Raw genomic sequence first — 72,089 nt, forward strand, 5'->3', positions numbered from 1 at the left:
CCTGTGATTTCAATAATGTGGCTGAGGTGTTATGTAGTGCTTCCCGTACTTGGCCTACGGGTGCATTGATTAAACAGTTTGAACTCCTTCCAGAGTTTAGACTGCTTAATCTTATTGTTTATGCCATCATCCTTGTGACCACTCACTCATCCGAAATTAATCAAGACCAAGGATTTGTTTTGTTCTGTATCGCCCATCACATGTCTATTGATCTAGCCACATTGATTATTAAGAAGATGATAGGTGTTTCTGGGAATAAACAGTTAGGACTTCCTTATGGTTGTATGATCAACCGTCTTTTGTCTGAGCTTGAGGTCCGAGTGTTAGAGGATGATGAGTTTGTTTTCCCCTCCCGACCGTTCACTACAAAGACCGTATCCCAAAGTCGTGCTCATGTTAAAGGGGAGTCTTCTCGGGCCGGTGCTTCTGCAGGTACCACTGCTGGTCTAGCTGAGGAGGCTGAGTTTGACGCTGCAGCAACAGGGGGTGAGGAGGATGTTGTTCCACCTCGAGCTCTTCATGATCAGCTTCAGCATTTCGAGGAGGCTATGACCCGGCGGTTAGACTTTTTGGATGCACACTTTGATGCTTTTGATGGCCGCCTTGGTCAGTTGGAGCAGACTGCATTCCAGACTACCGCGGAGCTGGCGCACATCGTTTCCTTACTTCAGCTTCAATAGCCCCAGCCTCTCCCTGATGCTTGGTCTTTGTATTTTCATCCTTGATTCCCGGCCAAAAAGGGGGAGTGGACATTGGACATTTTTGGATTTTTTTTTTGGTGGTACATATTTTGATATTTGGATATTTTGTTCATGTTTGGATATGATGGATATTGTATCATGGTTATCTTTCTATGTATGTTTTAATATATTCTTATACAATTCCACAAGTTTTGTTTTTCTGGTATGTTGCTAGCTATTTTACTGGTGAATGTTGAGTGAAGTTGGATGGATGGATTGATCACATGGCAAGATTGTTTGATAGTAGAGTTGTTTAGAGTCTTTTTTCTTTGTTATTAATCTTGTCTAATGCGTGTGTTTAAGGACAATTGTTTAGAAAGGTTTTGTCCGGGAATTGACAAAGGTAGAGATTGTTAGGTCTCTTTATTGTCAAATCCGGGTACAAAACTTTGTGTTGAAAAAGTTGTAATTTTTTCTATGTTTTGTCTTTCCCGCTCGAGCGGGACCATTGGCGCTCGAGCGGAGATTGGGGTCTCTCAGTATTTTGTCAGTTCTGTAAAAATACTAGAAGGTGTGATTTCGCGCTCGAGCGGGTTCTCAAGCGCTCGAGTGGACCTCTGTTTTGTCACACGCATATTTTGCTGAAACCGCTCGAGCGGGCTGTTGGGCGCTCGAGCGGAGATCGCGAACAAGTTTTGCCTATATATATCTATTTAGGATGTTTTTAGGTTTCACTTTTCCTAGATCTTATTCAAGAGTCCTAGAGTTTTGTTTGAAGTTTTATTCTGAGGTTTTTTTAAGTTTTCCTTGATGTTTTTGAGAGAGTTCTAAACTTATGATTTGAGATTCATACATCAAGGAGTTTTGTTACTTTATATTCAAGAGAGTTCTCTTCGGTGGATTCCGAAGGTTCAAACGTAGAGTTTCAAAAGGCGTTTGATTATGTACGTAGTCGTTAATTCGACAAGTGAAATTGTAGATTCAATTTCAGGATTGATCAGTTTCGAGACGAAGGCGTGGTGAAAGAGTTACAGAAGGTGTGAAGACAAATTGACTGAGTTGAGTAATTTGTGTATTATCTTTGTAATCTTTCTTTCTTCAGTAGTGGATTGATTAGTGGCGTTTCGCCCGTGATTTTTGATTACAATTGAAAGTTCTTCAATTGTGGTTTTTTCCACGTAAAAATCTTTTGTGTCGATTTATTGTTTATTCAGAAAAATAACAATCTAAATCACTTTCGTAAGTGCTTGATGATTTAGATTGCGTGTTTTGAATAATTGAGATTTAGAATATTTTAATCTTGATCTAATCACGAATCACTTAGGATTTTCATATATGATATATAATACATTTTGGTTGAGCTAAAATGGGTAGGGTTTGTGTGGTTAAACTTCTAACTCAATTTATTTGGCTCATGTTGAGGTTGTTAGGATGGTTCACCCATGTAAGATAAAAGACTATCAAGTTCTACACTGCCTAATGAATAACTATGTATCAAGTGACTTGTAATCTTGAATTTGTTGACTCTCTTTGGGATGGTTCACCCATGTAAGATAAAAGACTATTAATTTCTCTCAACCCACAAGCAGTGGCGTAGTCAGGAATTTAGTGAAGAGGGGGCACAAATTAATGACAGCAATAATTTTTTTTTTCTTCATAATAAACAACAATGAGATATTACTAAACTTAAATGTTAAGAGTTCATTTGGATAAATGTGAATTTTAAATTAAACGATTTTAGAGTAAATTTTATATAAATATTGGGGAGTAACTATTTTATAGGTGGATTGGAAAATTAAAAAAGAAGATAAGTTGAGATAGAAGATATATTTTAGTAGAGAAATTCTATAAAACATACCGCAAAAAAAGTGTCTATCATATGTCGCAATTATGATCTTCATGGTCTTTAGTTATAACACATTATAGTGTTAGATATAATTTAGTTATAATTTCTTGTAGTTATTATTTTGGTTATGACTATATATCAAGTAATAGTTAGTTATGACTCATTCTGATATTAGTTATGATCTATTGTAATTTTTTTTATTTTTTATAATTGAAGATGTGTTGCTTGATTATAATTTATATAGTAGTCATTTTAGTTATGAATGGAAAGAAACCCATGGAGGATGAACTCCACATAGAGAATAAATTTCATATGTCAAATGTAACTAATAATTCAATAAATTCTATATCTTTATTAAAATTAATTATGTTTGTATGTCAATAATGATAGATATCACCATTATATTGAAATTTTCATAGATAATAATATGACTTATTATAGTCTCTTTATTTTCAATCAAAATAACCATTATTATTCTCATAATTTTAAAAATGTCATTGACATTTCACTTTAAATAATATTTTTATAAAAAAAATTTATTTAAAATATTTTCTTTATGTTTTAGAAATAAAAATAAATAAAAAACCCAACATAAAGAGGGGCACATGACCTCTCCCAGGCCCTACATAGCTACGCCCCTGCCCACAAATCTTGGGAGATTTAGTCAAAACTCCCTCATAATAAAACTTTTAATGCATAAAGGGCAAGTATAAAAAAATTTCCTTAAAGCGTCCAACACATATCATTATTATCAACATATTAAACTTTAAAATAATATAACTTTTGATATAGATGGCGGTTTCTAATAAAATTAGTATTTTTAGAATTTTTTCATTAAGATCTATCAAATGAGATCCATGTTGACTATGAAATTCTTAAATAATAATAATAATTATTATTATTATTATTATTATTACCATTCAAATTGTTGTAAACAGTAACAGTAACATGTTACTCTGTTTGACAGCAACATGTTATTCTGTCTCACAGTAATATGTTACTTTGTCTGACAGTAACATGTTACTCAGGTTCACAGTAACATGTTACTCTGACAATATTGTCCAAGAAAAAAAAAAACATATTTTATTTTGTCCTTATTTAATTATGTGTTTTCTCCTTAGAGGATTTATGAAGCAAAATAAATTGAGTTGTTCTTTTTCACTAAACAAGAGTCCAATGAAGGGGTTTTGACTAAATTTTACATTTGTGACTTCTCTCATACCTACTGTTGCATTCTTTTCAACTTCTTACATAGTATACACTATGGTTAGTGATGAGATTGTTAAATTATATTTATAAAAAAATCTAAAAAAAATAATTTGTATACTAAAAAAAATCTAAAACAAATATAAATTCTTATTAAAAAATAACAGGTTGCAATTGCGAAAAAAAAAAGAAAGATAAAAAAATTACACTATACATTTAATTAATAGTACTCAAAAAATGTGCCAAATGTTTGTGTAAAGGTTTGACAAGTGTCCACTCTCAAATTATCAAGTGAATATAGATGAAATCAAAGAACTCAGCTTTAATGGTTAACAAATATTAAAAACCCGACCATTGAAACCTAATAACTATTAATTAATAGAATTCAGCAATTGAAAGGTCTCTCTTTGTCTTCTCATATGTTTTCGTTTTTTGGTTCATGCATTCACTTTAATATTGATAGAGAATTGGACGTGTGGAAGAGTGAGAGATATTAAAATTATATATTGAGTTATCTAATTGTTGTGATAAAAAATAAATATTGTCTTCCCCTTCTATAGCGATTTATCTAGTTATACCTCCAATTAAAACGTCAGGTGTGCTTCTACATTATCATTGAACGTTGCTTCTATGCAAACAAATTTTCAAGAATAATCAAACCAAACAATTTTTTTCAAAAAAAATCTCAAAACTTTGTTTGGTTACCTACTTTCCAAAATCACTCTCTCTCTCATACACATCAAATCAATCACTTTTTTTAAAACTCTCTCCCCAGAATAATTTTCCAAAACTATTTCTGAAAAAGACAAACCAAACAAGTTTTCGTACTTTTTATCTCAAAAATTACTCTACAAACACAAACCAAACACACCCTTTGTTTTACAATTGTTTGTGTTTTGTATTATGAAATTATTACATCTGTGTTTACTAAAGCTATTAGATGGATCTAATGCAAGAAGTGTAGACTATTTCAATGTCTTTTTCGGAGTTAGAAGTACAAAAAATATACACAAAAAGTACATGAATAGGCAAGATTTTACAAAATTTATTTGTGAATCTCATTTTTTGAAAATCCTATAATTCATTTATTTTTTGTATTATACTTTATGTTTGGTTTATGTATTTTTTTTTTATATAGTTTTCTTTGTTTCCTTTAAAAGTTTATTTTTAAAAAATTAATAAATAAATAAGTAAATCATTTTCTATTTCAAACAATTTTATTTTTGTTTTTATTTTTTATTTTTTCTTAAAGTAGTTTTAATTTTGAGCAATTACTTACTTTTTTTTTTCTTCTTCTTCTTCTATATATTGTAATTTTGTGCATTTTAAGTGTATGATATTTTCACTAATATACTCAGAGATGCACTATGAAAGAAATATCATGTGAAAATCATGTAAGAAGAAGAAAAAAATAAATAAAATAATACAATGAATGTGGAGCAAAGATCAAAAATCAAAACTCTCAAAATAAGCGAGCAAACAAACGAAGAAGTATAATAGAATGTATATCAGTAGACATTTGAAAATTTGCAACAAAATTTTATAAATTTTCTTTTTACTAAGAAAATTCTATTTGGTACTAGCTAAATAAAATACTTTTAAAATAGTTTTTTTTTTCTTTTAAAAAAAAATTGAAATTAAATCTATAATAAATTTATGTAAGCATAATTGCTATCACATTTTTTTACTTAATGTATAATATTATATTGACTATATTTTTCAGGTTTATTTTTTAAAGTATTTATATAGAAGTAAAAAATTGTCGTTAGGAATAAATTTTTCATTAATTTAGTTATAAATTTTGCCCATACATTATTTTTAAATTGAGTTATGCTAGGAACCTCAAATATTCTACCGAACCTCTCATATGGGTGTGGGACCTACACGTGGATTTGTGTGAGCCCACGTGAGAGGTTTGGTAAAATATTTGGGATACATAGCATTTATCTTTTAAATTTTGAAAAAAAAAAAAACCAAATATAAAATAATTAATTGAAAATATGCTGCATTTGTTATATTCATTTTTCTGTATGCCAAAAAAAAAGAATAAGACATTTAAAAATCGCAATTCACATATATACAAATAATTGTAAACACAATCCGTACATAGCACAGGTGAAACACTAGTCCTTCCTAAATCCAAAATTTAAACACAATTCAAAATTTTAATTTGGATTGTTTTCGCCCCCGCACTCCAATGAAGGGCTTCAAAAGCCTCAAAGCATAATTGAAGTGCATTTGATTCGAGGGGTGCAATTTGTAAACGAGCAAAGCCGAACTTTTGGCTGTAAGGTCATTCACTAAGCTCAAGTCGAGTCTAAATAATTGAGCTTGAGTTCAAGATCGACTCATCAAGTATGTTACATAGGGGTGTAAATTTGGTCCGACTTGACCCATATTGGGCCTCGCAAGCTCCTGCCAAAATTCGGGCTGGGCCACGGATCAAAAAAATTAGGCCCAGGGGGTATTCGGGACTTGGGCGGGATAGGCCGCTTCGTTTGGAGCGGGCTTAGGTGGGCCTGAACAAATTTTTTTGTTTTTTTATTTTTTCTACCAAAATTTTATTATTTTTCACCAAAAAAGACACTAGGCCTTGGACGGGCAGGGCCTTAAGTAGGCCTTAAGCAAACCGATGGGCCGGGCCACGAGCCGGACCAGGTGGGCCGAGCCAGGCTTCAAAATGATAGCCATAGCCCAGGGTCTCGGGCTCGGGCCTAAACGGGCTAGGCCCACCCGGGCGGCAGGCGGACTTCGGACCGTCCACGAGCCACAGGTCATTTTTACACTCCTAATATTACAACATTTAAGAGAGAGAGAGAGAGAGAATATTATATTATGTGTATATTCAATATTGTGTTAAATAATTATGTAACAATGTATATAAGATTCTTTTATATAAGAGGAAAGAAACCTAAGTATGGTAATCCTAAATATAGTAATGAATATAATATGATATGTATAATAGACAGAATATATAGTTACTATATTTAACACCCCCCTCAAACTTAAGTAGGGACACCAACTTGAGTTTGGAAAAAGAACCTAAAACATGAAATAACTAAAAATAAAATAAAGTATGGATAGATCCGAGTAAATAGATTGCAAATTCCAGATGGGAGCACATAGGTGCTTGAGGGTAGATCAAAGGCCGGAGCTAATGCCGGGAGACAATTTATGATCATGTCGGACTGTTGTAGAAATAGGGCCGGAGATAATAGAGCTAATGCAGGGAGACAATTTATAATCGTGTCAGACCGTTATAGAAGAATAACGGGTGTTGAACCAACAAATGTGGCACATATGTAACTCATGCGTGGTGCTAAACGATGATTGCAACAGATGAACCATTTGAGCTAGAGGGCGGCTTGGAAAGGAACAAAATGCGCCAAGTAGACGGCTTAGGGAGTGCGCCAAAGGAGTGGCTTAAAGAGTGCGCCAAGGGAGGCGGCTTAGGAAGTGCGCCAAGAGGGCGGCTTAGGTTGTACGCCAAGGGGGCGGCTTGGGTGGTTAGCATGGCGTATAGCTATGCTTATCATGATATGGGTATAATATCCCCCCCCCCCCCCCCTCAAATAGGTTTGAAGATAGAAATCTATTTGAGGTTGAAATAGAGGAAAAGATAGAGTGAAGCAGAAGCGCAAAAAAAAAAAAAAAAGGATTGCAAATAAAAAAAATATGATATAGATATTTCGGATAAGAATAAACCAGCGGACAGACGAATAGATTATCACGAAGCAATACCAAAAAGGAAAATATAACAGTGAAATGAGTTGAGGTCCGGCAGGCGCGCCCGTTAGTAAGTGAAGAACACCAAGAGCTTAACTTATAACTCAGATATCATGTTACAATATCTAAGAGAGAGAAAGAGAGAGAATATTATATGATATGTATATTCAATATTGTGTTAAATAATTATGTAACAATGTATACAAGACTCCTTTATATAAGAGAAGATAAATCTAATTATGGTAATCCTAACTATGGTAATGAATATAATATGATATGTATGATAGACAGAATATATAATTACTATATTTAACTAAGTATTTGAGAAACTCTAGCTCGACTTGAATCAACTTGATTACATAAATGAGTTGAGCTCAAGCTGAAGCTGAAGCTTAAACTCGAAAAAAAATTAAACTTTAAATTAAATTTCATCAATCAAATATATAAATTCACACAAATACCAAACACAAATAGAAAAATTAAATAAATTAATAACAAACTATTTAATATATTATTAAAAATAAATATTAATTCATTTGCTACTCGAGACTTTTAGAGCTTGAGTCTACTCGAAGTCCACTCAAGGTCGGCTTGATTACTAACCAAAATCAAACAAACTTTAAACGTCCCAAACTCGTTGTTCATGAACAATTTAATTCATTTGCAGCTCTAGGGGTAAATGAATAAAAAAATACCCAACTCATGTGGCTCTCGCGTGATTTCATCCTAAGTTTAGGATCATAATTAATGAAGAGGAACAGATCTCATTTGTACACACTTTAATAACTATCTGACAACCTATTTATTAATAAATCTTGACCTAATTAATAATTCCCATCCGAAGCTTCCACTCTCTGACCTGTTCAGTTGTTCTTCTCAGTCTTTCACATTTCACATGCCCTAATTAAGACGAATCTGTACTCTGTACCCATATGTACTCTTCTTACTTTAACAAAACAGAGAAGACATTTTCATCATCATCATAAACAATGCAGCCAACTATACAAAATACATCATCATATAGTCTAGTTTGCCACAAAAATTATTCAGTAGTCTACATGTGTACATGGCCATTGAGGCCACACAAAAAGGATGGATTGACAGACTTGCTTTTCATCTAACCGATTAGGGGAGTCAAGTCAACTCCACCCATCTCATAACTATTGCCATTTGTAGAATACGGAAATACATATCAACGTTTTTTAGTTTTGTTGGTACAAGTCTATTTCAAGTAGTCTAAAAATCCACACTCATCCTTGTGGCATGGAAGGCATAGAAGACTGATAATGTATTTCGTTAGATTCATAATCCAAGGAGTGATTCTAAGATTGTCTGGACCACAATTTTCCTAGCCAAACAAACGTGAGATTATTTATTTTGTTAGATTCTTAATCCGATCTCAAGGCTATGTCATAGCCTAAATGATTAATTGTTAGTCTAATAAAGAGCGTACCAGAGACTTGAAATTCTTCCCATGAGATTAAGCACCATGTTCACCTGATCAGACCTAGCAACTAACAATTGCACAAACAAAAACAAAAAAGGAAAGGAGTGCCTAATCTGAAGCCCCGGTTTCATGCATAAAGAAGAGAAGATGATAATAGCATCAGTAAACATTATTAGCATCCACTTCAGCATGAATCTAATTCTTTTCAAAAACTACTTATTTCTTATAAGGTTAACAACAGCTAATATCATCAATAGCCTTCCATTACATGATATCATAGAATCTTTAGAAAAGCATATTGAAGCCAAAAATGACAGTGGTTCATGCAAATTCTCTGAGCAGTACCTTGATTATGTTTGAAGAGCAACCTCGGGGCCTAGCTGTTGTACCACGACCAATCCCAAAGCACAATGTTGAAACAGGTGATCCATGTTCGTCTTCCTCATGGAACTTTCCCCATATATTTGGAGGAGTAAACGGAGAAGAAGGCAAAGAACGTGACGATGACCATGATGATGATGATGATAATGATGATGCAGGAGATTGTGGGTGACTGGCTTTCCTCAGATAGAACATAGGGAGAATAGTGTGGAAAAGATTGCGCTTTGAGTGTTTTTTTATGCAGTTTTTCGTGGAATTAAAATGGAAGGAAGGTGGAGGCGTAAGAGGAGGAAGCGGGTTTTCGTTGAACTTGACTTTAGGCGTCCCCGGTTGAGATTCCCACGTAAATGGTACACCAACAGAAGCTCCTCCATAGTACACTTCCACAGAGGTGGTCACCGAGATCTCTCTAGATGGGGGCCTAGAAGAGAATTTGTTATCTTGCTTCAATTTGATGGATTTCTTGGGAAGATCTGAGCTTCTTGCAATCATCTTCTTGTTTTTTTCCTTGAAAACTGTTGGCGGGTAAAAAAAATGTTCCAGCTCTTAAGAAGCTTTAAACCCCACAACTCTCACTATCATATAAATATCCTACAAAATGGGGATGAAATCAATCAGTCTCTTGAAAACTTCCACTGGTAAATTAATTTCACAAGTCAGACTGAGATGATTAAGAAATTTGAGAGCATTGTCATGGATGTCGCATGTGAAATCTTTACTCCTCACCATATATACATACATGCACACATGTGCGTATACATGTTTAAGAGGAAACACATGTGGGACTTGCATCTTTTATGGGTCACAAAATTCTGAAACTAAAGAGTGAACATGTTGTTCCAATGGATTAGAATATTCTAGCTTACCATGCCCTATGCTTTGACATGTAGGGAAAGACACTTATAAACTGCCCCCAAAGCCATAACTTAGCACACGCTATGTCTGTACAGCGCTACCTCTAACCAAATGGCCATTGCCACAGCAGATTTAATTTGAAAGAGCTGTTTGGTGCAACTTACAGAGGCTGCTTATAGCTTCTTTTTTTTTTAAAAAAAAAATCTTTTATTTTGGGAGTTATAAGAACTTAACACTCCATTTGTTTTAAGTGGAAAATACTTTTCTCTGTTCGGTGGTGGGACGGCAGCGGCGGTGATGGCAACAATGATGGTGGCAGTGGCTGTGGTGATGGTTGTGTGGTGGTGGAGGTGAGTAGCAGTGGTAGTGTGGTGACATTGGTAAGATTTCAGTCCGTAAAATATTTTCTGCCTTATAAAAGTGGAAAACATTTTCTGTCCAAATAGGCTTGTTTTTTGTTGACCATGAAAAATTTTTCAGTTGACTTTTGATTTCCATTGTACCAAATGCCAGAAAATACAGAAAATATTTTCCAAAAAATATTTTCCGTCTATACAAACGGAGCATAAATAAGCTAGAAAAGGCTAATTATCTGAAAGTTGGGAAATCAGTGCTTTTAGATTCTATTTTCTGATAATCAAACTTCTAACTTGAGAAAAATTGCACCAAACAAGCCTAAAGTTCCACTGTAACAGGCACACCATGCACCCACTGCTCGTCAATGTCACAAATTTCATTTCATTAAGAAAATACCTTGGGACCATGTTTTGTCCAGCTTGAAGTTATAGTAGGAGGCTGCACAGGTATCAACCTGCCAAAGCATTTGTGTAGAAAAATAATTAAACTAATGGAAACAAGAACATGTATAAATAACTCAAAATTATGAGTGAAATGAAAAATTATTAACAAACTTATTTGATTTTGATAGGTTGGTTGACTTAAACCGCACATCCAATCGGAAAAACTTCTGCTCTGAACCTCTGAGTGAATTGACAACTCCACAGTCAGAATTATCCAACTCTATTGTGAATTAACGTTGAATAACATTAGGACTTTAAAATGCTGTAAAATTATTAAAATAAATCACTGCTAGAGAAATAAATTGTTTTAGTGATGCGATCTGCAATGTAATTGCTGAAGAATAAATCAATGAAAGTCTACCAACTCTATTCACTTCAAAAATTAGACTATACCAAGAAATAAAATCAGAAATCTAACCGAGCAAAGAGGCACAAACAAATAGTCAAATTGTTCAACAAGACACTCCTCGTGCCGTGAATCAGCCTGATATATGAAGACAAGGGGAAAAGAAATGGAATAGTGCCTCTCTTCAGTTTGTTTCAACATTCATGAGACAAATTATAAAAGAGCCTCCAAAAGCATTCTAAAAGTTCCAAACATTTTAAATATTAGATATGAGATTGACTGAGATTGTTGAACACCAAATAATAATAAAATAGACTTTATTGCAACTTGCAAGACTCAGGAAACAAAATAATATGAAGGATTGCGGAATACTGGCAAGATAACGTGAGTGTTTCACAGATACTTGAACAAGGTGCCTAAAGATTAGAACATCTGAAAGGTCCAACAAAAAGTCTTTCTCCAATAACTTCAAAAGATAGTTCTCATTATACAACATGCAATAAAGAAAGAAAGAACAAGATCATCTCATATGAAGATTCCTGGCAGTTTCTTTTCTTTTCTTTTCTTTTATTTTCCATAAGCTCATAAAATGAACCACAATGGTGAATGGTATCCATCCAAGATGGGGCAACCCTCATGGATCATGGATGGACCATTAAATGCCAGCAGGTATTACCAGCCAAAGAAAGTAGCAGGAGACAAGCAACCTTTATGGTAAATTCAGAAGATGGCCCATAGTTGGACACTTTAATTCTAACTATACTTGCATTACAAATTCCAACATGGATTAATGAACAAATTCAGGATGACAATAATGAAAGAAAACGAAAAGGGAATTGATCTATTACTCTTGAATTGGAGAAGTACTCGGGAATAAAATGCTTCTTGCTTTCAAAATAGTAACAGAGAATATGTAAAGAGATATTGCATATGTTCCTTTATACACTATTTGATAGCTAAAAACCTGTGATAAGGCCCAATAAAACGTATAGGACATTGACTCCACCAGTCACATTAATTGTAACCCTATTACACTCCATGTTTCAGCAGAGACAAGGGGAAAAAAATGATCATGCTATAAAAGTAAGAATTAAAATAATTGAATTATGTGTATAGAACAGAGTCAAGAGACAAAAATGAAGAAACAGACTCTGCTTTTGTATCCCAATTGAATTACAACTAAGACATTGATGGAAACCTAAAAAGACAAAAAGAAAATGCATTGTCACTACCATTTGCAAACTGCAACTAAGTGCAACACAAATTTGTCCAATAGGAATGTCTGCTATAAATTACCATTGTAAACATAAGAAGATGGCATAAATCTTAGAACATATCTCGGTCACCAGTAATCCTTACAAGAGCAAGACCCATTGCTGAATTGATGAAAACGATTCCGATCCCTCACAATTATCTCTCTCTTAAATACCTTCGAGATAAGCTTCAACGCAGAATGGCAATCATTACATGTCCGGAGGTTTTTCACCACCCGAATTGCCTTTCCAGGTGGCGTGTTCATAAGTCCAAAAGCAACAGCAATTCTCTCACTGTGGTATCGAATTATAATCTCTTTCTCCTCATCATCTATGTCATGGAGCACAGAAGCTGTATCTGGCTTATGCCCATGCCCTTTCAGTTTCTTTTCTATCTCATCCAAAAATACATCAATTTGTGTGAAATCAGGATGTGAAGTGTCACCTGCCACAAACTCGTGTGCTATATTGTCCACCTCAATTGAACTACATCCAGGTGTTTTACGCACTCCCCTCTCAATCATTAACCTCCGGCAAATTTTCACATCATCCCATCGATTTAATGATGCATACAGATTAGACAAAAACACATAATTTCCTCCATCACATGGGTCCAACTCCAACAGATACTGGGTTACTTGCTCGCTAACTTTGGTATCTTTGTGGACCTGACAAGCTCGAAGTAGGCTTCCCCAGACAACTGAATTTGGCTTCATGGGCATGGTCTTTATGAGTTCCAAAGCTTCTTCAAGAAAACCTGCTCTACCTAAAAGGTCAACCATGCAACCATAGTGTTCAATTCCAGGTACAACCCCATAAAGGCTACTCATTTGAGAGAAATATCTCCTACCCGCAGACATTAAACCTGAATGGCTACACCCAGACAAGAGCCCCACAAAGGTGACCCCATCTGGTTTTATGCTTTCCTTCTCCATTGAAATGAAAACATCTATAGCTTCCTTTCCAAAACCATGCATTCCCAAACCTACGATAATAGAATTCCAGCAAAAGATGTTCTTCACACGAAGGCCATAAAATACATCTAGAGCAGCTTCTATACTCCCACACTTGCAGTACATGTCTATAAGAGCATTACCTAAAACAACATCGACACTGAACTTCTTCCTTCTTATATAAGTATGTATCCACTCACCCATATCTAAAGCACCAAGATGAGCACATGCAGATAGCAAGCTAACCGTTGTTACCTCAGTTGGCTTCACACTCTCAGACTGCATTTGTTGGAAAGCACAAATTGCTCTGCCAAATTCCTTAGATTGAACATACCCTGCAATCATGGTGTTCCACGTGACAGAATTTTTAGCTGAACCCATCCGAAAAAACAATTCCTCAGCATTCATTAGCTGCCCCAACTTACAGTATCCATCAATTATTGCATTCCATGACACCACATCTCTGACTGGATTGCAATCAAAGATCTGACGAGCAGAATCAATTCGACCCAACTTACAGTAGCAAGTGATCATGGAATTCCAAGAACACGAGTTCCGCTCCAGCATACTATCAAACAAACTCTGCGCCTCCTCAATACACCCATGCTTACCCAGTGCCGATATCATCGCATTGTTTGCTACAACATCTCTTTCAGGCATTTCATCAAACACCATCTTTGCAGAACCCAAATCCCCAACTTTCGCATAGAAATCAAGCAAGCCAGTTTGCAAAACCATCTCAGAAACAAAACCCATCTTCAGTATCTGACAATGAAACGATTCTCCGAGATGGGTCGCACATAGGCTTGCAAATGAGCGGAGTATTAAAGAAATAGTACTTTTATTGGGAACCAAATTATTTTCTCGCAACCCATTGTAGAATCCCAGAAAATCTTGCAAATTTTCGGATTCAATCGAAACTCGAACCATGGAATTCCATAAAAACGGGTCAGGCTTTGGTAGATTCTGCAATAAAAGCAACGGGTACTGGTGATGCTTCTGAGAACGATAACAGGAAGTGAGAAAGTCGATGAGGAGGGAAGTAGAAGTGACACATCCATTGATGAGTAGTTGAGTGTGGATTTGGTGTAATTGCTTGAGTCTTAAGAGACTGTTGCTCGATAATATGATCGTTATATGATCAGCAAGTGATGGTAGAGCTCTGGGAATCGAATGCATCAAATACTTCAGTTTCAGGGGACCATCTTCACAACTGAATTTCGGTAATTGGTTTATATGCTCTTCCAATCCAATGTAGTTCCCGCCAATAAAATAGGTTACCGTTGGGGTCCTTATGCTAAATGTTCACATATTTATCTTCTCCACCTTGGTTTTGTTTCACCAGACCAAGATATATAAAGCTCCGTTTGTTTGGACGGAAATCATTTTCTAATGTAAAAAATTTTACATTCAGAAAATGTTTGTTGAAAAAAATATTTTTTTATTTTTAGTGTAGGTGGAATGAAGATAGAGGTGGTGACATGGTGATGAGGCAACAGTGATGGTGGCTGTGGGTAGTGATGGTGGTGTGGTGATGGATGTGAGAGTATGGTAACATTAGTAAAATTTTAGTTCACAAAATGTTTTTTTGACTTTTAAAAATGAAAAATATTTTCGGTCGCTTATCCCGAATTTCGATATTTGGAGATAACCTCGGCCTAATCGAGATAATCTCAGCGTCACGGGCAGGACACGTGACACCTCGGTTGACACGTCGGCGTCACCTTAGTCACGTGTTGATACTCAGAAAATATATCCCCACAAAGTTTGTTTTCATTGGTCATGAAAAATGTTTTCAGTTGACTGTCGTTTTTTATTGTACCAAATATCAAAAATAGGTTGACATGTCGGCGTCACCTTGACCACGTGTTAGTACTCAGAAAATATATCCCTACGAAGTTTGTTTTCATTAGTCATGAAAAATGTTTTCAGTTAACTTTCATTTTTTATTGTACCAAATATCAAAAAATATGGATCCAAACAAATGGAGCGTAAATCTCTTCTTCTTTTTTTTGTTAAAAAAAATAAAATAAAATAAAAACCGTGTGGATTCTTTTAACAAAATAAATCATAAGTTTAATTTTATCAATTTAAATTTAAATTTTTTTAATTTATTTTCAATCTAAATTATTTACTTACTTTTGTTAAGTAAAACCGTGTTCAAAAATATATTTAAGTCATTAAACTAAATATAAGTACACCAAAAAAAAAAATGAATCTAAGTGTACAAAAAATGTGAAAAGTGTTCATTTTTATTTAGTTTAACGACTAAAATATATTTTTTTTGACGCTTTATTTTAATAAAAATATGTGAATGATTTATATTAAAAATAATTTTTAAAAATTTAATATTTAAATTGAAAAAACTAACTCCCTGGAATTATTATTTTTTTTTTTTTGTAATTTTCCTTATTTATTTTTAAGGTTTGTATTTCACTTTTATTCATTAAACTATAATATGAATTTGTTCACACACCCCAAGTGAGTGTGTACATAAATTCTGATTAATCCAAAATAGTACAACCCATATTTAAAAAGTGTATTAATCTTTTTTAAAAGTGTAAATTTTACTTTTTTAACGCATCAAAAATGTGTAATCGACACCGTGTATGAACAAAATCGGACTTTCTTATCTGTTTGGTAACGTTTACGTTTTTAGTTTATATTTGTAAAAATTTTATAAACTGATTTTTATTTATTTATTGTTTATTTTTAGAAAAACATAAACTACAAACGTGTTTGGTAATTACCAAAATGTTTAAAAAAATTTAAAAATATAAAAAAGAGTGAGAAATTGCAAGTGGTGGTAAGTGGCGGCAGAAGACGGTGGTGGAAAGTGGTGGCGGTGGGTGGTGGTGGTGGTGGTGGGTGGGTGGGTGACAGTGGCGGGTGGTGAGTGGTAGCGAGTGGGTGGTGGTGGTGGTGGGTGGTGGGTAGTGGTGGTGGCAGGTGGGTGGCGGATGGCGGGTGGTAGTGGTGAGTGGATGGATGACGGTGGCGGGTGATGGGTGGTAGCGAGTGGGCGGTGATGGTGGTGGTGGTAGCGGTGGTGGCGGGTGGTAAGTGGTGGTGGCAGTTGGGTGGAGGATGGCAGGTGGGTAGTGGTGGCGGGTAGTGATGGTGGGTGGATGGGTGACTGTGGCGGGTGGTGGGTGGTAGCGAGTGGGTAGTGGTGGTGGTGGTGGTGATGGCGGGTGGTGGTGGCAGGTGGGTAGCAGATGGCGGGTGGTGGTGGGTGGTAGCGGTGGTGGATAGGTGGGTGACGGTGGCAGGTGGTAGCGAGTGGGTGGTGGTGGTGGTGGTGGTGGTGGCAGGTGGGTAGCGGGTGAGTAGTGGCTGGTGGTGGCTGGTGGTGGCTGGTGGTTGGTGGCTGGTGGTGGCGGGTGGTGAATGGTGGTGGCAGGTGAGTAGTGAGTGGTGGTGGCGGGCGGTGGATGGTAGTGGCGAGTGGTGGGTGGTGGTGGTGGTGGTGGTGGTGGTGGCGAGGGGTGGGTGGTGGTGGCGAGTGGGTGGCAGGTGGGTGGTGGTAAGTGGGTGGTGGTGGGTGGCAGTGGCGGAAGACGGTGGTGGAAAATGATGGCGGGTGGTGGCTAGTGTTGGGTGGTAAAAATAAAAAACTGAAAACTCAAAATGGAAACACATTTTTTGAGTTTACATTTTTTGGCCAAATTTATAAATTGAGACCACTGATTTATAAATCAAAAATTTACCAAACAAGTTTTTATTTGAGTTTTTTAAATTTTTGTAAATATAAACAGAAAACTAAAAACGTAAGTGTTACCAAACGACACCTAAGCCATTACTAATTTTTTTTTCATTTTATTTATAAACTATTAATTTGATCTATTTAGTTTCTAAAGTTTTTTTTTTTTGTCCAAGTGTTCCAATTAAAAACGATTGTGCAAATTAATAATTGTCAAATGTTAATTTAACAGAAAAAAAGGGGATAATTTTACTATTTAAAAAACTTAAATTATACAAATAAACACTCGTTAAATTGATTGTGGAGTGTAATTTTTGCAATATTATAAGAAAAATGAGTGTTTTGTTATATGATTTAAATTATCTAAATTTTAAAAAAGCTTCTTTTTCCTCATTAAATTAGATTTCAACGGTTATTGATTTGTGTAATATTCTTCAATTGAACCACATCAATAAAAATTAGAAACTATAGAACTAAATAGGAAAAATTAATAGTTTAAGGATAAAAGAAAAAAGGAGAATTGCAAAAAAATGACAACACCACAAAATAATTGTAATGTTATGGAAGTGCAAATAATTTATGGATTAGATTGTGCAATTAAATCTTATGCTTCCATCTCTTTGCAATTATTTTGAGTTTGTACTATTTTATTGCAATTGTCCCAGAGAAAAATCCACCATATTTTTAATTTCTAATATTGAACCAGAGAATTTCTGAATAAAATAATCATCTCTTAGCTTTCCAATGAAATGATAATTCTCTTAAATTTGTGAATAATAATTCATGCTGGATCGTTCAGGGGTTCTTTCTAGAAATGGTTATTGAAATGCTTTTTTATACGCTAGCCATTAATTTTCATGAACACAAATCAAATCATCTGTTCTTCCTATTGTTCAATTTCTTATCTACTTATGGAATTCTGGGCTTTCTCAATATTATCCGTCACCAAATTTTCATTCACACTATGTTTTTGGATTGCAAAAGAAACTACTTTTAGTTTTTTTTTTTTTTTTTTTTTTGGTTATATGTGTTTTTTTAAATGGATGTTTTGTGACATTCCTTCCTAGTCATTTGTTTCTCAATTACTTTCCAAACCAAAACAAACAAAAGAACTCCACAAATTCAAGACCCAAACATGACATGACATGACATTAGAGTAACATCTAAGTTTCAAATTCTGATACCAGATAGTATTATTGATAATTATATACTATAAAATTTTATTTTCCCTGTCTAGCAAAATGGGGGATGGTTCACGCGGGGAAGAAATATGCTTCACAATTTGCTTTTTTTCCTTCTTTTTGTGTAAGTTTGGCATGATGAACAATTTGCATTCTTTTTCTAGTACATTGGAGGCCATAACTGGGAAGTGAAACTCTTGGGCTCTGTTTGGTTTAGTTTTGACAATCAATTTTAAAAGACAGTATTTGAAAAGAATTTGTAAAATTTGAAAACTTGTTGGTTTGGTTGTATAATTTGAAAACAGTTTTGGAATGATTTGTAATTTTTTTATAGTTGAGTGTAAGAAAAAAAAATTATTTGATTGATGTCTAAGATGTAAGAGAAAAAGAAAGAAAGAGAGAAAAAATTGATTAACTGATGTGAAAGATTTCTATTCGTTTTTGAGATTTCTATTCGCTTTACACTGACATAAAAGCTGAATTGCCTACAGTGACATCTTGCAATTTTGTTGTCCATTTCCTTTGTGCCCACATTCTAAGATAATTTTGTTTAGAAATTGTCGCTGTTGGAATCTGATAATCGCAACAAAAAAAATGTGGTGCAGTGGTTCTTATAAGTTTGTAATTACCATTTGTTTGAATCAGCATCTATGTGAATTGTGAGACTTCTTTCGTTCAATTTTTCCTTTTTTTTTATTCTGTGGAAACATACACATGTACCCTTTTTTCCTTGGTGTTCAGGCTTCGAAATTGAAGTTAAGCCTTGACAATTCTCTGCTTGATCTTTGACATATCTGTAAAATAAATTGATGTATATTATTGATTGATGAGTTGAATGATATCTATATATTACAAGTCCTATATATAGAGGAGAAGATGGTAGTGGAGTGTGTGATAGTGGAGGTGGATGGTAGTGGAGTGTGTGATAGTGGAGGTGGTAGGTGTGGAGAAATTCTAACAGCCCCCCGCAAACTCAAGGAGGATAGAAACTAACCAACTTGAGTTTGGAGAGAGGAACAAAACAAGAAAATACAGAAAAAGAAATAAAAAAAATAGGAGACACTGTATGGTCGTGTCAGACCGTTGGTGAAGATACTGAAAGGTGGTGCCATAACGTGGTAGAGGACACTGGATGGTGGGTGTCATAACGGTGTAGAGGACACTGAATGGGGGTGTCATAACGTGGTAGAGGACACTGTATGGTGGTGTCATAACGTGGTAGAGGACACTGTATGGTGGTGTCATAACGTGGTAGAGGACACTGTATGCTAACCGGAATCAAATGTCGGGACAGTTTATGGGGTCATGTCGGACCGTTGAAAATGCTAACCGGAATCAATGTCGGGACAGTTTATGGGGTCATGTCGGACCGTTGAAAATGCTAACCGGAATCAATGTCGGGACAGTTTATGGGGTCATGTCGGACCGTTGAAAATGCTAACCGGAATCAAATGTCGGGACAGTTTATAGGGTCATGTCGGACCGTTGAAAAAGCTAACCGGAATCAAATGTCGGGACAGTTTATAGGGTCATGTCGGACCGTTGTAAAAGTTGCACCCTCAAAAGGTGTGCCCAATTTTGTCAAAAGGCGTGCCATCAAAAGGCGTGCCCAATTCATCAAAAAGCGTGCCATCAAAAGGCGTGTCCACTTTATCAAAAGATGTGCCATGAAAAGGCGTGCCAGTTTGTCGGGCGTCAAGAGGCGCGCGATGCGCGTGGCTGCCTTGGCTATATAACCAAGACGAAGGCAGAGGCTGAGGCAGAGAAAAACTGAGAGAAACCTCTGAAAAATCCTTCGTGTTGCTGAGAAAGAGAGTTCCTCGTGCTGAGAGAGATAGTCTGTAACACTTTGTTGCCCAGAAAATGGCCTCGTCTTCCCGTGGACTGCTCACCCTCTTTCCCGACCTCAACGAGTCAACAAGAGAGAGAACTGGAGCGGTGGCACTGGAACCTCAACCAAGTGCCCCGGAGTTTACTCCGCTGAACTTTCCGATGCGGTCTGTGGAGCAAAGAATGGCAGTGCAGTCGGATGTGGAAGCCAATCAGTATACATTAAAGTCATGTGTGGAAACCATGACTGCGGTGACAAACTTGTCGAACCGGCTGCAGAGTAGGGCAAATGAGGTGCAGCAGTTAAACTCCCAGCTGGCTCTGCTCCAACGCATGTATAAGGATGCGCGAGCAGAGATAAGTGTGCTAAAGGCGGAAAATAAGGAGCTGAAGCGAAGGCCACCGTGATGTTCCGTTTTGGAGGTCCGCCATATGCTGCAGTGGAGGAGCAGGGAGTAGTGATCATGCCCAGTGGAGTGGGAAATACGGAGGCAACACCGGCAAGGGCCGTCCAGGACGGAGGCAAGAAGAAGAGACCGGCGGCCGAGTAGAGAAGAAAAATCCCGCCTGTGGATGTGGTTTTTTTTTTTTTTTTTTTGTGATGTAAAAGTGTGATCGGGGTTGATCCCCTGATATGAATAAAATGACAAGATTGGGAAAAGTTGTTGGTGTTATTTTGTGGTGGTGTTTTTGTTTAATAAGAAAAATAAAATAAAAGAAAACAATAGATAAAGAAAATAGAGAAAAATAGTTGTGGATGGGTGATAAGAAAAACAGCAGTGTGATTTTTTTTTGTTTTGTTTTGTTTTTTTTGTTTGTTTGTTTGTTTGTTTGTTTGTTTTTTTTTTTTTTTTTTTTTAAATATATATATGATGGGTGGAATGAGGAGGAGTGCCTACGGAAGTATGGCTCAGTGAGTGGGTGGAGATATGATACTAAGATATTTGAAAATATTAAAATAATAAAATATATGTATAATAAAATAATAGACAAGTGGAGGAGGGTACAAAAGTGAGGAAGGATGGTGTCTGCAATTGTGAAGAGAGATATAGTGGGAATGTGAAAGGAATAAAAAATTAAAAAGGAATGTGAGAGTGAAATGTGTGTGGACGGGTCCTACACTAATAGAAAAGTAAGATGAAGGGAAGAGGGAGAGCACCAAGTAAGCTTTTAGAATAAAAAATATAGAGTGGACGGTGGATGGGTGTGAGTAAATAAATTAAAAAAAAAGAAAGTAGAAGTTGAGACTAACGAAGCTGTATAATAATGAAAATAAAGGTAAAGAGTGGTTTTAAAAAATAAACAAAGAGGATGGGTGTGTGTGCAAGAGTGGGTTAAAAAAATAAAAAGGAGGATGGGTGATACGGCTGCCAGGGAACCTTTCAAATCGGCCATCAAAAGCCGGAGGGCCTCGCGTGCCAAGGGCATCAACACCAGGCTAGACCCAAAGACCATAGCCACCGTGCTCAGGCACTCTGAAACAAATACTGCCCTAGCCATGGGCACTGCAAAATGCATCTCATACATTGCTGGAATATTTGGAGCCAACACCGATACAACATTATGCGTGAAAATGTTTAGGGATCGGAGAGAAGAGGCGAGGCGGAGACTATGCGCGTAGGTGTGAAGCCAGGTGAACCGGGTGCTGCCTTATAGAATAGAGGTACGGTTGGAATAAACCTTAGCAGCAGCCATTTTCAGAGATTGAAGGGGTGGGAATACATAGCAGCAGCCATCATGATAATAACAATAACAGCAACAACGACAATAACAGTCACAAATCCGCAAAGCTTGTCTTCAAAAGTATATCAAAGTCTGTCCTGATGGGTTGAGAGAGAGAGCCGCAGAGTGAGACAGAGACTGTGACGGGCACCGGCAACCGGCAGGCGGAGATTGTGAACCGGAAGACTGACACCGTCAGATGCGATGGTGGCGACTGAGGATGTGCAGATCAACAGAGGAGGAAGGCCGATGACCATGGAGGTGGAGTCGCCGAGGAGGACGGAGAAAGAAAGAAGAGGGCTAATAACAGAGTTCTTCAATAGTGAGGAGAGGAAGATGAAGTTACAGCGGAGTCAGGGTATGTGTAAAGGTCCGGCGGGCGGCCAAGGCGAGGCTGCCGCCCGCCGGTGAAGCAGAAGGACCAGGTTCTTAACCTTGCTCTGATACCATGTAAAATAAATTGATGTATATTATTGATTGATGAGTTGAATGATATCTATATATTACAAGTCCTATATATAGAGGAGAAGATGGTAGTGGAGTGTGTGATAGTGGAGGTGGATGGTAGTGGAGTGTGTGATAGTGGAGGTGGTAGGTGTGGAGAAATTCTAACAATATCTACCAAGGGATCTTCAGTTGCTCGTACGGATACCTTTTCAGCACTTTCTAGTTGATCTTTGAAAGAGAGAACCATGGAATGCTGAAATATGTTCTTGAGAATTCAGAATCCTTTCTCTGAAGTCGACAATGTTTTGGTCTTACAAGAGCCACTTTTCTTCATATTCGATTTGACTGGACCTTTAGATCATACCTATAGCATTCGACATGCCTAAATGCACAATGAGACAATCAGTTACAAAATTCCACTCATGTTAATGCACAATGTTTCTGAAGACGGTTGAGTAGGTATGTTTCATCCACAAATTAGCAGGACATAGAGTTCTCTATATTGCTATATTAGTTTTTGTAGCTCTTGAATCGATGCAAGAGGAAGTGTGCTGATGGAAAGATATGAATTAGGGAGATTATTAGGCCAAGGAACATTTGCTAAGGTCTACTACGCGAGAAATCTCAAAACGGGTGAGAGTGTCAAGGAGAAAGTTTTGCGTGTTGAGCTCGTTGATCAGATGAAACGAGAAATTTCTGTTATGACACTAGTCAAGCATCCTAATATTGTGCAGCTTTATGAAGTCATGGCCACCAAAACCAAGATTACTTTGTCATTGAATATGCTAAAGGAGGTGAGCTTTTTAACAAGGCGGCTAAAGGAAAGCTAAAGGAAGACGTTGTTCGAAAGTATTTTCAACAGTTGATCAAAGCTGACGATTTCTGCCATAGTAGGGGTGTCTATCACCGTGATCTGAAACCCGAAAACTTACTATTAGATGAAAATGAGAATCTGAAGGTTTCCGATTATGGATTAAGTGGCTTCGCCGAGTCCAAGCAGCAAGATGGGCTTCTACACACCACTTGTGGGACCCCTGCATATGTTGCTCCAGAGGTGATTAACACCAAAGGCTATGACGTGCTGTTGGAACAATTTTCCACATAAAATAAATAATTGGGTAAATTATAATTTAACCCCTGTGGTTTATCCCAAAAACACGGAACCTCTTTATAGTTTCATTTGTAACACTTCAACCCCTAGACTTTATATCATATTGTAATTTTTGACGGGCGTAACAGAAATTGTCGTTTTGTGCACCGCCTGATAAAAAATAAAAAAATAATAAAAAAGAAAACAACAGAAAAATGAGAGAGTAAAAGTTAAAGAGAGAGAGATTGCAACCAGAGAGAGAGACAAACACTCCCCTTTTCCCTCCAATGGCCAAAAACCAGCCCGCCAAAATGTGATGAAAAATCTATCATTTGGAAGTTAGGAAGGCTGTGAGGACAACAGATAAAATGTATCTGAAAAGAATATTAATTGTAGTCTGAGTAAAATGCAATGAGAGCTGAGATTTCAACCTTGTCCCACTTTCATTCTCAAGATATCTTTCTTTTAAAAAAAAAAAAAAAAATTTAATGGAACTTTAAATGTTATGTTGAGATATGAAAGAAGGTTGTATCACTAGCTTAAATCTGACCAAATAATTGAATTTTTTGTTTACTCATCATGGATTCTTTATTGCCATTCCTTTCTTCTTCTTCTTCTTCTTCTTCTTCTTCTTCTTCTTTTCTTTTTTTAGTTGGTGTGTGAGTGTGGTTTTTTCTTTCCTACGGAATCTCACTTGTATGTATGCTATATCAAGTTGTACATACAGGGTCCAATTATCTATAGTTGATAACCAAGCTGCAATTCAGACAACGGCAAACAAAGGTCGTATAGCTCTGTTTGGGTCTAGGAAGAGAGGGTAGAGAAGATAGATCGAGAGATTGAGGCTGTCCACTCATGTTGAAGCTCCAACCTTGTATATAATGATAGCTCACTAGCAGACCTATTGAAGCAGAGAAGCCTACATACATGGTGTCTTCGAAAATCGGAGACAGATCGATCTGAAATGTCAAAATTAAAGAACTGAGTTTTGTCGAAGAGAGTGAAAGCGAGACATTCAATTTGTTTTTGGCAGAATCGTAGTCAATCCATGCCTGAATCATGTTCCCACTCTTGAGATTGATTGATTGCATTGTCGAATTGCCTTGTACATAATACCCAGCGCTCACCGAATCATTGGAGATCATGCCATTGATATCGATGCCGAGGTTGGAGGAAACCATTGTTATGGATCTCTGCAACACCGTTTAGGCTTATGTTGTTGTTATTGTTGGTAAAACCCTTGAAGCCATTGTAGACAAGCCATTGTTGAGCTGAGAAAAAACTGGGTTTGGTTGCAATCTCTCTCTCTCTCTCTCTCTTCCTTTCCTGTTTTTTCTTTTTTTTGTTTTATTTTTTATCAAGTGGTGTACAAAACGACGTCGTTTTGTACACTTTTGTTACGTCCGTAAAAAATTACATGGTATAAAGTGTAGGGGTTTAAGTGTTACAAATGAAACTATAAGGGGGTTCCGTGTTTTTGGGATAAACTACAGGGGGTTAAATTATAATTTACCCTAAATAATTTGAAACCAAATCAAACAAATAAAAATAAATTATTTACAGAATTTATTTACCGAACCGAATAAGTACAAAAAGATCAAGTCGAGTGTGTGACACTTTGTCCTTAAGACAAATTCGCCTCGCTTCGGTATTTACAGATAAATGACATCAATCTCCCAAGATACAATGATCTACACAAATTGTAGTAATAATCCAAACAATCTGTACGGAGAACTAAAACTTGTGTTCTATACTCTCAGAATTTTCCCTAAAAATAATATGAAGAATAATGCAAGCAGAGTGCAAAAACAGGAAGAGAATAAATTTTCTGGATGTATCAAACTACTAGAATGAGGGTCTGCTTTTATAGGCAATTTGGTGTCTTTTCAGAAAGGCCGAACAGGTGCAATACAACCTGAACAGATACAGTCTTCAAACTAAACAGGTGCAGTGGAAGTTTTTTCAAATTTGTTTGAATCTGTCCAAAACTGCTGGTAGTTTTAAATCTGTTAGAAATTTTAGACTAGAATAAGCACAATTTTAGACATAAAATTTGAATTCAAATTTGTATTAATTTCGTCCAGAAAAATTAATTTTCCTGCAAAAATTTTTGGAAAAAATTAATATTAGAACCGACCCGACCCATAACTACACCCGACCAGACGATGGCGGCACGCACATGTGTGGTGATTTGAGCCAAGGCTTACTTTGTGCATAACTCTTCCCTTCTACAAATTTGGGGTGCCCCTTAGGGCCCCACCCAAGTGTTGTCACTTAGAACTTATATACACACATAAATTCTCTTAAGATTTCAATGTGAGACTACTTTTACAAAGAAACCCACATTTTATTCTTTAATAGTCCATTCCACGAACCCGAAAACGACGTCAACTTCTCATTTACTCATAAATGATTTTGACGAACCGTTTGCACTGTGTGACTTGCTATGCGGTAAGAAACACGTCACCTCTTTGGACTCACTCCCAAAAGATATATGGGACCCACTCAAATTTGAGTTCAATGTTACCCCAAAATAAGTCCATAAAAATCATAAGTTCCAGCAGGTGCCAAAGCCGATATTTGGTCATGTGGGTTGATCCTATTCGTTCTTTTGGCGGGTTATCTCCCATTTCGTGATTCAAACTTAATGGAGATGTATAAACTCGAAAGCTTTTGGCGGGTTATAGGAAGATTGGCAAAGCGGAGTATAAATGCCTCGGTTACCAACAGAATTACGGAAGCTATTGTTAAGGATATTGGATCCAAATCCTAATACTAGAATCTCCATTGCCAAAATTAAGGAAAATTCTTGGTTCGAAAGGGGATTAAACTCGAAAGCAACAAAAACTAATACAGATCAGGCTTCTGGTCCCCGTGAGTCTAGTGGTATGACTTCTGAAGAAAAGCAAGAATTAGTGAAACCGGCAAACTTAAATGCTTCTGACATCATCTCCGTTTCTGCTGGATTTGATCGGTCCAGCTTGTTTGAGGAGCCGTGTCCAAAGAAAGAGGCGAAATTTACATCCCAGCAACCTGCTAAAGTCATCATTTCGAAGCTAGAGGAAATTACGAAGCATCTGAAGACGAGGGTGAGCAAAAAGGATGGAGGTTTGTTGAAATTTGAGGGAAGGAAGGTAGGAAGGGAATTTTGTCGATTGATGCGGAGATTTTTGAAGTCACTCCATAGTTTCATTTGGTGGAGGTGAAGAAATCGAATGGAGATACATTGGAATATCAGAAGATTCTTAATGAGGGCATAAGACCTGCTCTTCAAGATATTGTTTGGGCTTGGCAAGGTGATCATCGTTGGCAGCAGTCGCAACTGGAACTGCAACCGCTCTCGCTGCAGCTGCAAGAGCAGTTGCTGTGATCATGATTCCTTGCCAATTTTCTATGCTAGCTAAAGTTAGTAAGTTTTTCTTTTTTAATTTGCCATTTCTCCAACTTTTGTGGGTCCTTATTCGTTGTAATCTGGCAGGTATGCTTGATGCTTCCCTCCCTCCATTCTTGAAACTTGTTGAGTCATGCCCTGTATATAATGCAATGCCTTTTGATTTGCTTTTGCAATTCTACAATGATGCCTTTTTTTTTTTTTTTTTTGGTTGCAATTTATGGGATGCACAAATACCATGTAGCATATATTATGTGACACAAATGTACTTCTGTGAGATTTGAAAACATTTTAGTTGCTTTGGTTAATAATAGATAGCAGTAAACCCTCTCAATTTTATAGCTTGAACCCTCCGTGGTGCAGGAGTATATGTTCTCATTTGTTGGACAATTGGTGATTGGGTGCTTCAAGTGTTGTGTTTGAGTTGAGACATTGCTATGCCCGTGTTCATAGGGCTTTGGATGTGTCAATGAGATTTATAAAATTATAAGGATAATAGTAAGTGTTTTAATTAAAAATGAAAAAAAAAAAAAAAAAAGACACAGAAATCATATTATTCTTTATATAAATTTCTATTTGTATTATATTATTCCATATAGAATTTTCATATAAAATTATGGGATTTCTTGTAATTCTTTTATTTTCTATCAAAACAATCACCAGTCTTTACAACTTCAAAATGATACATCAGTACGGATATATTTTTTGTATAAAATTTATATTTGTAATCTATTTTCATTGTACATGGCTTTGCACGGCTCAGGTAAAGGGCATAATTAATACAGATACAAATTAAACTAGGGATACTTATGTATAGGTCCTATGTGAAAATTTTATCATAAGAAAAGGTCACTAATTGTAATTTTTAGCGACAATTTATAAAAATCATGACAAAAAAAAGTCGCTAATTATCAATTTCTAACAACTTATATAAAAAATTATCACAAAAAAATTATTTTTAACGATAATTTTATCAAGATTTATTTTCAATATGACTTTATGAGAATTAAGTCTAACTATTAAGACCTATCGGTAACTAAACATATTAAGCATAACAAACATTTTGTTCTTGAATACTTCCATTTTTTTGGGTGCATCATGAGGATGTTGATTAACAAAATTTAATAAAATTAAATACTGTTTATCATACATACATATTTTTATAAAAAATGAATAACGATTTCATACTTGCTAACTAGTAGCATTATGGCATTCAACTAAGTAGTTTGGTATAAAAAATTGATTTACCTATAAAATTATTCCAAAAAATTCACAAACAGATTTAAAATGTTGGTCATATTCTCAAATTAACATTTATAAAATGTGTTAAGCAGCATCAAATTCTTTATACTATATATTAGGTAAATAGTATAAAAAATATAATTTTTTTTTTTTTTTTATAAAGAATGAACATTTGGGGGCATTAGTTCAAAAATTTTACCATTCGATTTAGTTCATGAAATTCTGAAATCATAAAGACCAGTTTAGTTCTTAATTCACCTTAAAATCAAACTAAATTATCTTGATGAGTTTTTATTTACAAAATATTATTCTGAAAAATATTCTATATAGAAATTCTGTGTGTATAATAAGACTACCATTCACCACCAAGTTGAAACTGCTTTAGTGGTACACCTCTCTAAATAGCAGTGGTCAAACTATCAACACAGCAGCAATTGTTGGCAAGAACTTGATTGCCTTAAATATAATTTAAAATAACACTGAATACAGCTGCCTACAGAACATGGAAGCACATAACCAAAAGTGGCCAATTGGGGGGGATTTAATATTTTGTTTTGAGTTGACTATTTCTTTAAAAATGATAATAAAAACAAACCAATTTCACCAAAATTCTCCATTCCTGCTGAATAACAGACTGGCCTGAACATAAATCTCTGTTTCTAAATCAAACACAGAATCATTCTCACATCACAACAATTCATATCATATGATATTAGAGCGGCCCTCGTGCTCTTTGAACATAGAAAAATTGAGCCACAGAAAAACAAAACCTTGGTATTATGTATGGACATAATGCAAGTAGTCGAATACTAATAGGTGAGTAGCTTGTATCAGTCTGAGTTTGATCACAAAATGGAAGGTAAGAATAATTAATTGTCATGCAAGAAATAATTACTTACAATACAAGGCATTCCCCCGATATAATCCACCTCAACAATAAAAGCAAATACCTAATTGTCAATAATAAGTATTCTCTTCTTTCTCTCTTTCTTATCTAACCCTAACTCTAGTTTCTCACACTGTGCACTTCAACTGAGATTTTGTAAACACTCTCTAATCTTTAATTCTTTTTTTTTCCCAGTAGAGCACATCAAATGGTTAGTTCATTTAACATAGCAAAATATTAGAAAATTTAAATATAATGAAACAGAGATTTGAATGGACTCTGCAAACCAAGTCACTTCCAACGGCCAGATTTCCCAACAGCATTTCAACAACCACATGAGTGCTCAAACCTCCATTTATCACCATTACATCCTTTGAGACACCTCAAGCAAAATCAGATTACATCTTCAAAAATGAAAGACTCGGTTGAGCTACACACCTCCGAGTAAAGATTTCGAAATTGCATCCTAGAGTAAAAAAAATCAACTTTTCTATGCACTACTTCACTATCTTGGCTAACTTAACTATGAAAAAATGTGCCTTTTCATATGGAAACAGCATCTGCATTTAAGATACCCACTAATGAGACCTATACAAAAAAGCGTCCTCAATATAATTAACAACACATCTATTAGTTCAAAGGATCTTCCATAATAAAGCCACGTGTCTCAGAGAGATAGGTTCGTCTCATACATTCTAATCCATCATAAGTACTAGACTCCTAGCTGCATTGACATACGGACATAAATTTCAAGTAAGAATTGTGTCTTTTTTAAAAATTTCCATGTGATCATGTACCTATCATGTTTTATCCATATCTCATATCTTACTTCGTCGTTTACTTCTACCTCATCACCTAGGTGTTGGGTGCAAGCTAAAGCTTAACATAAGGCCTTGTTACGTCTTCCTAACAAGCAGTTCAGCACTAACAAAAAGAAGAGCTTCAAAACTATAGAGAAGCAAAATACAGCAGATGACAGCCTTATCACACTGCAATAACCTGGAGTACCCTCTCAAAGTTTCCTCACCAGAAATACAACTGTGCTAACAAACAAAAGTCTTCTCTTGCAATAACTAAAAACATTCATACCATTGCCTGATCGCATCTGGAAGTAAACATAAAATCATCTGAAGCTCCAACCAGATAAGCATCATCCCTAAATATTCATGCTAAATATTGAGTAAAGAAATAAAAGTTTCCAATCAGCAGATCTTCTGCTAAACATTCTATTTGTTAAATGTATAATGTATATATTAATAGTTGTATAATATATTAGTTAGTGCTTCTTTCCTATTGTATATTAGCTGTACACTATCAGATGTTTAGTTAGTGCTGTTTTATGCTTTCGGCTGCTTTCGGCCTCTTTTTCTTTTATATGTTTTTCTCTCATAATGATGTTGTATAGCAGCTCCTATATAATGGAGACTCCTCTTACGGTTTCTCAATACATTGAATCACAGAGTTTATTCTCTCTCAATATCCCTCTCAACTTCTTTTACATGGTATATAGTTCAAAAAAAAAAAAAAAAAAATCACATTTTCTGATAGCTATCTCTGCTTCATCACTGATCAGATTTTTTTTCTCAGCATTTTTTTGTACTGCCCACTCACGTGCTCGGAATCTTCGCACGCTTCCAACGCCACCAACAGCATCCTCAGAACCTGTCTAACACGCCCTCACGCGCCATTTTTGTCGCCGGCGCGTCACCTGCTTCCGTCTTCGACGTTACACGCGCTCCACGCGTCCACCAGTCGATTGAAGCCATCTCTCCCCGCATATCACGCGCTACACGCATATGCACACCGCTGAAGCCGTTCCTTCCGCGCGTGTCACTCGCTCGCGCCGCACACGCCTCGCGCCACTTTCGCCTTCGGCTCGTGCCCCTTGCTCAGTTCGGCTCCAGCCGGTTCAGCTCAAACTGGCTTATCACCTTTTCAAGGCTGGTTCAACCCCATTTTTGGCCTTTTTTGGCTGGTTCAGACCAGCTCCCCACTAATTTTGCCCTTCTGCATTCATTGGTACCCTCGATTTTTTCAGATTCTACCTCGATTGTGCTGTTTTTCCCTCATGGATCGCCTGGACTCCTCTAACCACCCTATTTCTGTTGTTCTTGATGGGACTAATTATGTCCTATGGGCACAAGCCATGTTTGACTTCCTCAAAGGAAAGAAACTTTGGCACATCATCACTAGGGATGTGTGCAACCCCATCCAAGAGACCACCGAATCCGCTGCCCCGGACTCCGCTGCCAAATATGTCGATCGACTAGAAGATTGGGATAGTAAAAACTATCAGATCATCACTTGGCTTCGCAATACTTCTATTACATCTATTAGCCGGCAGTTTGGTCGGTTCCAACTTGACTCTGCTTCCTCTCCAGCCAAGGCCATCTGGGATTTTTTACAAGAACGCTATCAGACTACTAGCCTTGCTCACCAATATCAGCTTCTGAGTCATCTTCACCGTATGTGCCAAGATACAACTCAGACCATTAATGATTTCCTCTCCAAAATGTATTCTGTTTGGGATCAGCTAGCTCTTTCTGAACCTCCACGGCCTCATACTGAGGATGTTGCCTTGTTTACTACTTACCGTGACCAACAGCGCTTGGTTCAGTTTCTCATGGCTTTCACTCCTCATTTTGAGCCAATACGCGCATCTCTCCTTCATCGCAGTCCTTTACCCACTCTTGAGCAAGCAATTGCTGAACTACTGTCAGAGGAAACAAGGTTTGGTCCTCTCCATCCGCACCCTGTGGACTCTGTTCTTGCTACTCTCCAGATTCGAAGTTCTCCTTCACCGCCTTCACCACAGAGGTCAACTGCCTACAACTACTGTCACAACCGCAATCTTCCATCGACTCATCTTCTGGTTAATTGTCCAGTTCGCCTTTGTCGGTTTTGCAACAAGACTGGCCCTGGTCATCTCCAACAAGATTGCTTCCACAATCCCGCCCGTGCCTCTCGCAATGGTCCTTCCACCTGGAATTTTTCACGCAACAACTCTCACCGTTCTGGGACTCCGCTTAAACCAATGCCTGTTCAACGCACTGCTGCTGCTGCCACCTTAAAGGATTTACCTTCCTCTGTCCCTATAGACCCTTCCACTCCAGTCTTCTCTCAAACCGATGTCGAAGCCATGTTTCAACATTTTTGGCAAAATTCCAGTACTCCTCCATCTATTGCTTTGTCTGTCACCGCAGGTAACACTTCCTGGTACTTTGACTCCGCTTGTTGTAATCACATGACCTTTGACCCTACTATTTTTACTACTCTCTCTTCTAATCCTCATGTTCCTTCTATCCATACTGCTGATGGGTCTCTTCTGTCTGTAAGGCATGTTGGTTCTGTTTCCACCTCTCACTTATCTTTATCCTATGTATATCTTATGCCTGCTCTTACTTTAAATCTTATCTCCATTAGTCAATTATGTGAGCATGGTCTAACTGTTACCTTTTCCCATACTGGTTGTTTGGTGCAAGACCCTCGGACGGGACAGACTCTTAGGATAGGCCGTAAGCATGGCCGTCTCTATGAACTTATCCATCTCCATGTTCCAGATTCTTCTCAGATCACAGCTCCTACCATTGCTCCTCTTGTATCTCCTTTTCAGCTTTGGCACTGTCGTTTAGGCCATCTTTCTGTTGGTCGGTTAAAGTCTTTAATTTCTAGTAGTCATTTAGGTCCTGTCAGTTCTGATACTTTAGATTGTTTGTCCTGTCAACATGCCAAACAACCTGCTTTATCGTTTAATAAAAGTGACTCTGTTTCTCTTGCACCATTTGATCTCATCCATTCTGATATTTGGGGCCCCTCTCCCACTCCTACTATGGGCGGCGCACGTTATTTTGTTGTGTTTTATAGACAATTTTTCTCGTTTTACATGGTTGTTTCTTATGAAAAATCGCTCTAAGCTCAAACAACTTTATTACAATTTTGCTGCAATGGTTAAAACCCAATTTTCTAAGACTATTAAGCTTTTTCGCTCCGACAATGCCATGGAATATAAAGATTTTGACTTTCTTTCCTTCCTTCAGAGTCATGGTACTCAACCTCATCGTTCCTGTCCAGGTACGTCTCAACAAAATGGACGTGCTGAACGGAAACATCAACATATTCTCAACAGTACTCGAGCCCTCCTTCTCTCTTCCTCTTGTCCGGAAAATTTTTGGGGAGAAGCAGCTCTTACTGCTGCTTACACTATCAATTGTATCCCTACACCTGTCATTCATAATCACACTCCCTATGAGCGTTTGCATGGCACCCGTCCCCCTTACACCAACCTTAGGGTTTTTGGCTCTGCCTGTTTTGTTCTTCTCCAACCTCATGAACGTACCAAACTTGAACCCCGTTCCCGCCTTTGTTGCTTCTTGGGGTATGGTATTGAACATAAGGGGTATCGATGTTGGGATCCTCTCTCACAGCGCCTCCGTATCTCTCGTCATGTGGTCTTTTGGGAACACAAAATGTTTTTTTCTCTCTCTCTCTTCCGCTTATCTGTTCCCTCACCCTCTCTGTGTTTTACTGACCCTTCCACCGATTTGTTTTCTGATGAGCTTACTCCACCGCCCCTGCCCGCCTCTCTCGAGACTGCCTTGCCTACTGGTCTTTCTCACGCACCTGCCCGCTCTGATGGTCCTGCTCTTGCTCTCTCGGACTCCTCACCTCCTGTTGAGTCTCTTCCTCTGGCTCCTCCTCCTCCTGCTCGACCACACCGAGTAATCCAACCTTCTACTCGTCTTCGTGACTTTATTGTTGGTTCTACTGTTTTTTCTACTTATGAACCTACCTCCTATCGGGAGGCTCGCTCTAATCCTCTTTGGCAGCAGGCTATGACTGATGAATTGTAGGCTTTAGACAAAACTCACACTTGGGACATTGTTGATCTTCCACCTGGCAAGACTGCCATTGGCTGCAAATGGGTATACAAAATCAAAACTTGTTCTGATGGATCTATTGAGCGCTACAAAGCCCACCTTGTTACCAAAGGTTTCAACCAAGAATATGGTATTGACTATGAGGAGACCTTTGCTCCTGTTGCTCGTCTCACCTCTGTTCGCAGCCTGATTGCAATTGCTACCACCCAACAATGGGATCTTTATCAAATGGATGTGAAAAATGCTTTCCTTAATGGTGTTCTTCTTGAGGAGGTATACATGCAACCTCCCCCTGGGTCTACTTATTCACCTCCTAAAGTCTGCAAACTTCAGCGTGCTTTATATGGTCTCAAACAAGCTCCACACGCTTGGTTTGCCAAGTTCAGCTCTACTATTCATGACTGTGGTTTCACCTCCAGCTCTTATGATACTGCTCTTTTTATCCGAAAAACTGCTCAAGGGGCCACCTTGCTTCTCCTTTATGTGGATGATATGATTATCACCGGTGATGATATCAATGGTATTCTTCGCCTTAAACAGTTTCTTAGCCATCATTTCGAGATGAAAGACCTTGGTCCTTTCAGCTATTTCTTGGGTCTTGAAATCTTCCATGATTCCACGGGTTCTTTTCTCTCTCAAGGTAAGTATACCTCTGATCTTCTCACATGTGTCGGTCTTACCGATTGCAAGACTGCCTCCACTCCCCTGGAGCCTCAGAGTCGTCTTACACCTCTTGATGGCACTCTTCTCTCTGATGCTACCCTATATCGTCAGCTGGTTGGCAGTCTTGTCTATCTCACTGTTACTCGTCCTGATATTGCCTATGCCGTTCATATTGTCAACCAGTTTGTGTCGGCTCCTTGTACCCCTCATTATGCTGCATTAGTTCGTATCCTTCGCTATCTCAAAGGCACCATGTTTCATGGTCTTCATTATTCCGCCCGCTCCTCTCTCCAGCTTCGTGCTTTCTCCGATGCTGATTAGGCTAGAGATTCTACTGATCGCCGCTCTACTACTGGGTTCTGCTTTTTTTTGGGTGATTCTCTTATTTCTTGGCGCAGCAAGAAACAATCTCTTACTGCTCGTTCCAATACCTAGGCCGAATACCGTGCTCTTACTGATACTACTCAGGAGCTTCTCTGGCTTCGTTGGCTTCTTGCTGACATGGGTGTTACTCCCTCTAGCGCTACTGCCCTCTTTTGTGACAATCACAGTGCTCTTCAAATTGCTCACAATGATGTTTTTCATGATCACACCAAGCACATTGAGATTGACTGCCATTTTAGTCGTCAACACGTCACTCGCAGTACTGTCCATCTCCATCCGATCTCTTCTGTTGATCAACCTGCTGATATCTTCACCAAGGCTCATTCTCCTGGCCGCTTCGTTGAACTTGTCTCCAAACTCCAGTTGGTTGATATTTGTCCTCCTTGAGTTTGAGGGGGGCTGTTAAATGTATAATGTATATATTAATAGTTGCATAATATATTAGTTAGTGCTTCTTTCCTATTGTATACTAGTTGTACACTATCAGATGTTTAGTTAGTGTTGTTTTATGCTTTCGGCCTCTTTTTCTTTTATATGCTTTCGGTTTCTCAATTTATTGAATCACAGAGTTTATTCTCTCTCAATATCCCTCTCTCAACTTCTTTTACACTATTGAAAATACTCATGCAGCTCATCATTGCCTCTGTTTAATTAGCTTAAGTACGAAAATTACATTGCTTAGTAACTCAAGAGTGAAATAATTATATTTAAATGAGATAGTTATTGATAGAACCCGATTGTTGAACAACCAAAAACTGCTTGTATAAGGAACACAGAGAGTGAATTTGTGAAGAGGAAATTAGTCAAATATTCTTCAACAGTGACATGTCTGAAGGGGTAGGGATGGGAGTGGGAGTATATAGAAGTTTCTAAGTTGGCAGTGCCATTGAGAACATGTATACATTCTATATATTAAATATATAAATATAAAACAAATATATTTTTCTACTTAGTTGTAATATGTGTTAAAATATGAAAATATTAGAGATTGATGTCAACTATAAATTGTCTTTGTTATGTATAAATAAACATTAAGTAAATAGAAACTAATAGAATAAGTTTGAATTGTTATTGTTTTGTTTCTGTGAGATTTATATATTTATCTCATATGAGAGCAATTTTTTCACAAGTCTCTTACTTTGGAGTGCGGAGTTTTAATTAATGATGGAGCAAAAACACAAATCATATGAATTTGGGAAGAAGAAGAAGTCCATAGCCATAACATAAAAGGGTTATAGTGAAAACAAAGACATAAATGTTTATCCAATTCAAGTGCAAACAGCACCACAAACAAATCGTAGAAGAGCAGCGCGAAAATCCGATATACATTGCAAGAAGCAAAGATCTTTATAAAAGGGGAGAGGGAAAAAACAACATAAAACTGTACAACAACAGTTGGTTTGGATTGAGAGGCAAAACAAGAGAGGCATAATAATGGCGAAATGAAACCTAAACTTGGAATCCAGCGCAAAAAAGAGTAACAAATGGAGCGAGAGAAAGAACGTATTACACATGGAGAATTCAATTGGTTCGCTTCGAAGTCGAAGATGAAGATGAAGATGAAGATGAAGAAACGAGATTCCTCCAGAGATAGCGGCCGCTAGCCATGTCGACGCTGGTCCAGAACCCAGCACCGATTGCTCCCCAAACCTGGAATGAAGAAAACAATTTCAATTTGAATGATGGAAAGAAAGCTGAAGAAGAAGAAGAAGAAACCCTAGAAAAAATCAAAGAGAATACCTTATTATTGAGGGAAGTAGCAGTGGGGGGTGGTTGGGGGGAGGATTCAGAGGAGGTAGGGTTGAGTGAATCTTGGGAGTGATCTTCGAGAATTTGAGGCTGAGATTTGAGGTTCTTCAGAACGAGAAACCCGGCCAGAGTAGCCGACAGGAAGATCAAAATCAGTCTCAGAGGGCACATTTTTCTCTCTCTCTCTCTCTCTCTCTCTCTCTCGCTTTGTTTGTAGAGAGAGAAAGTGTGATTAGTTTTGCTTTTTGGTTGGTGAAGAAGGGAAGAAAAGGATTGTTAAATAGTAACAATGATCAATGATGGAGGTGGGATTGGGGTAGAGTAGTTTGAGTTGAACGCTTCGCGTGAAATTGTCAACACGGTTTTGATTTTGATTTTGATTTTGGTAGGAATGCGAATGCAATATTTTCATATCAAATGGATGGGGCCTATAGTACATTCTACATGCGATGGCTTAGAGATGGAAAATTAATTACTTTTTAGATTTACCATTATCTTCTTTTTCAAACACTAAAAGTAAATAGATAATGTTATATGTACTAATTAGTATATCAACTAGTAATTAATACTAATTATGATATTATTATTGATCATACTCATTAATTACATTAAGAGAACACGAAAAAAAATATATATATATATATGTACTCATTTCGTCTTAAAATAATAATTTTTTTGACAAATTTAATTTTTTTTAATAGTATAATTATTGTACTTTAAAAATATTAAATTTTTAAAATTACCTTTTAATAATATATTTTTTTTGAGAATATCTATTGTCATAATTGTACTTTGTATATTATTAATGAATTTAAAATAATGGAAAAATAAAAAATTCATATTATTTTAATCATTCATTTTTTAAAAGAGACTAATATTTTGGAATGATGAAAAATAGAATAAGAGACTAAGGGTGTGTTTGGTTTAGTTTTGGGAGACAAGTTTTCAAAAAAAAAATGGAGAAAGAGTTTAGAAATTTTTTTAGTTTGTTTGGTTCTATATTTTGGAAATAGTTTTGGAGTACGAGAGTTTGGGATAATTAGATATTTTGTTGTAATTGAGTAGATGTGTGTGAGGGAAAAAATGATTGATTGATATGTAAGAGATAAAGTGATTTTGAAATTTTTTTTTCCAAAATCACTAAACCAAACAAAATTTTAGAAAATTTTCTCTAAAATTTATTTCTCAAAAACAAACCAAACAAGGCATAATATTTTGGGACGGATGAAGCATATGTATAAAAAAGGAAAATTCAATTTCCATACACTAACTTATCTCAGTACACACATTTTAATGACAATTATACTTTAAAGTAAAATAACTATAATGGATATCAAAACCCTAACTAACCCATCTAATTTCTTCTCTCTCTCTCTCTCTCTCTCTCTCTCTCTCTCTCTCTCTCTCTCTCTCTCTCTCTCTCTCTCTCTCTCTCTCTCTCTCTCGTTGCCTTATTTCCTATCACTTAGTGAAAGATCATTCAATTTCTTCCCAATTTTAGTTGATCAATCCACTGGAATTTTCTTCTCTCAAACCATACCATTCACTGCCATTTTTTTGTCATTCCATTAGAACTCGCTTGTAACCCTCTCATTTCCACGGTCTGTTTTAGTCAAAACCACCAAAGTCTTCTTCTCCTCATCTTTCGACTCGTGTTTCGTGCCATCAATTAGGTTTTCCTCCACCTTAGGTTTCTCATTCTTCTTCGAATCGCCAATCTTTCGTTTTTCATCATTAACCACGATCACTCATACTTGCAATTTCTCCAACTGATTGTGGAGATAAATTGTTCATATTCTCTTCATGTTTCTTGTGAATCTCTTTTTCAAGATTTTGTTCTTCCTTTCCCTTGCCTTTCCGCTTTCACTCCTCATCATCATCTTCTTCTTATTCTTCTTGATGAAGATACTTTACTAGAATAATGTTCAAAGCAAGACCAGTAGCAATTACATTAACCACAAAGAAAAGCGGTTAGGTTTTTTAGAATTACTTTACTAAAATTATTGTTCAATCATATCAAGCACACACCCATGTGTGTATACATTATACATGCACATACATGGCTTAGAAAAGCAAAACTCAGAAACAGAATTCAATCACAATTATTAATTCAATAAAGTAAATGGAAGAAAAAACATAGAATTCAGAATTAATCAAATTGATGAATCGGTGACGAGATCAGTGAGTTAATCAAATTGATGAATTCAAAATTAGTAATAATGATATTAGGATCGGTAAATTCAGAATCAATGGTTGTGTGAGTTTGTGATTCGATGAATTCAAAATCAATGGCTATGTGAGTGTGTGTTTGGGTGGAAAGTGTGTGTACAATATTTGAGTTAAGGGTTATAATTGGAATATGTGATGCGTGGAATGAGATAAATAACACTTGATCAAATTCATAAGGGTGTGCATTGAGAAATGATGTGCATTAAGGTAAGAGGGTGTCTGGAAACAAAATTTCCCTATAAGAAGCGCTTACCTACTTGAGGCTTGTACTTTTTTTCCGATTTTGTCCTTTTGTTTGGAATTATTTACTATTAGAGTCTTGCACTTTAATTTTTCCATTTTGCCCTTTATTTTGTATTATTTACTAATATTGGTGGTACTAATTTAGATGAAAGTTTTTTCGTAATTATGTAAAAATTCTTGGTCAATTATTAAACATAAATATTTTGATTTTGGATAAATTATAAATACACCCCCGAGTTTTTTTTTCTCCCTTTTATTTTGTATAATTTACTAATTGTAACCTATAATTTGACTTTTCCATTTTACCCTTTTCTTTGGTAATATTTACGAATATTGGTGGTACTAATTTGATTGAAGGGTTTTTCGTAATAGTGTAAAGATTCTTAATCAGTTATAAAACATAAATATTTTGATTTTGATTAAATTACAAATACACTTGAGATTTGTTTAAAATATGAAATGTCCTTACAATATTAGAAATTATAACTATTCCTTGTTGGGATCTTTAATTTAACAAAATAAACAGAAAAAATTTATAAAATAATAATAATAATTTGAATAAAATATGAAAAAAATTATTAAAACAAATGAAAATTCATCTAAGAATAATTTTTAAAAAATCAAACCAAACAAAATAATTTGTTATAAGATTTACATTTTAGAAATATAAATTTATTACAAGAATAGCATGTGCCTTGCATGGGTTTAAAAATAATTTTTACAAATGAAACCAAAACAAAGTTCAAGGGTGATACCATATGATCATTGGCGTGTAAAATCACCATTCGATTATTCCATCATAATAAAAAGTAATAACAAAAATTTATTTATTTGAACTAAAATTCTATCTCATCTATTTATTTCATAATTGTACCTTATGATAGAAATTAAAATTTCTATCATATATTTCATTTATCCTATTCAATTTTGTAGGAAACTAATCTTATTTTTGGAGAAAAAGTTTAGGTAGTGGAATGGAATGAAGTGCAATAGAAATGAAATAATTATTTTTTAATTTTTTATGGAATAATTATTATTTCTTTTACAATGTATTTTTTTGAAATGAATCAAATATAAAATAAATATTTTTACAAAAATTACATACTATTTTATTTGATTTAGTAAACTCAATAAAATATTAAAATCCAAGGTCCTAGCACGGGCCTTGTACACCAAAAAATATATATATAGATATATAGGAAAAGTAGGAGGAATACATTATCATATGATTGGAAGCAACCAAGTAATTACATTAGGCATGAAATACAGTAAAATCTTTGCATATAAGTGAGAATTTTTTTATAAAATTACAAAAATACTTGATTTTTTTTTATAAAATTACAAAAATACTCTTTCCTTTCTCTCTTCGGTTCTTTTCGAACATGTTTGATTAGTAGGATTATAATATAAGATTGGAATTGTTAGTCCGTAGATTCACAATTCGATATTTGATTATAAATTTTATTAATCAGATTACATGTTCGATAGACATTCAATCCGACAAAATTGACGAATTTTTAATATTGAGAGAGGCTAGGGATCATAATTTTTAAGTATAAAAGAAAAAAAAATTACATAATAAATAAATAATTATCTCACTAATTTAATTAAATAATTAATCATATACTAATTTATTAAATTATTAATCATTTCACTATTAATCCGATTAATCAAATAATACCTCCATTTCTTCTCTTTTCTCACCGTTATTTTTATTTTTATACTTTTTCCATTACCCTAATATCTTCATATTAACATCTGAATCTGATGGTCACAACCTTCATCATCTACAACTAATTCCCTATCAAATTCCTTTTCACAACGTCTTCACTCTATTCTCATCGCCACAATCGTCTTGCTTTCTTCTCTTCATCCTCTATCTTCTTCTTCTTTTTACAAACCCTAGTCGCCTATATAATCGCTTACACAAGTATGTTAAGAAGATGAAGGAATGAAACAAGAAATGATTATGCTGATATTGGAAACCGTGAGGAAGAATTGGGTGAGGCAGGCAAAGCGAAGGAGTGAAGCCGTGGACAGTGGGAAAGGTGGTTGTGCAATTTTATAAAATGATGTCCACTAATTTGCAATTTTTTGTAACTTTTCATTTGTAGTGTAATTTAGTTCCCTTCTTTTCATCAAATTATAATTATTTTGTCTTCTTCCCATTAAATTACAATTGTTTCGCAAAATAAAATAAAAGAGTAAAAATTATTAATTTTTCATCATATATTCTCAATATTTTTTGAAATATAATGAGTTTTATATGTATAAGTATTATTTAATGCATATATATGATATTGAAAAAATAAAAATTCATTTATTGCACCAATACATGTATCGTTTTTTAAGCTTTATTAATTAATGACTATATATATATATATATATATATATATGTTTTGGGAAAATGCCTGAGGCCTCGAATCGGAGGCCTCGTATTTGTCTCGAATCCCTTCTTTTTCTTTTTTTTTACAAGGGTAGCTTATGTATAGGAATGTGCTAAAAAATTAGACATTCTGTAAGTGAGTTGGGTTGGACTGATTGGATAATAAAATTGACTAATTAATTTATTTTATTTTATTTTATTTTATTTTATTTGTTGGGCTATGTTAGTTTGGTTTTTTTTTTTTTTTAAATGTAGTTATATGTAGGGGTGTGCCAAAAAATTAGACATTCCGCACCAATTCATTGTACAAAATTATATGGAATTAATAAATTTTAACCAGCAATCTAACTGATCAATCAATTAGGTTAGACTAGTTGAGTGATAAAATTAACTGATTAGTTTATTAATTTCATATAATTTTATACTATAAGCTGATACAAATATCTAATTTTTTTAATACACCCCTACTCATAACCATCCAAAAAAACAAAATAAACAAAAAAAATAACACACAAAGCCCGCCCCCGTCCCCTCTCCCTCTCCCTCTCCCTCAAAAAGACGCTTTCGAGACCTCTAACACAACTGTATATTTTATAGATTGTACCAATGACTATAATTTACTTTCTATGTTCTTTAAAACCCGTGCAAAAGCAAAAACATGTCATTGCCATACCCCTTATATTTAAATATTAATATAATAACTTTTATAAAAATAATAATAACAAATAAAAAAATAAACTTATTAGTTGCACGTTAGGTGCGTGGGGTGACATTGGATCCCATAATCAAAAGATTATTTTATCTCTTGGCAGCCTTTTAATTTTGTTTTTATCTAAGATGAGATTGCACTTCAATTTTGTTGTTATCTAACATAAATGCACTATCTACTGTTTTACCACGTTATTGGAGATTTTAGGATTTTTTTTTTTTTTTAAATCATAAGTATGTCCCCTCTTAAACTTAGGCCATGTTTGAAAAAATTAAGTTCATATTTTTTATTTTTTTATTTTTTGTAAGTTACATCAATCAACATTTATTCTCTATTTTTTTATATATCATTTTGTAAAAAGTTAAAAAATACATTTATTTAGAACATTCCAAACAACTCCTTATTTTCTTAATGTTGGTTTGGGATGTGAATTTTTTTTTGATATTTTTATTATTTTAGTTTAGAGTTAAAAAATCTTGTTTGAAATAAATTTTTTCGATTTTTTTAACTTTTGTAAGAGAAAAAATGAAATAATTATAATTTAGATGTGACATTTTATCTTATTGACTTTTTAATCTATCTTGTAGTTGTTTGGGATCACCTAAAAATAAATAAAAAAATCAAAAAGTGACTACAAAAGTGAAAAAAAAAATATATTATTCACAATTTTTAGGCTAGAAACTGGGCTAATTTGTCAGAGGGAAAAAAAGACACTTTTGTCCTTATTTGTCACCTTTCCAACAGTGTAGCTCATGTGTGAAAAAAGAAAAAAAAAAAAGAAAAAGAGAAAAAGTGCAGCACTGTAAAAAACAATGGAGTGTTTGGTGGAGTTTTTTTAAGCAAACTTATGACTTATGACTTCTAAAAAGTTATTTTGGACTGTTTAGTTAATCTTATTTCAAACAGCTTCTGATTCTAACAACTTATTTTAAGTCAAAAAAGCTGATTCTGAGAAACTGCTCACCCCTTGCTTCTGATTATCAGCTTCTGCTGTGGACATGTTAATTCACGGTTATACTCTTAGATTTTTTTATTTTTTATTTTTTTAAAAATAGAAAAAGACCCAAATAGACTATAAAATATTATTATTATTTTTTATGAAAGACAAATAGTGAATAATAAAAAATAAAAATTAATTGAAAAAGCTACTTCACATCTTATTTAACAAACACTACTCACCAACTTAAATCTATAATCTAACAACTATACCAAACAGATTAACAGCTTCTGATTAAAGTTATAATTTATAATATGTTAAGCTATAATCTATAATTTGTTTTAACAGGTACACCAAACAGCACCAATGCAATGACCAGTCCCTTTACTGACATGCACGGCGAAAAGCATATCAGTGTACATAAGGGACTTTTAGTAATTTTGTTAGTTAATATAATAGTTGAATAAACATATTTTCATAAAAAGTCAAAAAATTATTCTAAATATATATATTTTTTCTCTATTTTTTTAGTCAAAAAATAAAAAAAATATACTTATATAATTTATTCTAAACAACTCATTTGTCTTTTAGTAACTTTTGGGAAGCCATGGTTTGGGCTTTTTTGGCTATTTTAGCCACAAAAAAAAAAATAGGCTATTTTAGCCATAACAAACAAAACATCACATCCAACCCATAATCATTACATTATTCTCTCACAAAAAAACTCAAAAAAGCCAAAAAGCCAAAAAGCCATTCCCAAACCAAGCTTTTAAGCCCAGGCTAAAATAGCCAAAAAAGCTAAAAAGCCAAAAAGCCAACCCACTTCCCAAACGGAGGCTAGTCAAAAAGTCGAGTTTTTGAACTTGCCAAACAAAGGTTTACTAGGCTTTTCTTCGGATCGTGTGTTAAAAATAATATTTCAATTGCATTTCCAATTTATATATCAAATTTTGAGCCATTTTAGGAAGTGGATTATAATCTTACTTATAAGTAACTTTTTATCAAAGAATTAATTATAACCATCTTCTCAAAATAGTCCTTTGGTATATCAAATAAAATTGAAGATTTGAGTGACAAATGACATCTCTTGAAATTTTCTAATTTATATGCCAAATTTTCTTATTTTATTATTGAAAGGTTTATTAGAATATTATTTTCTTTTTAAAAAAGTGCTACAATTAAAGATTTGACATGAGCTAAGAACATGTTAAATTGTCCAATTCATATCTTCTTCTTTTTTTTTTTGATACCGAGAACACTCTTAAGGCAGGACCCTTAAGATCTACCTTTACAAGTCAAATTAGAAAAAATTAACCGATTTATCTAAATCGTCAGACTATTACTTAAATAATAGGGGATTCAAACCCTTACCAATAAAGAAAAGAGCATATTTCGTTACCAACTAAGATGCTCTTCATGGTAAATTCATATCTTCGCAAATGGGATGGAGCAAAAAATTTTAAGTCAAATTTAATTATTGGTGTGTCAGGTAAGGTTTGACATAAGTAAAAAATGTTCATTGTACTTTCAAACATAATTTCAAATAAGTGTACTTTCAAACATAATTTCAGGTAAGGTTTGACATAAGTAAAAAATGTTCATTGTACTTTCAAACATAATTTCAAATAAGTGTACTTTCAAACATAATTTCATATTGTCAAATTTTTTAATTATAACATGGTTTAGGAATTGTTTGGAGTGTCCTAAATAAATGTATTTTTATTTTTTTAGATTAAAAAATTGAAATTGAAAATATGAATGTTTGGGTTAATTTTTTAACTTTATATAAAAAAATGTGTATTAAAAAATTGTATAAATTAATATGTAGTGGAAAATTATTATTGAGAGTTGTGCAGTCGTAATTGTTGACTTTTGATAAATAGTGATAACTTTTTAACTTTTTAAATAATTTTTTGACTTTTTAACTTTTTTAAGACTCCTCAAACTTGGCCTTATTACAAAAAGTGCAGTGTTAGAGACTACTAACACAAAAAACAAAAAACAAAAAAAAAAAAATACAAAAACCAGTCCAATAAAACCATTAAATCCACTACACAACAAATAAATAAGTGGGCAATGTTTACATGTAAATATATACCTTAGCTTTCGTGTATAAATTAAAACAAATTTTTTTGGTTAAAATAGTCACAAAAAGATTAAATAAATTTTTTAATTTAATAAAATAAAATATCACATCTAAATTATAATTATTTTATTCTTTTTTAAAAGTCAAAAAATTTATCACAAATAAATTTTTTTAACTTCAAACTAAAAAAAATAAAAAAATTAAAGAATATGATTGAAAATGTTTTGAAAATCAGCACAATTCAACTGGCTGAATCATTAACCGGTCTGAATTGAACTCAAAACTTTTTGGGTTGAAAATCGACGTAGGGTTGGTTTAGCAAGTTTACAAAAAGTCAAAAAGTTAAAAAAAAATTTTAAAAAATTATCACTATTCACTAAAAAAAATTAATTAATTTTACACACAAAATTACAACTTATCAATCTGATCGGTTCAGATCTGTGCTACGTTTTTTAAGAAAAATTGCACAGTTGGGGTGCAATTTTAACACACTGCTGCTCGGCCCGTGAGGGTCCATCACGAGTTCCGTTTTGATAATCTGAACCGTTCAATGTGTAGAACTCGTCGAGTACTATATGTCTCTAAATAATCACATTGATCGGATATCAATAACTATATGATCAAATCAGTTTTATATAAAAAAAGGATGGTGTTATAGTTAATGGTTAAAAAAATAAATCTGATCAGATAGCTATCGATATCCGATCAACGTGATTTTTTCCAAACATATAGTTCTCGACGAGTTCTACATATTAAACGGTTCAGATTATCAAAACAGGACCCGTGATGACCCCCATGAGCTGAACAACACCGTCCAATGCAATGCCCGAAAAGTAAACAATTACTTCTTAGCATCTATTCAACCTGCGCAGATAGGACAACTATACAACTCACACTCTTAATCTTCTCTTACATATCAATTTATACAATTTTTTAATACACATTTTTTCATAAAAAGTCAAAAAGTTAACTCAAATAACTATATTTTTTTTCTTAATTTTTTAATCTAAAAAATTAAAAAATACACTTATTTAGAACATCACATACAATCCCTTATTTTCATAAAATTGGACAGAACCACAATTAATTGAGCAACCCATCTATCGTTTTCATAAAATTGGTCAGAATCACAATTAACTGAACAACCCATCTACCAGACGCCAAGATAGTCTGTAAAATTGAAGTTCTTGGGAGAATTGAAACCAGAACTACATGAAAGTATAATAATGCAATTCAAAAATGCTTTAGAGCTCTAATATAAGAGCTCTAATAGCTCTAATGGGAATGTGAGACCCACTCTGATATGATGTTTATGTCTTGTCTTGTTTTTTTTTAATTTTTTTATTACTTGGACACATCACTAGAACTCAAATTAGAGCTCTAGATTTTAGAGCTCTCTAGCATCTCCCTAATACAATTGTATGTGGGAGGGGGGTTGAGTGGGTTTGGAATTAAAATAATCACAAAAAATAAAATAAATTTTTTAGTTTAATAAGATAAAATGTCATATTTAATTCATAATTATTATATTCTTTCTCTCATAAAAAAGTTAAAAAAATCAAAAAAAGCTAAAAGTCCTTTCTAAACCAGATTTTTTAACCCCAGACTAAAATAACTAAAAAAACCAAAAAAATCAAATAATTAAAAAATCAAAAAAACCAACTCACTTCGTTTGGAAAGAGCTAGATTGAGCTTTTTTTTTTTTTTTTGGCTATTTTAGCCATAAAAGACAAAATAGGCTATTTTAACTACAAAAAACAAAACATCACATCCAACCCATAATCATTATACTCTTCTCTCACAAAAAAAAGTCAAAAAATCAAAATATTCTTTCCAAACCAAACTTTTTAACCCAAGCTAAAATAACCCAAAAACCAACCCACTTTCCAAACCATCCTAAAAACCACAATGTCACCAACAACTTTTGTTTATATTGATTTGATATATATATCTTTATAATATTTTCTTTAAACATTATATATAATTAATATATTTACAAACAATAAATATATTTATGTAATTATATATGTATATTAAAATTTAAAAATAATTTAAATAGATATATCTTAATTATTATCTTATTATTAAATAATTTTTAATAATTTTATAATTTAATTGTGAAGAAGAAGAAGAATGAATGGGGATTGGACTGGGAGGTCATAGAAAAGGGTGTGTTTGTTTTGAAAGATTAGGGTGTGAGATTGGATTATTGGTCTCACCGAATTAATAGTTTATTGTTTGTTTTATTTTTTTTGCTCCGGACTAATAGTCCTCCATATTTATGGGACCATCCTATACCATGGGGGGGAGTGAGATTGTTTCCATGGGATTGGTATCCCATGGGATTAGGCTCTCAAATGTCCATTTTATCACATGCTAGTACTTAGCAAACAATTAGAAAAGGGTAAAATAGTCTTTTGAACATTTATAAATTATTTTTTTTAGTGTTGTTAATTTAAAATTATATATTGAATAAAAAATTTTAATTATAAATTATGACCTTATAAATTAATTTTTTTTAGTGTTGTTAAAAAATTAAATTTACATATTAAATTAAATTATTTTTTTAGTGTTGTTAATTTAAAATTATATATTAAATAAAAATAAAATTATAAATTAAATTTATTTAAAAATAATAAATTATAAATTATGGCCTTATAAATTAATTTTTTTTAGTGTTGTTGAAAGTTTAATTTATATATTAAATAAAATTATTTTTTATTGTCGTTAATTTAAAATTATATATTAAATAAAAAATATAAATTATAAATTATAAATTTAATTTAATTGAAAATAATAAATTAAAAATTATGGTCTTATAAATTAAATTTTTTTAGTGTTGTTAATTTATAAATTATAGATTACAAATTTAAAATTATATATTAAATAAAAATTATAAATTACAAGGGTAAAATAGTCTTTTGAACATTTATCCTTATTCAGTCCGTCTAACCAAACATTGGATTCATTAAAAATAGTTCAATCCAGACATCTAAACCCATGACTAAACAAACATAGGATACAAATTCAATCCAACCAAATAGTCCGGAAACAATGTATCCCGAGACTAACAATTCGATGGAATACAATCTACCCTTATCCAATCCGTCCAAACAAACACACCCTTAAGTTGATTGGAGGAGGGTGAGGAGGACTGGAGGTTTGTAGAGAGGGAAGATGAGAGGATGAGGAGATGAGAGTAAAAGGGAAAAGGTGCTTGTGCAATTTTATAAAAAAAAAAAAAATGTCCACTAATTTGCAAAATTTTGCAACTTTTCATGTATAGTGTAATTAGTTTCATCAACAATGATTAAGACTCTTATTTTTTTGGAGATCTTTACAATCTCCTTTGAATCTCTATCATTGATAATGTGAGCTCCATACATATATGAGTAGGTCTTATACATACATCAATGGTAAAGATGTAAAGGAGATTGTAGGGGTCTTAAAAAAATAGGGGTCTCAAGCATTTTTCTTAGCTTCATTTTTTTCCTCAAATTGTAATTATTGTCTAATTGTTTCGCCCCAAAAAAATTTATTCTGTCTGTTTGGTTTGAGTTTTTTTGATTAAATTTTTTGAAAATTGAGTTTTTGGAGTTTTGTATTTTTTTATTTTTAGTGAATATTTTAAAAATTTTAAACAATTTTTTTACTTTTTTAGATGTACCTTACTTAGATGCATCTAAAAAGTAAAAACTGTGAAAAAATATTTTAAAAAATTAATAAAAACATAAAAATACAAAAAATATACTGAATTTTCATATTTTTTTTTTATATTTTTGGTATTTAGTGAATTTTTAAAATATTTTTTTCACAAATTTTTTACTTTTTAGGTATATTTATGTTAAGTATGTCTAAAAAATTAAAAAAAAAATTCTTAAAATATTAAAAAAATACAGTAAAAATAAAAATAAAAAACACGGAAAAAAGAAAGTAGAATTTTCTAAAAAGTATTTTTAAAAAAATGGAACCAAACAAAGTGATTACTATTTTTTCATCACGTATTCTCATTATTATTTTTTAAATATAATGAATTTTTATATGTATATATCATTGTGTGAATATATATATATATATATATATATATGAGATGAAAAAAATTAAAATTAAAATTTTACTAATGACTATGTTATTTAAAGGGGGAATCACTCAATAATGAGACTGGAAAAAAAAAAAAATTACACAAAACTGAAAGGTTCGATTCAGAGTTGCACCTGCACTGAATTTGAGTTGCACTCTATGTTTGTGTAATTTTTTTTTTTTTTTTGTTCCATTGTTAAATGATTCCCACTTCTTTAAACCTCTCTAAAAGCATAAACATGTTATTGCCATATACCCTTATATTTAAATATTAAATATAATAACTTTAAAAAATAATAGAACAATACTACATATCCTCAAAAAACACAACTTCCATATATATATATATATATAATTAATCCACATCATTTTAAGGGTCGTAAAAGTCTCAATACTTTTAAAAATAATAATAACAACCACAAAAGTAAACTTATTACTTGCTTGCACGTTGGGTGGGTGGGGATGACTTTGGATCCCATAATCAAAAGGTTATTTTCTCTCTTGGCAGCCTTTAATTTTGTTTTTATCTAACAAGAGATCACACTTCAATTTTGTTATTATCTAAGCATAAAATGCACTATCTACAGTTTACGTTAATGTGATTCGAACATATATTATTAGCAGTTAATTATTTTAAATTTTTTACATTAATATTCTACACAGTTAATTTTAAAAAGTAAATTATTTAAATTATCAAAATTAAACCTATTAAGCCCAAACACTGTCTTAAGTTATATGACAAATTTGAAAGAATCTAATCCCTTATTAAAATCATGTGTCAAAAATAAGATTTCAATTGTAAAATTGTGTTTTCAAAACACCACTTGAAATAACTTATTGTGAAAATTTTTAATTATATATTTATAACACAACTTGAAATAATTTATCATGAAAAGGTGAAGTGCTGGAGACTTTCCAAAAAAAAAAAAAATCCAATTCGATAAAAAAACATTAAATCCACTACACATGCTAACAAGATAACAAATAAATGAAGAGGACAATTTTAAAATGTTAATAGATAAGACTAAGGTTGCTTGTTTGGTGGATTAGTGGGATGAAATTATGAGTACATTGAGATTGAATAGATTATTAGTGTGATAATATTAGATTGAAAATGTAAGATAAAAAGTGTTTATTTGTACACAACTAAATTAATAATACTGTGACAATAATTTATGTTAATTAATATTTTTTTGAGGGGTGCTATTCATAATCTTCGAAGCTAAAACAAATATAGAAGATTTTTCCATTTCAGCAGCCACTTGAAACATTAATCTATGAGACTGTTTTCTCAATAGTCCCCTCCGGTATGTTAATTCTACGGTAAGTACAAGGTTACTAACCCTTCTATACTATCAATCGGACCCATCATTTGTCAACCAAACCTGCTATCCACAGGATCCAATTTGTCCACTTCGGGATAAAATCGCACTTCAATTTGTTATTATCTAAACAAAAAAAAAAGTCATGCTTGCTTGTTTTGGTGGATATATAGTTGAAATTGGACTATCAGTTCAATAAAATTATTAATTTAATATTTAGTTAAAAAATTAAAATACAGATTAATAATCCATCCGAATATGATATCTCACATATAATGAATTATTCAATCCCATATAAGAGGTGTGATATAAATTGAGAGACTAAATCAAAGTCTGGACTAACTTATCAAAAAACCATAATAGAAATATTATAGTCAATATATTAGATGTTCATGTCCTATCCATTCCAATCTCATTAAATAAACATCGGATTGGATAATATTTTATTAATCCCTCCTTATAATCCTAACTCAATCCAAATATAAAATAGGATACACAATTCAAAACATTCGTAATCCTAAGACTATTAGTCATGAAAATGCTAATCCAACCTAATCTAGTCCGTCCAAACAAATATAGCAAAAATGCACAGGATTACTTTGGACGAAACGTTTGGAGGAATATGGTTGAATACACATTTTCGAAAAGCTTGTTATCACTTAAATCAGCCACAAAATATAGGAATGTTCACAGTGGCTTGATTTTAGAGTCAATCAAGAACTAAATTGTAAGAATCGGTTTTAAAAAAATTAAACCGAACCAAAACTAAACCACAAAAATTAATTTAGTTCGGTTCAATTTTACAATTCTAAATTTTTTATATAACAATAAATAGAATATATATTTTACATTAGTAAATAAATTAATGATAATTAATTTGGTTAACTTGGTTAGTATTTCACAATGAAGGTTAGTGTACAAAAGGGCAAGAAAAAAAAAAAAAAGTTCAAATTGGCAAAAACAAAACAAACGAATAAACACAAACCATAAGAAATGATCACATACACACAGGTCCCCCCAGAAAAAATAATAATAATAATAATAATTCTGCTCCAATTGAATATTAAATCTGTAAACACATTAAGTGACCATCATCCATACCACAGATGCAACGATTATGGCGTATGAGATTTCATAGTTCACCTCTCTATTTCCTATGTAATTTCTTACCTCCTTTACCCACGACCTCGTGATACAGCATAATTTGCTTCAAATATAATTCAAATAATGCTCAAAATTTATGGCATTCATATCCAAGAAACATAATACAGAAACATCTGAGCTATAGCTATTGCACTCAATTCAACATTTACTAAAAGTTGAGCAAGTACAACCCATATGATGCACAAGAAATAGACATCACTACACTTGCATGCACTTCTACCTTTTTTTACTGTTTTTAAGAAAAAAATCCTATTCTCGAATCATTCCCAAAATTTTTCTTGCCTCCATTAAGTGTTCCCATAACTGTGGCCATTCCGATTTCAGCCTACAATCTGCACAAATACAGACAACACGACCAGCAGCAAATAGTAAATATAATTATATAACCAATAGCCCAAACTCAAAACATTTATATAACCAAATGCCAATACGCTACAAACAGAAACGAAGGCATAAAAAAAACATCAAAGATCAGTAGAGGGAGCCATACATCAGAATGAGGCTTGTCCAAAACTATTTCACCTGCCCACATAATTCGATGTTATTTTCTAAAATGCTGAAACATATTAAAACACATACTATGGAGTATCGAAATGGATTTTGAAAAAGAACCAAGAGCAGCAATTAGCATTGGTTAATAGCATCAGGGGCACTCAAACCTATCAGTTTAGCAGTTTTATTCAGACAAGGTCCAAATTAGAAATTCCATAGACCAATTCAGCTCCAATTTGTGATGTTAACAAGTAAAACTTGGATAGGGTTATATTTAGCATGAAAATATCTTCCAATATTTAAAGGAAGAAGAAAAAGAATTAGAAAAGAAGAGCAAACATCTTCCAACAAAATGGTCATTGTAGTAACCTTTCAGGGTTTAGCGAAGCGAGCAATCTTAGCCAGCACTGTTCTTAAACTTCGGATGCCAGCTCCAGATTTCGAGCTTACCATCATCTGCAATAAGAAACAAAGTGGGACTATCAGCCTGCTCCCTAGTATGGTTGACCTAAAATATCAAATTATTCCAGAATTTCCTTCATACCACAGGTTGAACTGCAGACTTCTTTGCCTTGAGGTTCTGCAATCAGATGGTATGTATCAATTTTAATTTCACAGGTGAGGAGGCTAATATTTTGCATTGAATTTATTCAAAATTCAAAACATTTCTTTGCCTTGAACTGAATTTATTCAAAATTCACCTCTTCAATTTGCATTGCACGGCGTGCCACATCAATTGGAAAAACCAAATCTGTCTTGGTCAGTACAATCTGGTATTTAGTTTGAGACCTGTGATATCCGTAACAAAATCACAAACTTAGCTCATTGCAAAGAGTAAACTTGTCCTGAAGTGGACAAAATGCCCCCAACACCATTAGGAACAATGGTGTGCGAGATACACACAGATAGATAGATAGATAGATATTATATATATATATATATATATAGAGAGAGAGAGAGAGAGAGAGAGACAGAGAGAACATGATGTAGTACACACACATGGTAAATATTGCAATAGCACAACCAGCAATTACATAAGCAGATAATCATGACACATCATTATTCACACTCATTAATGTCACATTCATTACAAAATTTGCAATGAATCCATTCTTCTGAACAATTTCTCTCTAAAAGTGAAGTTCAGTTCCAATTATTACAAGACCTTTGCCAAGGATGTCAGTCAAGAAGCATGACACAGCAACACAAATCTGAAATATGCGACATATCATAAAATGAAGTCCAAAACATATTTATCAAACAAACATACATGGAGAAAGTGAGTAGGTGCCTCAATATACATCCGTGGAAAAAGTGAGCAGGTATCAGATGTATCATGCCTCTAGTTGTTTTTGTAATCTTATAATGAATGGTCGCTGACATCTATTTAGAGGCCATGTAATGGCAATGGGGCTGCAAATGAGCCAAGCCGAGCCGAGTTTTGCAGGGCTCAAGCTTGGCTTGTTTGTTAATCGAGCTTGAAAATCCAGCTCGAGCTCTGCTAGGCTCATTAATACTAATCAAGCTCAAGCTCCGCTTGAAGCTCGATAATGAATTTTTTTTACGATTATTTACATTATTTAAATATATAAATAATAAATTTATCCTATAGATAAATAATAAATGAAGCGAGCTTTACGAACAGAGCTTATTCGAGCTCAGCTCATTTATTTACTTAACAAACCAAGCCAAACTGAGCCCTTAACGAGCTGAGATCGCAAACAGCTTGGTTGATTTGCAGCTCTAAATGGCAATCTACATCTTATGAAACAACGATGACAACATACAAGCAAATCTATGCACACCTTTCCATCAAATCAATCAGCTCATGGTCCCTTGGCTTCATACCCCATTTTGTGTCAATAAGAAGGCATACTCGCTTTAGACCAACACGTGTGGAGACATACTCCTTTACCTACAAAATTCAGAAGTTTCACAAACAAGAAGGAGAATTAGAATTAACTCTCTTTTATAAATAAGCAACAGAAGCAACTGTAAGTCAATTAAATTAAGAGAATGATGGATCAGTAAAATCTAATCCATCATATGTGCAAACCCATGAATTAGTTGGCCGCTTTTTATATACTGACAAACCTAGGTTTCAGCTTCCTACCAAAAGAATAACCCTCTTCTCTTTTCTTTTACTTTTCCTTTTTTTTTTTGATAGCAACTTTGGTTACCGCTATGTCCATCTAAACAACACATACTACCATTAATACACTCATCCATAACAAGGTTTTGGCATCATTTGAAACACTCTTGGCTAAATGCAGAGATGTTCTTTCACATCATATGATAGTGCATCAGCTTCTTCCGGAATGTCTTGAATGTCTATAGCATAAATCACTGTACAACAATTGCTGTTAGAAGTACTTGTCATGGAAATATCTAATATGATAAATAAATTAAACAATCAGTGATATGCAGTGTTGCACAGAATAAAGGAAGTTCCATTTAATCCAGCAGTTGCCACTTTGAAGTTCAGTATAGAACAATTATTTAAAACAATGACACTAACCCTCCATTACAGGAGAAGGAGAAATTTCCTGACTGCTTGATCATTTTATTACATGTTCAAATTCTACAGTGGTTAATAGTTACCGAAACGGCACAAGCATACAGAATAAGAAGAGTCTAAACTGGTAATACATTAACGCGTACAGGGACCAAAATATTGTGTACCAACAAGGTAACAATGTTAATGTTTAACTACATACAAGGTGTGAGAACAAATAAAAAGAAACATAAAAGGCCAGTACCCATTTGCATACTCACAAGCTCCTCCCAAGCTTCCTTGACTTCTTCTTTTGCGTAAGCGAAGCCATATCCAGGCAAATCAACTAAGCAGAGCTTTGATCCAAGCTTGAAAAAATTAATAGTCTGCAGAAGAAATGTTATTGATGCTTGTCCACGTAGCACATACTATAATTTCAATTTCTTGGAAACAGTATCACCTGAGTAAGGCCAGGTTTATCTGATGTCCGCACAACGCCCCATTGTCTGGTAAGTGAATTTAGTAAAGATGATTTTCCAACATTTGACCTTCCTAATAAGGAAAATTAAGTTCAGTTATATCTATCAATATGTCACTTCTTGCGAAGACTTAATATAAAAACATAAGTATATGTAAATATACATAAAAACAGACTTAAGGCCACATAATGTAAAAACTATGAAAGCAAATGGAAAAAATATAGGACGACCTTTCCAGAAATCTATGAAAACCTTCTATGACACTGTAAAGGCAGCCATGATCAGATGACTATAAATAGGTACACCTTATACAGTGCACGACAGCTTGAGATTCATTGACATTTTTAGTTCTCAAACATGTTTCCTTCTATTTTATTTTCTTTTTCTCTTCCCTAATAGGTATGCTTTCACTTTTCAATTTTAGCATCACAAAACATTTTGGTAGTGAAAAAATTGAGGTCATAATGTCTTAAAATATTCCATTATTTTCTAGCAAAGGGAAAAGGCAATCCTCAAATGAGGAAAATCACAACTTTGTACATGAAAATTACAAAAAATTAATAGCAACTATTATTTATAAAATAAAATAAAAAGGATCATTCCAGTAAACTCAAGAGTTTAAAAAAAATTAAAATAGCATATACCATGAGGGAACTATATGAAAGAAATACCTGCAAATGCAATCTCAGGAAGCTCTGGAGGTAGGAATGATGAAGAAACGTTCGCAGCAGCAAAAAATGTCATTTTATTTCTAAATATCTGTCATAGACATTAACACGGGATCAGAAACATTATTTACAAAATGAAAAGTAGATGAAAGGGCAGTTGAACAGGAGATGATAGGGCAGTTCATACAAATTTGTGGCTTACATGCGTCAGGTAGATTCATCAATATATCACTAGGGTAAGACAGGATATACTTTTTATCACATCACATAAAATTATGGAAAAATCCATACAAAAATATTGCAAGATAAGTGACCTATTGAATCTTTTTTAGGCCATGAATGGTTAAAGCGCAGCACCTAGGCCCCAAGAGAACTTGGCGCCTCGATGAGTCTCTTGCCTTCAATAACACAGCTACCATGTCTTGGAAAATGTGTTTCAAAACTAATTAGTGATTTTTTTTTTTTAGGGGAAATTACAAAAAAAACCCCAGGGTATAACGTGTTTTTCACATTAAACCCCGACATTTTAATTTTAACAAATTAAACCCTAAATTCTTAACTGTGTCCCAATGTTGACCCTCCGTTCGTTTCCGTTTATTTCTGTTAGCTTTTTACACTTATTTGATACACGTGTCACTTTTTGATTTGTCCATAATTATTATAATTATTTTATTTCTAAATTACTTTCTTTTTTTTTTTCTATCAGCTCTCTCTCTCTCTCTCCCTCTTATTTGATTCGTCCTTACTCTCTCTCTCTCTCTGTGCAAATCCATATCTAACCTATACATACACACACATTACATATATATATATTCACTCTTTCTTATATTCACTCTTTGCAAATCCATTTCTAACGAATTCGAGTGAAACGGTGAGGGCAACGACAGATTTGAGGGCGGAGGGCGATGGATTTGAGCAATACCCTTCCTTGTTCCACCACCACCATCTTTTATTGAGCCCGGCGTTGCTATCCATTCACCGTTGGGTCTCTCTTTTCTATCTGCCGGAGCTGTGTGTTTCCGGGAGAGTTTCCGGTAGAGAATGGCGAGGAAGAAGAGACAGGCGATGGTGAGGGCTCCGGCCAGGATGGGTGGGATGAGCTTGAAATGGGGATGTGGGTTATGTGGGGGGAGGTCGGTGGGTGGTTCTGACGGTTGCGGCGCCGAAAATCTGAGAATGTTGGCGGCGACAGTGACAATCAAGCTCGATTTGCTGGTGCCGCGTTCGCCAGTGACGACAATGCGAACACCAACGTGGACGCTGGAGCTCGCCTTCGCAACTGCGCCACCTCCAGCCATTCACACTGCACACAGATATCCAAACCCTAATTTATACAAAAATATATATATACAAACATCACAGCTGTATCTATATATGTGTGTGAATATGTGAGAGAGAGATTGAAGAAGATGCTTAGAAAAGAAGATTTACCCATTAGTGTAAATGGGGCTTGTGTTAGATGAGATCTCGATTGTGGTCGACACAACTGCTTTGCTCTATGCTAGCGAGGATCGATGTACTAAAACCTCGTTTGGATTGATTTTGAAGAGAGAGAGAGAGAGAGAGAGAGAGAGAACTGATAGAAATAAAATAATTGTAATAATTATGAACAAATCAAAAGGGGACACGTGTATCAAATAAGTGTAAAAACTTAACACAAACAAACACAAACAAACGAAAACAGACGGAGGGTCAACATTAGGACACGGTTAAAAATTCAGGGTTTAAATTGTTAAAATTAAAATGTTAGGGTTTAATGTAAAAAACAAGCTAAACCTTGGGGGGTTTTTTTGTAATTTCCCCTTTTTTTAAATTTTTTTTTTCCCTCGTCATCAACAATTTCCTCTCAAATTCTTAATTTAAACACAACCTCAATGTAGCAAAAAAATTTCAAAAAAAAAAAAAAATCAAATTCAACTAGACTATATCTCCTTTGATCCATTTTTATCATCGTAGTTCGTGTGGCACATGTGAACTTAATATGTTATTTTACGAAGTTGTCTTAGGGAGAGACACATTGACATTTTTTTTTCCATTATTTATGTGCCATAGTGTTTTTAAAGGCTCAAGGCGCACTAAGGCGCTGAAGGTCTCTCGGGGCCTAGGTGCAAGGCGTAAGGCAAGGTGCGGGCTTTATTGAAGTAAGGCGCACAATCTTAGTAAAAAATAGAAAAATTAACATAAACTAATCATTCATAGTACTAAGGCAATTTTTTTAAAAATAAAAAGTAATCAAGATTCAAGACAAAATATAAAATAATTCTCAAAGCCATGAAAGTGCATATTACATAACATTTTAATTTTCAAAGATAAAATAATCCACATTCAATAAAATAAAAATAAAAATAAAAACATAAACATAAACGCAAACATCCAAAACATAAATATCCAACAAATACTAATATATGTCTTAACACTTAAAAACATCAATATCAAAAGAAATGGTAGGTTAGGTCGGTCAGTCAATCATCATCCTCAACATCAATGGCAAGCAAACTATCATCTTCTTCTCAATCAGTTGATTTGTAACCCTCAACATCTTCCTCCTCTGTATCATCTGAGCCCGCTTCCTCTTCATTTATTTATTGAAGTGGAGTTAATCTTGATGATTTAGATATCCTCGTTTGTGCCTTTGAGCGTGTGAACTTGTTGCTCTACTTGCATGGCTACTTTCTTCTACTCCAGAAGCTCTAGCAACAGTGGCCCACATCAAGCCATCATCATCATCAAACACAAGCTCATTATCTTCATCTGATTCTCCATCCATCCTCCCAAGCAACCACTCATTGCTTTCATCAATATTTTGCAAAGATATGGGATCAAGAGTGTTGCGCATGTCATACCTAAATCTCAATGTTCTATTATATTTGACAAACACTAAATCATTGAGACGTTGTTGCTCCAATCTATTTCTTTTCTTGCTATGAAGCTGCAAGTATTAAAAAGATATTAAATTCTATATAATGAGAATAAAAAATATTTGAATTGAACAAAAAATTAGTTAGAATGTTAAATACTCACATGTTCAAATACACTTCAATTTCGTTCACAACCCGATGAACTACATGTTAGGCTAAGGATTTTTATGGCAAAAGTTTGCAAGTTTGGAGTTTTAGAACCATATGATGCCCACCAATCAGCTGCGATAATCCACTAGTTAGAAATAATTGTTACCAAGTATTAAATTTTACTAAAAGTATTACTAAAAATAAACTCTATGAGTCTATAATATATTACCTGGTGCCCTTGTATTTCTTTGCCTAATCGCAACAAACTTGCCAAAAAGACTCTCAGCCTTCATATAAATACTCATCTCATTAGTGATCAAATCTTGAACAGTGACATCCGGAACCAACCTTTGCATGCATTCATAAAACCCATTCATCACTTCATGATCTTTTCGCACCTCCAACGCTTTTGGGTAAAAAAATTCTAGGTTAAGAAAATGCGTAGTTGCATGTAAAGGCCGATGCAATTGGACATCCCATCTTTTGTCGATGATTTCGAAGATTTCATTATACTTCTCTTCTTTATGATCAAATGAACTTGCAATGCATTCTTTTGCCCTATCCATTGCCTCATAAATGTATCCCATGGGAGGTTTCTTCTCGGTATCAACCAATCTAAGTACTTTGATGAGAGGACCCGAGACCTTAAGGGCAAACACAACAGTATTCCAAAATGAAGGCATCAACAAAGTTTGTGCCATTTTTTTACCTTGTGGTTCCTTTACCCATTTGCTTGAGGTCTAGTCTTCGAAGGTGACCATCTTTCTCAATTGTTTTTTTGTTGATGCATCCTAGACAAAGTCAGAAAGGCGGTTGCAAATCTAGTTTTTGCAGGCTTGATCAAATTCTTCAGATTTGTATAGCACCTCATCATGTTTAGCAACATACGCCGGTTGTAAATGTAGCCACGTACTGCAATACCTCTTTCAAATGTCTTTTTTAGTCTAGGTATTTTGAAAATGTCTTCTAACATCAACTCCAAGCAATGAGCAGCACATGGTGTCCAATACAAATGTTCATACTTGGCTTCCAAAAACCTCCCCATAATGTAACAATTACGAAAAATTATTATTTTTAAGTTTTTAAATTTTAAATACAAAACAAACTACGAGTAAAAAAATTTGACATAAGGAAGGAGGAAATATTCTTACCCGCCAACACATTAGCTGCAGCACTATCAGTGATAACTTGCACCACATTATCTTTTCCAACTTTCTCCACAAACTTATCTAGTAATTCAAATAGCTTCTGCTCATCCTTTGAATAGCTAGAAGCATCAACCGACTCAACAAACATGGTTCCTCTTGGACAATTAACTAAAAAGTTAATCAATGTCCTTCCTCTCTTGTCAGTCCAGCCATCAGCCATTATGGAACACCCGTATTTTGCACAATCTTCTTTATGATTCTTCATCAAATCTTCAGCATGTTTCACCTCTTTTTTGAGTTGGGTAACCCGCACTTCATGATAAGTTGGTGGCTTCATACCGGGACCATATTGCCCAATGGCTTCAATCATTTGTCCAAAACTCTCATAATTTACTGCATTAAAAGGGACACCAGCATCATACATCCACCTTGCAAATCTTTGCACTGCCCGAGCTCTCATTTCTTTTTTGTAAGGGTCATTCACATCAATTTTGGTTTGCTTCCCTTTTGCTTGGTCTCTTCGATTTTTCACCACTGATTCTGGATTGGGTGTGGAGTAAACATCCATAGGCCCTTTTTTCTTTGGCATTTTTAAATTGGTTTTGGATTTGGATGAACCTTGGCTACTACTTGTCAACTTACGGCGTTGATTGACATTAATCTCAACAACATCATTTTCATCTTCATCTTCCATGTCCATATCATCAAAATCAGGCAACATGTTCATTTCTTCTTTTTGTGTCTTCTTTTTTTACATGAACTCTCTAATCTCTTCTCTTACATGAGCTGGACACTTCGGGCAAGCAGTGACATTCTTATAACCTCCCGCGAGGTATTGTTTCACCCGATAAACACCTCCATTTGATACTTTACCACAAAAATTACACTCAAACTTGTTTAAATTATTCTCCTCTACCAAATGGGCATGTTGCCATACCGGATCTTTTCTATTACTTTCCGATGTCATTTTCTACACAGCAAATTTAATAAATGAAAAATAATTTCATTGTAATGTAAGTGTGATTAATTGTGTAATGTAATGGAAAATAATGTGTAATGAAAAATTACACATTAGCACAGACAGTGTATTAATTAATGAAAAATTAATTAATACAATGTAATGGAAAATAATGTAATGGAAAATTACACTCAGTGAGTGTAATGTAATGTAATGTGTCAATTTAAAAAATAATTAATGTAATGTAATGTGTCAATTTAGAAAATAATGTGATGTAAACAGAGACCAAAGGCATAATTGAAATTATTCTCTTTTTTTTTTAATTATTCTAATTAATGTAATACGTTTTTTTTGTTTAAATTATTCTATTTATTTATTTTTTATTATTATTTTTAACAGAGACTCAAAGCCATAATTGAAAAAAAAAAAAAAAAAAAACAGAACAAAGCAGAGCAGACTGAATCAGCGAAGAAGACAGAAGAAGAAGGAGAGAAGAAGAAGAAGAAGGAGAGAGATGATCGAAGTCGAAGAAGCCAGATAAAAAAAAAAAAAAAAAAACACACACACACACACACACCCGAAAGTCGAAGTCGAAGTCGAAGAATAAGAATAAGAAGCCGAAAGAGAAAAGAAAGAAAAAAAAATAAAAAAATAGACGACGCAGATTAGGGATTCGAACACACACCTGGAAGTCGTAGCGCACCTAGAAGACAAAGTCGAAGTCGAATCGAAGTCGAGAGAGGAAGTCGTATTTCGTTTCGAAGTCGAATCGAAGTCGACATAGATTAGGGATTTTGTTTCAGTCGTATTTCGTTTCAGTCGAAGTCGTATTGTATATAAGTTGTAATCCTCTGTGGTTAGAGCCATTCGAACACACACCACCACAGTTGTTAGATCAAAATTAGGGCGTAAACCATCAATCGCGCCTAGGCGCGTGCCTTGCGCCTCTCTCGCCTGCTTCCAGGAGCGCGACTTCTTCAACGCGCCTCGCCTGGTACCAGTTCAGGCGCACAGGCCGCGACTCGATGCGCCTTGCACCTAGGCACACACCTAGGCGCACTTTTCACAACACTGATGTGCCACACAGTAGGAATGTTAATAGGTTAGTCAAAGTTCTGAAAAGTGGATGCGGTCGTCGTAACGATAACGGTGGCCCGGCTGCGGTTGCGGGGTGTAAAGGCTGTAGCATAACGGTTGCGGTAACCGAAACTGTGAATTTTTTTATTTTTCATACAATTTGAAAAAAACTTACCAATACACATTTTTTCCCCATAATCATATTTATTGGGCTTTAAAATAAATATTGATCAATTTTTGTAAATTTTAAAGTATGATCCAATATATTTTATATTTTTAAATCACTATAAACCGAGTTTTTTATATTTTATTTTAATAATTAATGACTTTATATGTCATAAATCCATATTATGCTTGTGGCAAAAAAATTTTTTTATTGGACTTAGATGTATAAAATTATTTTTTTAATTATTATACTTGTGGAAGCATATGCAAATTTTAACTTGAATAGTTTTAAAAAATAAATTATACATGCTAATGTAATCATATAAAAATTAAAAAATAAATTATAAAGATTTTTTTTTTTTTTGGTTTGGATCACTTGAATATTCATTCTCTTTTTAGATAACCTATAAATAAAAATAAAATAAACTAATCAAAAAAAATTGACATGTATAAAATATGTATTAATATATATTTATAGGGGTTATGTTTTCTAGATATTTTATAAAAAAATCAATCACTAACTATTATATATAAGATAAATAATGACAAAAGTAAGAGAATAAATAAGAGCATATATATATATATTAATAAAGCCAAATAGATAATGACCATACTTATTATTATTATTATTATTATTACTTTCAAACAATATGTAAATAGACACACCAACAAAATGGTTGAGTGATAGCAGCCGAATAGAATAACATAGGTCTTACAGCTTTAACAAATCAATAACATGTTCTTCATCTTCCCTCTTCTCTCTCAATCTCTTACTCTTCCCTCTTCTCTCTGTATCCTTCTTCCATTTTTCAAATTTTTTTTTTTTTTTCAAAAGAAGTAGTTCAAAATTGTTATGTAATGGTGCGTAACGGGCCGTTACGGTACTGTTACTACTGCTACGGCCGACACACCTGTGAATCTCAATCACGCCGCAAAAGCGGAGGCAACGCATGGTGCCTATCGCCGCAACCGTTACGTAACACTGCATTTTGAAACCGTGGGTGCAACGGTATCTAACGGACCGTTACGGTACTGCTACAGCCGTTATGTAACACCAAAACAGCCGTTACATATGTGAATTTCCGTCATGCCACTATAGCGGCCGTAATGGGTGGTGGTAACCACCACAACTGTTACGTAACGGGGTTATGTAACAGTTGCGGCCGCTTTTTAAAACCTTATCAATCACTTGAGCTACAACTCAGGTCTTTATGTGGAGGAAATTAAGTGTCGATATTAATGTTTTCTAGTAACTATGGTATGAGAATGGAAGCCACCTTTGCCAGCAGTTTACTCCCAGAATCCCAAATTGACAGGAGCAAAATGGGAGCAGTCATCTAAGGAAGTAAGTAATTCAGGCTTCAAGGTGAACAGTTTCAAGTTTTAGACAATGTTTTCCTCACTAGAAACCATTCTCAGCTATCAAAAGGGATGAACTAGTTCAAATCCTAGGAAGAATGACCACATTACTGTGCATTTTAACGAAAAGGATATTCAACAAATTGGGGCCAACTGTGCAAAAAGTTAATAATTGCATCACAAAAGCTTGGTACCACACTTGCTCTGTTACATACATATCACAACATAGTAGTCAAATGAGATGTAAATAGTTAACATTTTCCAACTATTTCTTATCATGAGCAAGTCCTATACCCTAAGCAGCCTATAATAGAAACTGAAATACATTTTACTGTAAAAAAGAATGGTGTCATACATCAAATAGTATTAAAAACCTATACATGCCTGGTAAGCAAGCAGAAAAAAAAAGGTCATGCTATCAGTGTACAAGTTCAATTTAAAACTAAGATTTGAACACGACATGAAAATTATGTCCAAAATTTCAATGCATTGAGCAATTCCTTTTGAACTAGTCACTGGTTAAGTTACTAACTGAAGCTTGAGTAACCAGCTTAGGGTATGATGAGATATCACCCTTTATTTATAAATGAAGATTAGGGTTTACAAGGAAGACAATTACAAGATGATCCCTGAGTGCATAAAAATGATTACAGATCCTAGAGACTTTCGGCTAATATAATATGCTAAGTGCCTTTCGGTGATTATAATATGCCAACACTCCCCCTCAAGCTGGTGCGAAGATATCTCTCATGCCCAGCTTGCCTAATATGTTATGAAACGGTTTATTCCCAATTCCCTTGGTGAGAATGTCAGCAAGTTGTTCACCAGACTGAACAAAAGGAGTACAAATGGTACCACTAGTGAGTTTCTCTTTAATGAAGTGGCGATCAATCTCAACATGTTTTGTCCTGTCATGTTGAACTGGATTGTGAGCAATGTTGATGGCGGCCTTATAATCACAGTATAACCGCATGGAGTCCGTCTGAGCAATACCTAGATCTCTCAACAATAATTTGATCCATAAAAGTTCACACACACCTTGTGCCATAGCTCTAAACTCAGCTTCTGCACTTGACCTGGCAACCACATTCTGTTTCTTACTCCTCCAAGTAACTAGGTTGCCGCCGACAAATGTGCAATACCCTGAAGTTGATCTCCTATCAGTTACTGACCCAGCCCAGTCAGCATCTGTATAGGCTTCTACACGAAGATGATCATACTTTGAAAAATACAGACCCTTACCAGGAGCAGACTTCAAATACCTCAAGATTCTCATGACAGCCTCAAAGTGAATCTGATGAGGAGCATGCATAAACTGACTAACTACACTGACAGCAACAGCAATATCAGGACGGGAGTGAGATAGGTAAATGAGCTTACCCACTAAACGTTGATAGCTCCCCCTATCCACAACTTCTCCTCCTTCATCATCCCCCAATTTCTGATTGGGTTCCAGTGGGGTGGCACATGCCTTGCAGCCAAGCATCCCAGTTTCCTTCAACAGGTCAAGCACATATTTTCTCTGTGAGATAAATATCCCATCCTTAGAGCGAGCAACTTCAATTCCCAGAAAATACTTCAAGCTTCACAAGTCTTTGATTTCAAACTCTTTGGCTAAATATTTCTTCAACAGAGGGATTTCCCCACTATCATTGCCTGTAAGAACTATGTCATCTACATAAACAATAAGTGTTGTAGTCTTACCGCATGAGGAATGTTTCACAAATAATGTGTGATCTGCCTGACTTTGTTTGAAGCCATATTTAAACATAGCCTGAGTGAATCTCTCAAACCAAGCCCTTGGAGACTGTTTGAGACCATATAATGACTTCCGAAGTTTGCATACTTTCCCTTCTGTTTGATGATCCTCAAAACCTGGAGGAATGTCCATATATACTTCTTCTTCGAGGTCACCATGGAGACAAGCATTCTTGACATCAAACTAATAAAGCGGCCAATCTAGATTAGCTGCTAGAGAAAGAAGTACTCTGACTGAATTCATTTTAGCCACGAGTGCGAAGGTCTCCTGATAATCAATGCCATATGTCTGAGTAAACCCTTTTGCCACAAGCCTTGCCTTGTAACGCTCAATAGACCCATCTGCTTTGTGTTTCACAGTATATACCCATTTACAGCCCATAGGTCGTTTGCCCGTAGGTAACTCAGTCAATTCCCAAGTGCCATTCTTCCTAAGTGCTTTCATTTCCTCAATCATGGCTAGTTTCCACTCAGAGATAGCAAGAGCATCCTGAAAATGGTTAGGAATGCTAACAGAGGAAATATTGGACACAAACGCTCTATATGAGGATGACAAATGAGAGTATGATACAAACTGTGAGATAGGATGTTGAGTACAAGATCTCACACCCTTTCTTTTGGCAATAGGAACATCAAGATCAATGGACTCGCGAGATTCAAAGTTACCTGGACTCTCATCAGAAGCAGGAGATGGCAGTGGAGTAGCAGAAACGGTCCCGTGTATCTAGTTAACTTGTTTTTTGTCGATGTCCCGGACATAAACATGTCCATCCTTATTCTTGGTGACAGTGGGTTCTATAGTTCCAGTAGAAGAGGGGGGTGCAAGAACAACTGGTTCTATCATAGGAGGCACAGGACTCACTTCACACCAAGGCTCCCCCGGAAATGAGGACGGTGACACCGGAGAGGACAAGAAATAGGACTGGGACTCAAAGAAAGTGACATCCATGGACACAAACCACTTACGAGAAGAAGGGTAGTAACATTTATACCCCTTTTGAGTAGGAGAATAACCAAGGAAAACACACTTGAGGGAGCGAGGGTCCAACTTACCACAAGAGGGAGAGTGATTATGGGCAAAACAGACACAACCAAATATTTTGGGAGGAATAGAAAATAAGGACTGAGAACCGAGGAGGACGTGAAGCGGAGCCTGTTTGTCCAGGACCTGGGTAGGGAGACGATTAATAAGATGGGCAGCGGTGAGAACGGCGTCGCCCCAATAGGGTCGAGGCACGTTCATAAAAAAACACATGCACCGAGCCATGTCAAGAAGATGCCGATTCTTGCGTTCGGCCACCCCATTTTGTTGAGGGGTATTGGTACAAGAGGTCTGATGGATAATGCCATGAGTAGAGAAATATTGTCCTAACCCAGAATCTATGTATTCCCCGCCATTATCAGAACGAAATATTTTGATAGTGGCCCCAAACTGAGTACAAATCATCTTATGAAAAGTGCGAAACACAGAGAAAACTTCACTCTTATCTTTCATGAGATACACCCAAGTAGCAGGAGAAAAATCATCAATAAATGTAACAAACCAGCGATGATCTTTCACAGACAGAACACGAGAGGGACCCCAAACATCAGAATGTATTAATGAAAAAGGAACTAAGCTTTTATTCAAACTGGGAGCAAAAGAAGCTCGATGTTGTTTTCCAAGTTGACAAGACTCATAAAGAAAGTCAGACACATGATGATTTGCGAAACTAGAAGGAAATAAATGCTTAAGTAAATGAAATGAGGGATGCCCAAGACGCCGATGCCACAGCCATACATCAGCGGGGGTAGTAGAAGACGTGGTGGAAGAATAAGCAAGTTTGTTCGGTTGATCTAGGAAGTAGAGACCATTTTCTGCACTACCACTGCCAATCGTCCTCTCCGTGACAAGGTCCTGAAAAAGACAATGATCAGGAAAAAACGTCACACAACAATTCAAATCCTGGGTAAGACAACTTAAGGATAACAGATTAACAGAAAACTTGGGAACATGGAGAACAGAAGATAGATGCATGGTAGGAGTGACTTGGACTAAACCTTTTCCAGAAATGGAAGAAACAGTTCCATCGGCAATCCTAACTTTGTCCTGACCTGAAGAGGGCTTATAGGCAGAGAAAAGATCAGAGGAGCCAGACATATGATCTGAGGCACCAGAATCAATAATCCAAGGCAAAGATGTATGACACAGGCAAGCACAAGGAGAAGATGCTAAGTTACCTGAGCGGGCAAAGGACGAGGAAGCGGTACTGAGAGCAGTAGAAGATCGCCGGTCCAACAATTGGCGCAAAGCATCCTCCAGCTCAGTATCAGAAGCTTGGGTAACAGAAGTGGAATTAGAATCAAGGGTATCAACGGCACTAGACTGATGAGCCCGGGAATAGGAACCACGTCCTCGAGAGTGGCCTGACCGACCTCCTCGAGAACCAGACCGATCACCTCGACCCCCAGATGGAGTCCCATGAAGCTTCCAACATGTCTCACGAGTATGCCGCGGCTTCTTGCAATAATCACAGAATACAGACTCCTTAGCAGCAGACGGAGGAGGCAGGCTGAGGCCATCTCGAGGAGTAGACAGTAATGCGGAACGGTCAGTAGAGACAGGGGACATCATAGCAGACCGACGACTCTCCTCATTTTGTACATAGGCAAATGCCTCCTGCAGTGAAGGAAGAGTGTCCATACTCAGAACTCGACCCCTAACTGGATCATACTCCATATTTAAGCCGGCCAAAAATTTAAAGACCCGTTCCCGTGCGATGAACTTCTTGTACCCGACAGAATCAGTAGGGCAAACGGGCTTATAGTCTTCCAGGTGGTCAAGGCGTTTCCAACCGTTGGTGAGGAAAGTGAAGTACTGAAGAACAGTCTGCTCCCCCTGAAGTGTGCTCTCAATAGAACGACGCAACTCAAATGCCTGTGAAAAATTTCCTTTGCGGGAATAGGTAACAGCCACAGCCTCCCAAATGTCCTGGGCAGTCTCCATAGACAAGTAGCCCTCACCAAGCTCTGATACCATGAAGCTTGAGTAACCAGCTTAGGGTATGATGAGATATCACCCCTTATTTATAAATGAAGATTAGGGTTTACAAGGAAGACAATTACAAGATGATCCCTGAGTGCATAAAAATGATTACAGACCCTAGAGACTTTCGGCTAATATAATATGCTAAGTGCCTTTCGGTGATTATAATATGCCAACACTAACATTGTTATCAAATCGCGAATCAACTTGTGAATCATTTTGCTTAAGTAGTGAATCGTGATTGTATCGAATGGTGAATCATATGATTCATGTGATTTAATATAATATATAATTTATAATGTTTTTGATATAAAAATAAACATAGTGCTTAAAATGAAGTAAATATCAATATTACTAAATTATATATTTATATACATATAAAACTATATATCAATAAAACTAATTGGTCCTTTTTTATTTCTTGATAGAGAGGTTAATATGATGTCATTCACGCATTATGTAAACAAAAATATATGTAACTTAATTGCAGTAAATCGTAATAAACCATACCTAATCACAATGAATCGCATGTTTAACTAAAATTTATGATTCAACAACCGATTCAAATCATTTTGGTTGAAAATTGTATTGAATCATGAATCATATGATTCTAATAACCATGGTTACTAATCAATATAGGTAAAAAATATTATAAATGGTAAACAAATCTTCTGAACATGCATAACACATAAAATACCGATTCTTCAATTCGCTCTCTTTCTGCACTTGTAGAGGAGGGGATGTTATCTAAAGGGGCAGAAAGCTCAGTGTTGTACCCTGCCCTTCGTAACTCAATCAAACGCCTACGGCCCAAGAACTGCAGATGGAATAGCCAAGAATCAGAATTACAAAAAAGAAAAAAAAAACAAACAAAAGATGTTATAGACAAACATGTAGCTGAAAAGTGAAAAGGCGTTGCTAAGACAAATTACATTATCTTCCACAAAGGAAAGTATAGAAGGGCTAGGTTTTATGGCACGAAACTCTGCATTCTTTGACATTTCAACACTTGTATTTTTCTCCTCATCTTCTTTCTTCTCTATGTTATGTCCTGGAAAACATGTAACAAAAGGCTGTAAGAAAGCGACCACCTGCTTTATTAAAAAATTTCAGGAAACGACAAAAATGAACAAACTCAAATAGATATAGAAACCAAGTTGCAGTAAATCTTATATAAGAGCGACACATATAAGCCATGTAGTTAAGCAATAATTTGTAACATCTAGTATTCATATGAAGGGGACGGCTGGAAATCAAACGTTATAGGGGAAAGAATTAGAGAGATATTTAAGTAATTAAAACTATCCAATAATGTAAGACTGTTACATTACACACCATCTTCTGTGTCATGTCTGATTATAGGTCCATCAGATAATTATAGGAAGAGTGACTATCAATGGTGAAAGAATGTCATCAACTGGAAGAAGAAGTCACTTGTTTATGTAATGACGAGATAGTATTAAAGGGGATAAATTGATTTAGGAATGGAATTAGTTTCATGGCAAACATTTGCATGGGTTTTCAAGACTAAAAAAATAAATAAATAAAAAAGGCAGCAGGCATTCTTCTTTTACATGGATTTTGATTTCTCTAAGATATGTCCACGGAAAAGAGAAAAAACAAAAAAACAAAAAAGAAAGAAAGATATTTTACTAATCTCATAAATAGAGTCAGACAAAATCACTAGCTAAGCATAATGGCATCACTTCTACATTGCCAGAATACCAAAACTAGCAGCAGAGAGACATAGTGCATAATGAGAGAATCATAAGTGGCCTGTGAGTTTGTCCAAAGAAATTCCTAATACAAAGTATTTGCACTCAACTTATACGCTCCAAATATTACTATATGCATACTTGAAAAGAATAACAAAAATTCTTTTAACAAGTGCCGAAATCTTCTATTCCATTGAGGCATGGTTGTTAAATGAGGTAGAAAAAAAACTTTATAGAGAAATCAAGGAAAGATGAAATGGGGGAGGAACACATGCCAAGTAAACCATTCTAACAGATTTAAATGCTGCAATATATATATGATAGATGGTGGGAAAGGCAGAATATACACAAAAACCAAACTACTCCATCGAATTACTGACCAATGGTGGCTATTCCATCGTCTAACCGCTTATTTGAGATATCATGTGGATCTATCCGGATTGCTGGCTTCCTTTTCTTTCGCCGATCAACATTTCCTGCCAAATCATCACCCACACTTTTCTTGTCATGAACTTTTTTCTTCACAAACTTCCCAAGAGGTTCAGCTGCACGACCATCATGATTCTGCTCCAATTGCTTCCTTGACTCAAATTTATTTTTGGCATCTGTCTTCATCAAACTATTTCCCCCACGATCCATTTTATCCACAGCGTTCAGTCTCAAATTCTTGCCACCATTGCTATCAAGTGACTCGGTTTCACGAAATTTTCTTTCACCTTTCAAGAATTTTACCTTCTCAGGTTGCTCAAAATCATGAGATTTTCCTCTCGTGGTGCGTTTTTGTTTAGCAAGACCATCCTTGAGCTCATTCCACCTCTTAGATAAAACTTTTCTAGAGGGTGTCTCAACATTTTTGCTGTTATCACGATCAGCATAGACTCTCTTCCTTTTGCGATCATCATTTATCGGTTTAAACCCCCTATCGCCATCAAATTTCCGCTCATAAACCGATTTACTATTTGTCTTCGATCTTACATTGCTCCTTCCCCCATTCTCTTTCCTATACAGCTTATTATCACCGTAACGAATATCAACAGAATCCTCCATACTAAATTGAGCATTTTTATTTCCACGAAAACCCTTCTTCTTGAACTCCAGGGTTTCACCATCATCCTTAGGTCTCTTTGATCTTACATTGCTCCTTCCACCATTCTCTTTCTTATACCTCTTATTATCACCGTAAGGAACATCAACAACAACATCATCCATACTAAATTGAGCATTTCTATTTCCACGAAAACCCTTTTTCTTGAAATCTAAGGTTTCACCACCATCCTTAGAGCTCTTTGAACTAGCAGTACCAAGTTTCACTTTCTTATGGAGTTTAATCTTAGTAGACATTATTATAGTTTAGAAGTACAACTTTTTCAAACATACCAAAAATCAATAAACACCGGAACTCCTAATAACACAGTCTGATTAACTGAACAACACAACCTGAAACACACAAATCAAAGCATCGCAATTCAAATTCGAGTCCATTACAACAAATGTGTGTACGAGGGCTATTTTGTACCTTTGTAACGTGTGTTTTCGAACTCTTCTTCGTCTCTCTCGGGCTGTTTTTGCTTATTTTGCCGCCATAGATTTTTGTTTTTGGCAGAGTTCCTCCTCCTCCTGACCTATTCTGGGTTGCTCAGTTGATTGTGGGTCACTTGGATAGAGTTTGGGCTGTTTATTGGGCTGGATCTTGGGCTCTAATGCAAACCATTTCCAAAACTCTTTACATGTGCAGATGTGTTAATGGCCCGGGTCGGCCCAAACGGGCCTCGCGGTCTCTCGTTTTTAGCAGGCTGGGCCATGGGCCAAAAAATGGGGTCAGGCCCAAGCCCAGGCCTACTAATAATAGGGTCACGGGTTGAGACTAGTCGGCTTTTTTTTTTTTTTGAAAAATAAACGTTAAATATATTATCTATGCAGATTATTTAT

General features: G+C 34.9%; 4 protein-coding genes and 1 pseudogene across 10 annotated transcripts; 1 reads left to right on the plus strand and 4 right to left on the minus strand.

The window, feature by feature from the left end:
- Positions 1-9,095: 9,095 nt before the first annotated feature.
- Positions 9,096-15,865, minus strand: LOC114315173 (pentatricopeptide repeat-containing protein At3g62890). Of its 3 annotated transcripts, none has more exons than XM_028261749.2 (4): positions 12,584-15,865; positions 11,053-11,203; positions 10,895-10,952; positions 9,096-9,877 (listed from the first exon to the last, which is right to left on the minus strand). In XM_028261749.2, the coding sequence occupies exon 1, from the start codon at positions 14,670-14,672 to the stop codon at positions 12,630-12,632; it is 2,043 nt and encodes a 680-aa protein (XP_028117550.2). In that variant the 5' UTR covers positions 14,673-15,865; the 3' UTR covers positions 9,096-9,877; positions 10,895-10,952; positions 11,053-11,203; positions 12,584-12,629. The 3 variants fall into 3 exon arrangements, with proteins under 3 accessions (XP_028117550.2, XP_028117551.2, XP_028117552.2); XM_028261750.2 differs by having other exon boundaries at positions 11,053-11,121; positions 12,584-15,423; XM_028261751.2 differs by lacking the exon at positions 11,053-11,203 and having other exon boundaries at positions 12,584-14,816.
- Positions 9,227-9,778, minus strand: LOC114315189 (uncharacterized). The gene has a single exon (XM_028261776.2). The coding sequence runs from the start codon at positions 9,776-9,778 to the stop codon at positions 9,227-9,229; it is 552 nt and encodes a 183-aa protein (XP_028117577.2).
- Positions 15,866-19,176: 3,311 nt separating the features above from the next.
- Positions 19,177-27,369, plus strand: LOC114315136 (CBL-interacting protein kinase 2-like; annotated as a pseudogene). Its single transcript, XR_014364143.1, has 4 exons — positions 19,177-21,824; positions 22,939-23,454; position 24,194; positions 26,031-27,369. The product of XR_014364143.1 is annotated as a CBL-interacting protein kinase 2-like (transcript).
- An 8,731-nt stretch (positions 27,370-36,100) lies between these two features.
- LOC114315172 (Methyltransferase-related protein) lies at positions 36,101-37,053 on the minus strand. The gene is made up of 2 exons (XM_028261748.2): positions 36,650-37,053; positions 36,101-36,559 (listed from the first exon to the last, which is right to left on the minus strand). The coding sequence occupies exons 1-2, from the start codon at positions 36,827-36,829 to the stop codon at positions 36,431-36,433; spliced, it is 309 nt and encodes a 102-aa protein (XP_028117549.2). The 5' UTR covers positions 36,830-37,053; the 3' UTR covers positions 36,101-36,430.
- Positions 37,054-51,677: 14,624 nt separating this feature from the next.
- LOC114315169 (P-loop containing nucleoside triphosphate hydrolases superfamily protein) lies at positions 51,678-71,828 on the minus strand. 4 transcript variants are annotated; one of them, XR_014364144.1, is made up of 13 exons: positions 71,677-71,828; positions 70,541-71,597; positions 69,378-69,496; positions 69,143-69,262; positions 55,951-56,038; positions 55,261-55,352; positions 55,066-55,186; positions 54,112-54,221; positions 53,008-53,095; positions 52,851-52,886; positions 52,676-52,762; positions 52,305-52,336; positions 51,678-52,146 (listed from the first exon to the last, which is right to left on the minus strand). XR_014364144.1 is itself a non-coding variant. In XM_028261744.2 (13 exons), the coding sequence occupies exons 2-11, from the start codon at positions 71,499-71,501 to the stop codon at positions 52,679-52,681; spliced, it is 1,803 nt and encodes a 600-aa protein (XP_028117545.2). In that variant the 5' UTR covers positions 71,502-71,597; positions 71,677-71,828; the 3' UTR covers positions 51,678-52,146; positions 52,305-52,336; positions 52,676-52,678. The 4 variants fall into 4 exon arrangements, 2 of the variants coding, with proteins under 2 accessions (XP_028117545.2, XP_028117546.2); XM_028261744.2 differs by having other exon boundaries at positions 55,082-55,186; XM_028261745.2 differs by lacking the exon at positions 52,305-52,336 and having other exon boundaries at positions 55,082-55,186.
- Positions 71,829-72,089: the final 261 nt, after the last annotated feature.

This window comes from Camellia sinensis, chromosome 3, assembly GCF_055761805.1.
Source record: "Camellia sinensis isolate YWXY chromosome 3, ASM5576180v1, whole genome shotgun sequence".
NCBI classification, from domain to species: Eukaryota; Viridiplantae; Streptophyta; class Magnoliopsida; order Ericales; family Theaceae; genus Camellia; species Camellia sinensis.

What these genes read in the sequence shown, in the direction of transcription:
- LOC114315189 (XM_028261776.2), bottom strand. Translation starts at nt 9,778, where the DNA reads ATGATTGCAAGAAGCTCAGATCTTCCCAAGAAATCCATCAAATTGAAG.
- LOC114315173 (XM_028261749.2), bottom strand. Translation starts at nt 14,672, where the DNA reads ATGCATTCGATTCCCAGAGCTCTACCATCACTTGCTGATCATATAACG.
- LOC114315172 (XM_028261748.2), bottom strand. Translation starts at nt 36,829, where the DNA reads ATGTGCCCTCTGAGACTGATTTTGATCTTCCTGTCGGCTACTCTGGCC. An exon ending in CTACTTCCCTCAATAATAAG is followed by an intron (nt 36,560 to 36,649) that starts GTATTCTCTTTG and finishes TCTTCATTCCAG; the next exon opens with GTTTGGGGAGCAATCGGTGC.
- LOC114315169 (XM_028261745.2), bottom strand. Translation starts at nt 71,501, where the DNA reads ATGTCTACTAAGATTAAACTCCATAAGAAAGTGAAACTTGGTACTGCT. An exon ending in CGATGGAATAGCCACCATTG is followed by an intron (nt 69,497 to 70,540) that starts GTCAGTAATTCG and finishes CATGTTTTCCAG; the next exon opens with GACATAACATAGAGAAGAAA. An exon ending in TTTCCTTTGTGGAAGATAAT is followed by an intron (nt 69,263 to 69,377) that starts GTAATTTGTCTT and finishes TTCCATCTGCAG; the next exon opens with TTCTTGGGCCGTAGGCGTTT.